Raw genomic sequence first — 60,948 nt, 5'->3', positions numbered from 1 at the left:
GTAATTCCCAATAGACTTGGCCTTAACATAGTGAATAAATGGAACTCAAGGGGCCAATTTTGAATCTATGCATTCTTTAATAGTGGTTGAAGGCCCGAGGCTTATTGTGCAACTAAAATTTCATTCCATTTGTAATAGGCTCCAAGTGGATTCCATATCATTCTTGCTTGGCATGTTCAGAGAGAAAGAAGTAATTGCATTGTTTCTAAGAAATCTCTCTCAAAGGAAAGTATTCTTCATCATGTTAGGAGTATGGTTATTTTCATTATCATCTCAATCATTGTAAATTAGTCTTTATACACTCTATGTGTCACTTGGTACCTCCTCACCTCTTATATCCATGTTCAGGTGCCTTATGCTTTGCAGAGACAGGGTTGTGAAGCCCCTTTAACCCCCTGTTGGGGATTATATATATAATGCTACTCTTTGAGATTATAGGATTGGTCATCCTTGCTGGGGAGGCCCTCTACGGTGCTTCTATCTGTAGAGGGTCGTGCAAGCACTGTAGACCAGAGTAATAGAATTCTCCTTTTTGTTTTATCTAACTTCTACTTTGTTGTCTCTTCAGGTATTTGCATCATTGAAGTTTATAATATGAAGATGCTACTATTCAATACTCAGGCTACACATCTTGGTAAATATAACTCTTCACTCGCCATTTAAATTCAAATATCAATTGCCTAATTAACATCTTAAGAATTATTGACTCAAGAAGGAAGAAAATAATTGAAAATCTTAGTCATGTTCCTTTATCCACTCCTTTTATTTGTCTTCTCCAATCCCTTGAGATGCTAAGCATTCTCCATGGATGAGTCCTTCTAGTTTGAGGATTGCTTTTGTAGGCTTCTAATGTTTTGCTTTTCCCTGACTCGAGTGGGGGGTTTCTCTCACTAGGCCAACATATGGGATTTTTTCTCTTTTCCTTGTCCAGGATGTGGGCATTTTAGTGTGTATCCTTTTCTTTTCTCCTGACCTGAGATGTGGGCTGCTATCTTTTTGTCTTTTATTCTCATTCCTTATAATCTTTTTTTAGTTTGACCAATATAGATGATAATATAATTTCTTTCTTGCCTTCCAACAAAAAAACAAAAAGCAAAAATAGTTTCATTCCAAAGTGGATCCTATACTCAGGAAAGAGTCAAAACTATTCCCCACAACTATGACATTGACTTTTAGAATTCTCGCTCAAACTAGCAAATGACTCTTTGTCTTTCATGTGCTACACTAAAAATTCTTAATTTCTTACATGTTCACCAATGCCTCACACAACTATAACTATTCACTACATATCTAGAGTACAAAAAATGGCCCATACATGTATATTCATGCAAGCACATTTACTAAAGAGTGATCTGAGTTTTCCATCACATTACCTAAAACCTCAAAGCTGTGTGGTAGTGTCTTGCATCCTATTGCTTATCACAAACCATTTTAAAGGAGAACATGTAAATAACAAAAAAAAAAGGGAAACGATTGTTCTAGCCCAATACTGCTCCAATTTCTATCTTAATCTAATAAAGGGATTTATGATGCTTTGAAATGATTCTTATTTAGGTTTTAATTATTAACAATTTTTAACGAGTGAGCATGTAGAGCTCTTTTCACAACTCCTCAATATCCATAAGCTTAAAGAGAGAATCTTTGATATTCCAGCAAAGTGAGGTGGTTGATATGCAAGCACACAAATATTCTGCACTTGAAATATTAAGAAGTTCAGTTAAACTTTTCAAAACATGGCTATGGGCCATAAATTAGAAGTTACACTAATTGTCTTTTCTAACGAAGGGATTGGTAGACATTTAATGAATGTTTCAGATGAAAAATAGACAATGATATGATTTCAACAAGGAAATGTCCGTAGTAGACAAATGAATGATTAGGATTGTTTAAGAAATATTCATGTTGAATGTCAGTCATTATTCTAGTTATTACTTAATATTTGTTGTTTGTTTCAGACAATTGACATGCACATTACTTCAAGCTAAGGTGTATGGATTTGTGGTTATTTATCAGTTTTCATTTTCATAGTAACTAAGAAGTGATTTTAATTGTATCTTGGATATTCATGCTGTAGATTGAAGAGAAGTATCATTTTAGTAGTTCTTAGAGTTGATTCATCACCATAAAGTCTTCATTATTCTTGTTGAAGGTATGCAATCTTGAGAGAAGTTGACAATTCCTAATATATATATTCAATGGTTGAGGCATGTTTGGAGAAGTTGAAATAGTTTTTATTTATTTATTTATTATATTGAATAAGTAACTTGTCATATTTAGCTGTAAGTTGTACAATTTGATTTATGTATTTTATGCTTAATTTATATTTATATTCTTGGAGGCTCGACTTGTAACTCCTCAGAACCTGCTCCGTCGTAAGATATTATGGTGCACGAAGGTTCCCAAAAGGTTAAGTTGCAAGTTATTATACAGAGTTGGTTGGATATCTTCTATTTTTATAAATGCTATTAATAGTTAGTTGGATGATGAATGGTACTTGCGATTGAGAATGAAAATAAATAACTTATAATGTATATATGTTATCCCTGTAGGATTTATTTTTTTAGGGGGATATGATATTCTTGTAGCCTATGGTATGGTGCCCCAATATTACTTGTATATTATTAGTATGTAGTAGATAATACTAGCTTAATTATTTGGATTCTACTCGTGTAAATTTTAAAATTTATTTATTCAGTTTAAACACATTTATATGCTTTCTTATACGCCCGACTTGTAACTCCTCATAACTCGCTCTACTGTAAAACATTACGGTGCATGACAGTTCCTAGCAGGTTAAGTTGCAAGTTATTATACAGAGTTGGTTGAATATTTTCTAGTTTTTATAAATGCTATTAATAGTTTAGTTAAATAATTAATAAATGATACTTGCAATTGAAAATGGAAATAAACAACTTATAATGTATATATGTATAGCTAGTTAAAAAATAAATGATATTTGCGATTGAGAATGGAAATAAACAACTTATAATGTATATATGTTATCCCTCGAAGATTTATTTTTTAGGGGGACATGATATTCTTGTAGCTTATGGTATGGTGCCCCAATATTGCTTGTATGTTACTAGTATGTAGTAGATAATATTAGGTTAATTATTTGGATTATACTTAATGTAAATTTTAAAATTTATTTATTCAGTTTAAACACATTTATATGCTTTCCTAGAGGCCTGACTTGCAACTCTTTAGAACTCGCTCTGCCGTAAGACATTATGGTACATGATAGTTCCAAGCAGGTTAAGTTGGAAGTTATTATATAGAGTTGGTTGGATATCTTCTATTTTTATAAATGCTACTAATAATTAGTTGGATGATGAATGATATTTGCGATTGAGAATGGAAATGAACAACTATATATATATGTTATTCCTGGAGGATTTATTTTTTAGGGGGACTTGATATTCTTATAGCTTATATGGTGCCCTAATATTGCATATATTTTACTAGTATGTAGTAGATAATAATAGGTTAATTTATCAAAATAAAATTTATTTATTCAGTTTAAACACATTTTGTTATTATTAGCTAGATGATGAATGTCAATTATGATTGATTATGAAAATGTTTAAGTATAGGACAATAATTACTCATTTGAAAATTTTTATGTAACCAAACATAGTTATAGTGTGCTTTTGGAGGTATAAAAATTCTCAAATTATCTTACATTTAGAAAATTCAAGGTTGGATAGATTATAATGCGTTCGGTTCCTTAATTTAAAGGTTTATGCTTGTTTTGCATTACATTTCTTCATTTCTCCATGGTTACATTTTTTACATTTACTTCTAATGTCAAATATCCTCACATTGTGTGGATACTTGATGTGCGAATAAAATACATTATCAACGTATCTGGAGAGATATGGGGAGATGCTACCAGAATTTCGGCGTGAGCATTTACCACCTATCTGTTTTTGGATGGGTGACTGATTTACTCAGTTACAAATACCATTAGAGATTTTATTAGATGCCTAAATTTATGACAATAGTGAATCGTCTTACACAACATGAATCTTTCCTGGTGAAGAGTGGATCAAAAGTCGAGTAATCGATGGAATTTAATGTATTACATCAAGTGAGTCATTTGATATAGTTAAAAGGGTGATAAGGAAATAAAGATGAAATATAGTGACTTGATTATCTTCCACTGAAAGAAATGATGATTATGGTGCTTGTTTCATTATAAAGAGTGTTTTAAATAGCGTAAGGTACATACGTTACCTACGCTACGCTACGTGTAGCGTACGTTACATGCTCTGTAGCTTATGTTAGGTGCCCCGTAGCTTACACTACATAGCGTTTTAGTTGCGTTATTCTATGTAGCGTACTCTACGCGCTATGCTACAAGTTCTATCGAAAACACTTATTTTAATTAATCATTCATAAATTTATCTTATAATAATTCTAGTTAATCTTTTATAGGAAGCTTTGTCGGGCTCACGTTGTATTTCCATTAACTTGTTGAAGTGGCTGAGGAATATAATGGCTGATAAGAGTTGGATTCGTATGTCAATGTACCTCAATAACTTCCCATTCTAGTTGTTATGGCCCAATGATATAAGACAAACATTACACCCAAGACAGCTTTGATCGAATAAAATATATTTTTCACCTACATGCTTTATTACTATATCATTGAGTGAGAATGATGATTTCTACAAAATCTTGAAGTGGTTAAAAGTTTCAGATGGTTATGCAGCCAATATTTTACAATTTGTGCATCTCAAAGAGCGTAAAATTTTATGACTTAAGAGCCATGACACAGGCACATCGATATGTTCTGTTTAACAGCAGTGCCCTCATTCCATTTCTTGAGTAAGAGAACTATGACACTTAATTTATACATGTGGAAAATAACTTACTACAATGTTTTTTTTTTAATTATTGAAATTATCAATTCATATGCAGAGAACACATGAATGTTGTTAAGCAGAAGAATCTTTGTGCACGACCAATGGATATAGAACACATTTAGAATGAAATATTTTATAAATGGTTTAACGATCATGCCAGTAGTCAATACAATAAATTGATTGACATGAGTATGTTCATTTATTTTCATTGTCCAGATATGTGCTTCTGTTTTAACATTTTTGTAAAAAATATATTCGAATAGGTTGAACAGTTGCACCAGGCAAAGAATGAGCAGGTATCAGAATGCCTTAAATGGCTAGCTCGGGGTCCTAATATGGCAAGAAGATATAAGGATTTTATTGTAAATGGCTTTAGGTTTTACACTAAAGATCGAGAAAAGAAAAGAAAAACTCAATATATTGGAGTTGTGGTGACTACAAATACATCAAACTTTGCGAGTGTTAATGATAAAAACCCTATTGTAAGAGATGTAACTTACTTTGTTGTCTTGGTAGATATCGTTGAACTAGAATATTATGGTGATCGAAAGGTTGTATTATTTAGGTGTGATTGGGTTGATGTTCTATCTAAGGGCAGGAGTGTGAAGAAGGATAAGTTTGGGTTCATGCTCATTAATTTAAAATGTTTATGTTAAGATAATGGTGATTTAAGAATCCTGGTCATCCAATTGATTAGTTTTTCATCAATTGAAACAGGACCGTTGCTCCTTTCTTGCTCTTCTTTTCCCCATTTTTCTTTAACTCTCTGTTTGCAAGCTGCCAGTGTAAATGTTAAGATATTCCAATATCTTGATTTTTAGCTATAGTGCATTCACATGGCCGTGATCCATGAGATCAATGGTCTTAACTATCATAAAAAGTGTTGGACAGGTGAAATAGAGAGTTAAAGACATGTGAGCTTCCATCTCCATGGAGTCTTGCTAACATCCCCTAATGGAGCACTTGTTCTATTTTTTCCACTCCATATTCTCCAAACATTATCTTTTTGCTCTATAAATCTTATCTATTATTGAAACTTCTTCATACTCAAAGGTTCAGGTGTGCACCTGGTGCTAATATAATGTTTTGAAGGATTAGTCACCAAACTAGAAAAGATTATGGATTGTTCTAGATGTTTTAAAAAAAAAAAATGTTTTTCTTCTTAATTTTGACAACGTAACTGTTTAAATGGTTTTGAAAACTAATGATCCATCTAAAACAAATTGTGGGTTGTTAGAATTTTGTAAAAGAATTCAAAACTTGAACTTATGGGAGTTTTTCATGATCTTGAAATTCAGTCACCAAAGTTCATAAGATTTATATAACAACACTGATCTTTCAAACACCTTCCACACTTTAAGAATATTTTATCACATGTTTATTAGAATGTTTTTGAAGCACATCAGATTTTTTAGTAATGTTGGGAGAGTTTTCAATAATCTTTTGATATCACTAATCCTGATGGGGTGTTTTTGTGCAGAGATCTAAGGGGAAACTATCTCTCAAGACAGATCCCAGATGAGATTGGAGACTCTTCTTCACTAAAAAGCTTGTAAGCCTTTTTCAATTTAGGAATTTATGCTTACAAAATATGCCTCCTCAACCCTATACTATGGTGTTTGACCATTTTAGTTCATCACACTACAATTTTTTGATGTGGCTTTGATTTTTTATTTATTTTTATCTATGGTATAGATAATGTTCATAACTAGCAATTGGTTTGCTAACATTTTATGGGTGCATGGGTTTTGTCCTCAGGGATTTGTCTTTCAATGACATTTGTGGGGATATACCATTTTCAATTTTAAAGTTGAAACAGTTGGAATCCCCGTAAGCTCCTTTAGACTAGAATGCCTCTTGCTTAAGTTGCACCTTACTAAATGTGTTCCCAGTGAAAATAATTGCATTTGTGGAATTTTCAAGACATTAACAAACAACCAACTAATATGACCCATTCCTTTAACTCTCTCTCAGATACAAAACTTGAAAATATTGTAAGTTGTTTTCTGCCTCTTTTCTCTCTAATTTGTGAATAAAGATGCATGAATTTTAAGAATGCTGACTCCATCTTCAAGGATGGCCCAAAATAAACTGAGCGGGGACATACCGAGGTTTATTTATTGGAATGAAGCATTGCAGTATATGTGAATTGTTAGGACCTCATACTTACGCTAATGGTTTTCTCTGCTTTTCCCTTCCTTTTCTTTTTTACTTGTATGTACGAACCACCTTTTGTCATTGAAATTTAATAATCATTGGATAATTTTTCTTCATTTGTCTTTTACCTTTTCCTGTTGATATATGAATCTCTACACGATTTCTTAATTATAAATTATATTGATTTCTTAACGAGTGTTGTAATTTAAGGGATTGCGAGGCAACAATCTGGCAGGGACTCTCTGAGAAAAATTAGTTTACAGAAAAATTTGTGTTTTTCTTTGTGTGTATTCGACAGTCAAAATGGACTGCTATATATAAGCTTGCAAGAGCAAATTAAGATCCTAAATTTCAAAAAAATAAGATAAAAATCTAACTAATTCCCTTGATTAAAGGGATTACAAATCTCCTAAATATATACATGAAATAATATTCCTTAATTTAAGTTAACGTAATCTTAACACTCCCCCTCAAGTTGAAGCATGTTCAACTTGATTCTTAATTCTTTAAACACATTTCCTCCAAGAGCTTTTGTAAAAACATCTGCCAATTGCAAATAAGATGGAACAAATTTGGTGATAATCTGACCATCTTTTATCTTTTCTCTTACAACATGACAATCAAGTTCTATGTGTTTGGTGTGCTCATGATTTACTGGGTTTGCTGTTATGTGGAGAGCAGCTTGATTATCACATAGCAACCTTGCTGGTCCAGTAGAAACTTGCATATCATTGAGCAAAAATCTGAGCCAAGTGAGCTCATAGGTTGCCGCTGCCATGGACCTATACTCAACTTCTGGGGATGATCTTGAAACTATTTTCTGCTTCTTTTGCTTTCAATGAAATCAATGAATTCTCTAAGAACACATAATAATCTGTAGTTGATCTTCTTATCATAGGACAGTTTTCCCAATTAGCATCACAATAAGCCTTTAAGGCAAATGAATTGCTTGAGGAGAACAACAATCCTAAACTAGGACTGCCTTTCAAATATTTGATAATGCGAAGAGCAGCATCCCAGTGAGGCTTTCTCGGAGCATGCATAAATTGGCTTAAAATATTAACTGAGTATGTAATGTCTGGTCTTGTAATTGTGAGATAGATTAGTTGTCCAATTAACCTCATGTAGTGAGCTAGATCGATCACCTTGATAATCTGTGAGCTTCATATTCATTTCCATTGTAAAGTTTGATGGTTGAGCACCCAAGCATCCAACATCTTCTATAATCTCTAAAGTATATTTTCGTTGAGAGAGAACAATGCCTACTTTAGACCTTGCAACTTCCAACCCAAGAAAATACTTAAGGAGACCAAGATCTTTAATATGAAATTGTTGGTGAAGAAATTGTGTAAGACTTTGTATAACAGTTGTATCATTTTCAGTTGTTACTATGTCATCTACATAGATAAGTACCATAGTTGTACATGAGTCTTTAGTATTCACAAACAAAGAATAATCTGAATGTGATTGAACAAATCTAGCCTATTTGATAGCATCGAGAATTTTGCAAACCAATTTCGAGGGGTTTGTTTAAGCCCATAAAGAGATTTATGCAATCGACATACGAGTTTCTCCCCTTGTCGACAAAGACCTGGTGGTGGAGTCATGTACACATCTTCCTCTAAATCACCATGTAAGAAGACATTTGTCACATCCATTTGATACAATGGCTAATGTCTAGCAGCAGCAACAGCAAGAACATAGCAAACAATGGTTAACTTGGCAACAGAAGCAAATGTTTTGGTGTAATCCAAGCCTTCTTGTTGAGAAAATCCTGTAGCGACTAATCGAGCTTTGCAGCGTTTAATTGTGCCAATGGAATTGTATTTAATACGATAGACCCATTTGCTGCCAACGGGACGATGACCAGCAGACAAGGGAACCAAAGACCATGTCTTTTGGGTAGTGAGAGCATTAAGTTCACATTACAGTGCCTCTTGCCATTTGGGATCTAAGATAGCCTGAGCATCTGAGGTGGGTTCTAGGACACTCGAAATGGTATTAACAAAGTTTTTTTGAGTATAAGACAAAGAATCATAGGAAAGATAGGTACTTAAAGGATACCGAGTATCGGACTTAGTTAAAGATGCCTATTTTGAAGTTGCAGTTGATGACATTGTACTAACTTATCCATAATGAAAATCTTGAAGGAGGGTGGATGGCTGTCTGACATGTTCACTTCTGCGAAGAGGAGGTGTAGCAGGAGATATAGAAGAAGAAGGAGAAGAACGAGAGGATGGAGGAGTGATCTCGGATGATGAAGAAATAGGAGGAGTTGTAAGTGGAGGTGAATCAGTGATATATTCAGATATCTCAGGTTGGGAAACAATGTTTTCTGGTGAGTTTTCTAGAGTAAGAAAAGGAAAAATTGATTCATGAAAAATGACATCACGGCTTGAAAAAAATTGTTGAGTGATGAGATTATATAAGTGATAGGCTTTTTGGCCTATAGGATAACTAATAAAGATGTATTTTCTAGTGCGAGAGTTAAATTTATAAGATGGTTGCATAACAAAGACATCCAAAAACTCTCAAGTGAGAGTAGATAGGTGGTTTGTTATACAACATTTCATATGAGGATTTATGTCACAGCACTGGGGTGGGAAGATATTTAATAAAATAGGTAGCGGTAAGTAAACTCTCCCCCCAAAAATGTAAGGGAAGATTAATATCAATTCTTAAGGCCCTACCAACGTGTAAAAGATGTCGATGTTTTTGTTCAACTACTCCATTTTATTGAGGTGTAGATGGGCAAGAGCTTTGAAATAAAATGCCAAGGTTGGAAAAATAAGATTTCATGGAGATGAATTCTGAGCCATTACTACTTCGAATGCATTTAACTTGGCAATTAAACTGAGTGTTGACAAAAGAGATGAAGGTTTTTAGTAATCCTTGTATTTCAGATTTAAATTTCTTTAAGAATATCCACGTCAATCGAGTATAATCATCAACAATAGTTAAAAATAACGTGCCCCTGTATGAATTGTAGTACGAAGGGGTCCCCAAATATCACAATGAATAAGATCAAATGAATATAAAGTTTAAATAGAATTTGAAGAAAATGGTAGTTGTGTTTGCTTAGGTAAATGACAAGTTTCACAAGAATGTTTAAAATCAAATACAAATGAGGGAATAACATGGCTCAAAAATTGTGAAGCTGCCTTAAAGGGATGTCCTAACCGCTTATGCCATGGAAGGTTTGTAGAATCAACATGATAGGTGACAGAGAAGGAAGTTGGTGTAAACTTCACTAGAGGAACAAAGTAGTACAAGCCATTAAGCTGCTTCCCCAATCCAATCATCTTCTTCGAAGTCAGGTCCTGGAATATACAAAAATGAGAAAGAAGTGAATTGAACAATTCATGGCAGTTGTGAGTTGACTCACTGATAGTAAATTGACATGGAAAGATGGTGTACATAGAATGTTTTTAACATGTATATGATCTGAGAGTTGTGTGGAGCCAATGCCAGTTATCTTAGAATATGCACCATTGGGCAAGGTTACTTGAGAAGATAAATGAGAGGTATTAAATACTGAAGATGCTATATGATTTGTTGCACCACTATCAATAATTCAATGATTCAAGACTATCTTTTGGACACTAAAGGATGAGCAGAAAGGGTCAGAGATACCTGTATATTTTGCTCTGACAGAATTTTTACTATTACAGAAAAAGGCTTTTATTTGGGCAAGCTCTTCAGAGGTGAATTGGGGAGTCTGTTCTGTTGGTATCTTGATTGAGTCCTGATGTATTTCGGCATTGGTTTGATGTGCAGCATGTTTTCTGTTTCGATTTGGTGGCTGGACATCTTTGCCATGGAGCTTATGACCAATTGAGAATCTATTCAGGTAGTAACAACGATCCACAGAGTGAGTTGTGCCCTCATAATAAGAACATAACAGAGATTTTATAGTGCCTTGTGACTTGGAATGAGAGGATGACCACTGTCTGTGTTGTCGTTGAGCATCAGATTGTGATTCCTTAGAGTTGTCATAGATAGGTTTTGATACTCATAACATGAATGAGATCAATACCCTTGGCCTCAGTAAGTCCTCACTGCTTTTCTTCTTCACATAGAAGTGAATATGCCTTTTTGACAGTTGGTAGAGGGTGCATTAACATGATTTGCCGTCGCATAGCAGAGTATGTTTCATTTAATCCCATAAGAAATTGTCCTAGTCGAATCCTTTCTTCCTTTTCTTTTAGATATTTTTGTCCTCCATAAGTACACGTGATTGAAGGACTACAGATAGTTAGCTCATCCCACAACATTTTCATCTTTGTATAGTAAGAAAAATCGATTCTTGATTTTGTTTCAATTCAACAATAGATCGTTGAGTTTGATAATGATGAGAAAAATCACCTTGAGAGAATTATTCTTGAAGATCTGTCCAGATCTTTAAAGGCATTTCAACATAGAGTACGCTGTTTGTAAGCTCCTGACTTAGAGAGTTAAATACCCAGGAAAGCACTATATCGTTGCAGCGCTGCCATAAGAGTATTTTGGATATTTTTCATCTAGGGTGGAAATTGTTCCTTTGATGAACCTCAGTTTGTTTTTAGCACTGAGATTTACTAGCATAGATCTCTTCCACATAGCATAATTGGTTCCATCTAAGACTTTTGGAACAAGAATCATGCCAGGTTGATCAGAAGGATGAAAGAAAAAATGATCTGCGGAATCAATTGCAGACGTAGACATAACATGATCAGAGTAGGCGGAAATGATTTACAGAGGCAACAAGATCATTGGCTCTCTGATATCAAGAGAAAAATCAGTTTACAGAAAAATCTGTATTTTTCTCTGTGTATTCGATAGTCAAAATGCACTACTATATATGAGCTTATAAGAGCAAATCAAGATCCTAAATTAGATCTTAAATTGTAGAAAAATAAAATAAAAATCTAACTAATTCCCTTGATTGAAGGGATTACAAATCTCTTAAATATACACATGAAATAATATCCCTTAATTTAAGTTAATGTAATCTTAACACTCTCTCTGCTGATATGTGCCAGTTGACTGGGTTATGGTATTTGTAAGTTCTTACTTCTTAGCCTCATCTCTGAAATTGCAATAATTGCGGTAATTTCAATGACTTTTTCTTTATGGCACATTTCTCCCTTCTGATTCCCAATAACCACTATTTCAGTGATGTGAGAAACAATAGTTTGACAAGGTGCATTCCAAAGAATATGAGAAATTGTACCAATTTTCAGGTTTTTATATGTACACAATCTTTTATCATGTGTTTATTATGATGTTTTTGAAACACATCAAATTTTTCAGTAATGTTGAGAGAGTTTTCTGGTTCTTGGATAAGGCATGCAATAAAATCCAAGATGGAGGAGCTCCCATGAAGGAAAGTCTATGGAGACTATGCACCGTGGCCCAAGTTGAACAAGTGAAGATAATCATATTAGTCATTCCCATGGTCGCTGCAGCTAGTAGAGAAGAAGAGAAGGGAAATGGTTACAACCTCAAGCAAAGAAGTAATCTTCATCTTTTGGATTGAACCACAGTTCCTCATATTTGGGCTATCAGAGATGTTCACAGCAGTGGGCCCCATTAAGTTTTTTTATTTCTCTTATTTGGGACTTGGGTTTCTCTTGTTTCTTTTATTTCCAAGGACTCAAGTACATAAAGAAAATTCTGTGGACTTAGTGATATAAACCCAATCAAAAGATATTTATGGAATTGGGTTTCTAATTCTTCTTTATTTCTAAGGAAATAGAAAGATAATTCTAAAGATTTTGATAATAAAAACCCAAGCAAAAGCTATTTGGGAATTGGGTTTCCTTTGGTACCAACATAAGGTGTGTCAGATTTGTTGCTAGACCAAACCTGTCCAAACAGGGGCTTTCATCACTCAAGAGGCCTTTACCGATACTTTTCCAGGATTTGTTGGGGCACGTAAAAGCACTGGTAAAAGGTGTAAATTGCTGGTAAAGCCTACATTGTAGGGGCGTCCAACATAAGTGCCGGAAAAGGGCACTGATTACTGGTAAATCTTTTACAGATGGAGCCTTTACTGGTGCTTTATTGACCGCCCATAGATGTTTTACTAGTGGTTTTTTGGGTCTTTACCGATGGTTTTGACCGCCAGTAAAGGACAGCTTTGTTGTAGTGTGTATGTCCAGCTTGAATACAATATTAGACATATGTATCCCAGCAACTGCTTCCGTGATGACGTTAACGAGTTGGTCCTTAGAATAAATGTGAGGAGTACTAATAACACTAGTTGACTATTTTTCTTGTACAAATTAGTGATAATCAACTTTTTATGTTTAATACGCTCATGAAACATTGGATTTGAAGTGATATGAATTGTTGCTTGATTATCACAGAAGATAGGAATAGGCTCAATGACCAAAACTCTCAACTCGAAAAGAAATGACCTTAACCATAGTACTTCCTTGGTGGCATGTCCCATTGACTTAATCTACATTTGTAGAAGAACGAGAAACAATTGACAACTTTTTTACTTTTCTAGGAAACCATATTACTTCCAAGGAATGGACAGAAGCCCGTAGATTTTATGATTAGTGCGTATGTGTAGATTCTATAATTAGTGTAAAGAAGTCATTTTCCTTGAACTGACTTCACATAACAAAGTATGCGATGGACTGCATCGAGGTGATGTGAACACAGTGTGTCTATATAAATTGATTAGCTACGCTGATGGTGTAACAAATATTGGAGTGAGTGATAGATAAGTAAATGAGCTTGCAAACCAATCTTTGATACGAAACAAGAGCATCAAGAGAATTGGATACCTATGAAATTAACCGATGATTAATCTCAATGTAACTCTATAAGATGTGATCCATGCATGCTAGTGGTTTTTAAGAGACCAATGACATACTTTATTTGGAAAATGAAGATGTCATTGTTAGAATGAGTAACTTCAAACCCAAAAAAATAATGTTGTAGCCCAATGTGTTTCATTTTAAATTGGTAATCAAGAAAGGTCTTAAGAGATGAGATCTCATATAAATTGTTCCCGAGCACCACGATATCATATACATAAACATCGATAATTGTTACATAAGTTCCTTGCTTCTTAACAAAGATGGAATAATCATATGCACATATTTGAAACCCGACTTTAAGTACATTAATATTGAAGCACTTGAACACAACACAGGGTGACTGTTTGATTCCATATAGAGTCTTCTTTAGTCTGCACACCTTACCTTTGCATCCAAGAGGCTAAAATCTTGTAGATACGTGTATGTATATTTTCTCTTGTAGATCTCAGTGTAAGAAGGCATTCTTGATGTCAAGCTCATAAAGAGGCCACTTTTAACGCACAAAAATGGATAGAAGAATCTGAATGGAGGTGACATTAGCTACTAGAAAAATGTATTGTGTTAATTAACCCGAGACTTCTAAGTAAAACCTTTAGCTATAAGATGAACTTTGTACTGAGCGATTGTGCCTTTGGATCGTACTTATGAGTGCACACCAACTTACACCCCACCACATGACACCTTTGAAGAGAAGGAACTAATTCCTACATCCCCTATCCATCAAGGGCAACCATCTTATCAAGCATCGATGCCTTCTATTGTAGATAAGGAAGGGCCTCTGCAATTGTGGAAGGAATAAAAGAAGACGAAATTATCATACTGCAAAATCTGGCTACCCGAATAGAGTTATTCAGGACCTGAATCCCAAGCTCATGAGACTAAATTGATAATATTTAATATAAACCACATAATTCTATCCATTCCATTAACATTTAGAGCTAATAAAAAAGATTTTTTTTTATTGAAATAACTCTCAATAATGTTCACTAATCAACTATACTTTTAACTAATCTCTCCGTTACATTGAAATCTCAAATTCAAACTAAGCCTAATGAATAAAATAGGATTGAAATTCAAGGTAAACCTAATAAACAAAAATAAAAATTGGTAGTGTCTAGCTTGCTCGAAATACTCTCAACTCTACATTTGTAAAATTTTTAAAGGGTGAGCATGACTGCCCTGTGGGATCATATCTAACCAACTTTTGAAGATTCTGGGTTTATACAAATAACAAAATAAAGTTGAGATGAAACGATAAGAGGTAAAATATGAATCATAGTGTAAGAGATGTAATGCACACAATGCTTTCAATGTATCATGATAGCAAAAGTTATCATCATTTTCCATAATCGCATATCAACACAATCATTAATCAATCACTTTTCCATACATACTATCGGGAACATTTAAGGCAGTGCACTGACCAAGACAGTTTTAGGAGCCTGCATCACATTCACATTCACATTTAGAAGATCCCCAGGGAATGCACTGACCAAGATAATTTTAGGGACTACGCACAACAACATTCTCATCAAGGAAAACCCAAGACAATTTTAGGAAACCCAAGGTCGCACACCCATTCTCACAATCCTCAATTTGAATTCAATACTTATATGCCCATGTAATGAATTCAATTTCTCAAAATATAACCAAATATTCTATGTAAATATTAATCTTTAATAAAGTCATGATGTAAACATGTAAATCATAACACGATGTTCACACTCAAAGTAAAACAAATCTAAGTTCAACAAGGATATATAAAAACTCAAGAAAAAAATAACCAAAACTCAGAATATTCACGAGGCAGGAGGATCACTGTAAGTGTGTATGGTTTGAATTATCGCTGGAAAATATGTGTGCAACTTCTGGATTCGATCCTTTTTATACTCAGTCCTACCCACTTGGATCTAACGAGACTCGGTTAGATTTTCAACGTGTTTTGGCAGAATTTCTACACGAAATTTCAACAGATGATTACTTAGCCATCAAGCTAAGGTTCTCAATATTTATGGAAGAAAATTTTGATTGAACAACCCACTGACTCATTGAGTCAACTCAATGGGTCACACAATATGAGTGTGATATAAACATTTCTAATATAAGATTCATTATAGCAAGGGAGGATTAAGCAACGCACTAAACTTGAGATGGACAAAAAGGAGCCTGATTCAGATCTAGATTCACTCACGAATTCACGTTCAGCGAGTTGACTCAGTTCAACATCTTCCTTCTTCCTTTTTCTCTCTTTCTTCTCTCTTCTTTTCTCCTTCTTTCCTCTTCTCTGGACTCTATGGAATTCTCCCGCTGTGTTGATGATTGTATATAGACTACTCTATTTCGAAAGTCAGACACTGCATGACGAGTTGTAGTGTAACACGTTACATCAAGTCGACTCGACGTTGGTTCCTTGTTTGCTATGACTCAAGGCATTGCTTGATTTTATTTAGGGTTTGTGATTGGTTACTTGTCAGATGGGCCATGCAGTGGTTGGTTTTGATTTACAGATCGATGTTCACAAACAATCAACAGTCGATGTTTCACGGTGAGGAAGACAATGACCTCCAATGGTGGATTTACGAACCTGGTGAATCTCAATGTTCTGGTTGCACTTGACGGTTTAGATGGATGTTAGGGAGCTTGAGGACCAAAGAAAATGAAAGTTTAACACTGTTTGCTCAGTGGGTTCAAAAGAAGATAGTTGTGGCTGCTGCACGCTAAAATGGAAAGGGGGGGCAGAACGCGGCTGTATTTCTTAACAATTTGATTATGTTTTGATGTTGAATTAGATTAGGGACGATTTCATTTGAGATCTCATGTTCTCTTGACATTACGTGGTAGCAACTTGATTGGAGGCGACTTCAGACAACAGTGATCTTCAGTGTATCTTTTGACGAGAATCCACAGATCCGGATACCTGAGAGTTGATATTTAGACGGCCTAGATTCGCTAAAGATAAATCTCATGAAAGAAGTTAGGAGAGAGAGAGAGAGAGAGAGAGAGAGAGAGATTCATTTGAGCGTTGTCTTCGTGCGTTGGGAGATTTTGGATTCCGATTTCTTCTATACGCTGGTGGGGTCCACTGTGATGGTTTGTAGAAATCCACACCATCCAATTGCTTTATTAGATCATGTTAGGTCATGGGCTTAAAAGTGAGGCAGATCTGAGCTTAGGTGGGCCACATGATTTAGAAACAATGGAAATGATAGTTGTCTACTGAAGGCTTTAATGGTGGCTGATGAATGATCGAAATTGATGGTGGGTCCCGCTGATGGGGGACAACCGAGAGGGAGAGTTTGAATGAGAGCGAGGTTAACGTGCATGCTGCAACGTGCGTTGATGTTTTTTTTTTTATTTTAAAAAAAAACATATGGATTAGTGGGCCCCATTATCCCAAACCTGTGAACCTTATTTTATATAATCATCCTTATCACATACAATCACTGTAAGATAAATGAAATTTAATTACAATCAATGTTCATAACTTTTAATTACAATAATAACAGGGATTAACTATTCTTTTTCACTAGTTAAAGTTATACAACTTGTTACAACATTAGTAATTAAAATGAACTAATTCTAATGCTTGGGCTTGGAGAGCAGTGGAGGCGAACCTAAGTACTACTTGAGTTGTTGAAACGCTTACTCATAGTCCTCGGTTCATTCTATCTTCTTTTTACCTTTCAATTGTTAGAAGAATAGAAGACACTTGTCAGTAGCCTGGGAGACGAAACTATTAAGGGCAGCGACCTTGCCGGGGAGGCACTGAATCTCTTTCATTGTTTTGGGTGAGCTCATGTCTAGTCAAGCTCATATTTTTGTCGGGGTTTGCCTTAATTCCCCTCTAGCTCACTAGAAGGTCGATGAATTTTCTCGAGTCGACGCCAAAGGCGCACTTACTCAGGTTCAGCTTCATTTGGTATTCTTGTAGGATTACGAACATCTCCTTGAGGTTGGCAGTATGACCTGCTACTTTGACGCTCTCGATGAGCATATCGTTGACGTAAACTTCCATGGAGCTTCCGATCTGTCGAGCGAACATTTTATTGATGAGCCGCTGGTACATTGCCCCAATGTTTTTCAATACGAAGGGCATAACTTTGTAGCAGTAGAGTCCCTTATCAGTGATGAATATTGTCTTCTGTTTGTCATACAAGTGTATGGCAATCTGATTATAGCCTGAAGATGCATCTATGAAGCTTAAGAGCTCGTGCCTTGCCGTACTGTCGACCAGCTACTACAAAAAAATCGACCAAAGGCTACGGACTTTGGATGTTTTTGGCTATGGATATATACCGTAGCTAGTATGCTACAAATTTAATCCATAGCTAAATCCTATTTAATCTGTAGCTAAAACTTACATCCCCACCAAGATTTTATTAGAGATTGATGGTGCTTAAGGGGCTTCATGGGGCCCATTGGAATATATATGTTTTATCTAAGCAGCCCATATATTTTGATATATAGTTTTAGTTGATGAGCTAAAAAATTAGCTAGATTGAAGGTCAAAGTGGACCACACCATAAGAAATAATAAAAAATAAATTTCTATCGTTAATATTTTATGGGATCTGCTTACGGCTTCGATATGACTCCTTTTTTGGATTAACCCTTAAAATGATCCGTTAAAATGAATGGACGGAGTGGATCAGTAACATATATCACGGTGGGCCCACAAATCTAAGCACTTTCCGTCCGTCACCGGCCCCCAAAACCAAATCCCTTCTAATCTTCCCGCGCATGCACCTCCAAATAAAAATCTCCTTTTCTCTCTCGCGCCGACGTCCATCTCCCAAAACCCAAACCCTCTCTCTCTCTCTCTCTCTCTCTCTCTCGTACTCAGCCTCTCCCTCTCCCTCGCCCTCTCTCGATCTCTTGCGCTCCCTCACCCTCTCTCTGTCTCTTGGCCCCATTCCTCTCTCTCTGTTTCTCAACCTCTCTCTTTCTCTCTCTCGCTAGGGTTTTCAAAACCCCCTTTCGCCCAAACCCACCGTTGATCTGTGAGAGAGACTTGGAGAGCACTCGAAAGAAGGAGAAGAAGAAGAAGAAGAAAAAGGAGAAGAAGGAGAGGAGATCCAGACATCGGTTAGTCTCTCTCTCTCTCTCCGTTTCTGAAATCTATGGAGTGGGTTTTGAATATTGAAAGGAGTGCCCACCGTGTTGTGTGAGGGTCATCCAAGCTGTCCATTAGATCTGCACCCCATGTTAGGCATCCATCTCAAAATCTAAGCTAATGCATGGCTCAAAATCTAGGCTAATGCACCCTAGTTACCTGTTTCAGAAACAGGTAACTACCGGACCCATAAAGGCTAGCTGATGGTCTCTAAATGCGGCGGGGGTGAAGTCTAATGGTTGCTTGACTAACTTACAAGCCTCATGTTCTCTTTAACGTTCTTAAGAAAATCGAAAGCTATTGTCTTTGAAGCCTTTTCTTGTTTTTTGAATGATTTCTATTAAGGGATTAAAGAATTGGATCGTGGCACATGTGTGAGAGATGTGCAATCAAAGCAGTTGTTCATTTTTTCCAATATGAGTGTGGCTCACCTGATGAGTGGATTGACCTGCTTTGTAGCAGGGCATATTCATGGTTGGATCTACTCGGTGATAGGTGTAGATCCCACATGACTGGTGTGCTGGCATATGTCCTCTTACTCATCTCTTCAATCTTTGTGTGTTTGAATTCCTGTAGGATTTCCAGGTTGTGAAACATCCATTAATCTTCATCATCATCAAACCCTTATACCAACTAATTGGGAAACATCCATTGCTTTTGAACAAAAATAAAAATAAAAATCAACTGTTGTATTTTTATGCAAAATACCGTGAAATGTTGGATGCATTGGATTCTAGTTACACAATGCCATGGTATTTCTACGACATTCTCCTGATAATTCTTAATTGATAAGTGAGCAGTTTTTCTCGTTTTGATGGGCATTTCCACTAAATCCTCTGATGCCAATTATGGTTTCCCCAATAAAGAAAATCTGGTTTCTGTCTAAGCCTTATATGATAACCTATTTTACATTTCATGTTGAGTGCACAAAACAAGTTCAAGAATGTAGAACCTTTTTATCTCATGCAACTCACTCATATGAATCTGGTTTTTGTCTGAGATGTGCATGCAAAAACCAGATTTTCTAGCACATGAAATGTGAAATAGGATTCCAGTACATGTAAAAAAATTTGGATGTGTTCATATGATCTAGTAATTACAAAAAATATGATCTAGTAATTACAAAAAAGAATCCAAATTTTTTTGCATGTGCTCATATGAATCTGGTTTCTATCTAGTAATTTCCAGCACAAAACAAGTTTTTATCGCTCATGTGCTAGAAAATCTGGTTTCTGTCTGAGCCTCATATGATAACCTATTTCACATTTCATGTTGAGTGAACAAAACAAGTTCAAGAATGTAGAACCTTTTCATAACCTTTTTGTCTGAAAATTTTTGGATTCCTTTTTATCTCAAAGGATATGAATCTGAAAATGATGTGATCGGTCACTGCACTGCAAGTTCTATGAGTACCTATCTGTTCCATGCAGAAATTTGGATTCTCTTCTGTTTTTTTATTCTGAATATGCCTTTGCTAGTTTCCCCTCTTTGAGTCCTACCTTACAGTGGTACTGTACCACTGGAGCGTGCGCACCTCATTTCTTTATGTTTTGCGAGTCCATATTTACCCGCACAGTGATTGATGTGCTGAGCCTACCATGTCACTTGGGTTATAGTAACAAATCATGCTCTTTGAAACCCAAAAAGGAATTGGGTATAAGCAAATCAGCATGGGTTAGTGTAGATGTCTCTGTTTTGATTTTTTTTTCCCAAAATCTAGCTGTTATATTGGAAGTTGTGTTCAGGTGCATGCTAGAGTGGAAGCTCTTGCAGTGGGGAAGCTATCACTAAACATGATGGGTTTTCGCAACGAGGCCATTTTTATTTTTGGAAATCAGATCAGCCTTGCAATGTAGAGCCTTTTGCCGTTCACACAATCTATACTTCTCACGATGGAATATCTCAACACTGCAGCACTCGGGCCTAAAAAGATTACAAATCAAATAGGTAAATAGAATTGGGTCCTTACTCTTACCCGGGTGGTAGACTCTCAGGAGTTTCAACACTGGGTCAAGGGTTCGAGTACCCACCAGTGGTGAAATCCCATGGCGTGCGTGTGTGGGATGTGTGTGCGTGTGTGTGTGTGGGGTGTGTGTGTGTGTAAAAAAAAAAAAAAGGTAAATAGAATTCATCCTAGTGACTTTGGAAGTAATAACTCTTTCCCTTGTTTGAGATTTATTTTAAAGTGCTGATTGTGTTATTGAGTATGTATGGCTGATTTCTATGATGTGTCCACATAAAATTTTCATTTAATTTTTGAGGAGAGGTGAAAGTCTCTTGAGAGAGTCAAAATTTGAGTCCTACTCATCAATGCAATTTGTGTGTAGATCGCTTGATTTGTCAATCTGAACCGTTGTGCACCTGAAAACCTGTGCACTTAAAGCAGTTGTCAACTACTATTTACCACCCTGTTTCACCAATGCCTGCCTTTGCCAGATGAATTCTCAGTTCCCAGCATCTGCACTTGCAAAGTGTTGGTGTTCATCGTAGTATTTCACCACTGTCATTTGTGGATTGGGGCTGCCTCTACAAATATCACAAAGGCCTGATAGCTCTTCGGTTTTCCTTCTCCATTTTTGCATTGATTGTATGATATCATTCATATTCCCTTATTTTCGAACTTGCATTGAGATGCTCTTGAACTCTGTTCCAGTTTCTCAGTCTTTGTTTTGAAAATCATGAAATTACAATGTCGATTGAGAACTTGCATTGAGAATTTGTGGATTGCTTTGGGTAAGTGCTCATTTTGTCATATTTATCCCCTTTGATATCCGTCTTAGTACTGGGGATATGATTTGATTAAATCATGTACAGCTGGCTCACAAATTCTAATTTCCACATTATTTCCTTTTTTCCTTTTAGGTTGCTTAAGTTATGAAATCTAGAGATAATATTAGGTGACACAAATGATGGACAGGTTGGATGGCCTTCATGAATTTAGAGGTGGGCATCGAGTCGAGTCGAGCCCGACCAGATTGGGTCCAACTCGACTCGGTCCGAAATCGTAGATTGCCGACCTGAACTCGATCCGATCCGGGACCAAGTCTGGGTCCTTTGACTCGATCTGATCCATTGCACTGCTGGCTTGACCTGAATCGAGTCTGACTTGGTTAGAAAAATCGAGTCGGATCGGGTTGGGTACAGTTCAGCTGAAAGAGTTATAATGATAGACGTTCAACCCCACTGCTTTTTGCAATGTGGTACACTTGATCTTTAGATTGTCTTCTTTTTCGGCTCAAGCCTTAAGACGAGCCCGCCAAATGGATGGACGGTTTGGATATAACACATACCTCGTGATGGGACCCACATAACTTGCTATCTTTCGCAGCTGGCCGCTTCCTGACCACTTTTCTAGACGGTTTCTGAAAAAGCTTTTTGACGGGAAGTTCTTGTGCAAGTATGCTATGTGGGCCCAATTCAATGTATACGAGAAATCCATTCCGTACATTTGTTTTGCAAGTTCATTTTAGGACATGCAACTAAAATTGATATGGATACAAAACTCAACTGGCCACACAATAATAAATAGTGGGAATTCAGCTAGCACCGTTGAAGCATTCCTATGGCCATAAAAGTTTTGTATCAGGCTATCTATCTGTTTTTTTCACTTCATCACATTGGGAATGACCCTATAAACAGATTGGATAGCATATAAACATTAAGGTGGAGCCCAAGAAAGTTTCAACAGTAGGAATTTCTTTCCCCAATTTTCCCTCTCGTGTGACCCACTTTAGTTTTTTATCTTTCTCATTTTTGGTGGCACGTCCTTAAATGATCTTGCAAAACAGATGGACGGAATGGATTTCTCATATACATTGAAGTGAGCCCCACATAGCATTGTTGCGCGTGAACCTCATTGGAAAGGCTTTTGCAGGGAATTCATGTACCGTCAGAGACTCAGAGCAGCTCGGTGCTCCATGCACATTGAGCCGTGTGCGCGGAGAGGACGGATCAGCTACTCCCTTGCCACCGCCAATGGCCGGTGTTGGTGCTCTGTGGACCCCACCATGATGTATTTATTTCATACATGCCGTTCATCTATTTTTCAAGATCATTTTATGGTATTAAAATAAAAATGAGGCAAATCCCAATTTAAAGTGGACAACATTACAGGAAACAATGTTAAATGAATATTGTGCGGATCGAATCGGATACAATCGGATCGGATTCCGGATCGGATTGGTCCGATTTGCCATTGAACCGAACCCGATCCGATTAACATTCGGATCTGCCTGATCCTACTTGAACCTGACCGATCCAGGCCATCGGTTCTATTCAAATAGGGTCGGATCAGGTCGAATCGGGTCAGATCCACTGGATTGGGTCTAACGTGCCTAACTCTACAATCATACATCACATGGCCGCAACTTTGTTTTGAGCGTAAGTCGGAAAAGATTGTTGATCAGATAATTTTTTTAATTAAATTTTGGTGGTACTTTTGATCAATGATCGAGACCAATGATTCCAGTTTTATATAGACTCCTAAGAGAATATTTGTTGTTTATATTTTAGGCAATGAATCGAGCATACACTGTAAGTGAGTTCAGAATTGTGGTAGATACTTTGAATCAACTGGTACCTGAAATGCAGATTGCAACAGATATAATTTGTGGATTCCCTAGTATGTTACCACATAGATGTAGTATAAATTTTCTATGCATTAATTATACCACACAGATATAATTTGTGGATTCCCTAGTAGTATAATTTTTCTGCCATCAATTTAGGAATAACTTTTAAATGGTATATTAGCAAAAGTTTTATAATCCACTTCCCACCAAACATCAAGTTTTTTTTTTTCTTTTGATGATGACAGGGTGTCCCCACTCCCTTTTGAGGCTAGACTAATCCCCGCGGATGCACATAATCACCCACAAACCACATGCACTGGATAAAACATGATTAGCACCCTTTTCATGCCCGAGGAATAATAAGATCCTTGACCCAAGGAATATGCAAACATACTAAGGTTTTCAATTTGTAATGCAGGTACCAGTTGATTCAAAGTATCTACCACAGTTCTGAACTCACTTACAGTGTATTCCCTGGTATGTTACCACATAGATGTAGTATAAATTTTCCATTCATTAATTATACCACACAAATATAATTTGTGGATTCCCTAGCAGTATAAATTTTCTCCCATCAATTTAGGAATTACTTTTAAATGGTATATTAGCAAAAGTTTTATAATCCACTTCCCACCAAACATCAAAATTTTTTTTTTTTGATGATGATAGGGTGTCCCCACTCCCTTTTGAGGCGAGACTAATCCCTGCGGATGCACATAATCACCCACAAACCACATGCACTTTGTAAAACATGGTTAGCACCCTTTTCATGCACGAGGAATAATAAGATCCTTAACCCAAGGAATATGCAAACATACTAAGGTTTTTAATTTGTACTAGTGGGACCCATGGTTCAATTATTTGGACAATTGCTCTGCTCAGCCCCACCATGAAGGCCTAAATTGTAAGATCTTGCCACCAGTTTTTGCATTTTCTGAGCCGAATGTGGACCGTTGTTGTATTTCTCTTCTTGGCCGTCCATTTTTAGGCTAGAAATTTAAAGTTTAGGATTGTCTTGTCGAGAAATTTTGGGACATTTTCTTTCCAGTGGGGCCCAACATAGATGGTCTGGATCAATAATCCATGTGACCCACTTGTACATGCTGAAAACGTGAGTTTATTGTAAATTCTGTAATTTGAGACTGAGAACTCAAGGATAATGTGCATTTCCTCAAAACCATAAGGTCTTTTAAGTAGAGTGCTTGGAAAGAATATAATGTGATCTGATGAATTCCTTTTTCTCAAAGTGTTAACAAGGTTTTAAATATTATAATTGCACATAGATGAATTCCTTTTTGTTTTTTTGAATTTGGTTCTCCAATGAATTCCTTTTTCTAAAAGTGTTTACATAGATGACCTAACCTTTTGTTGTGCAAATGTATAGAAAGAAATGAAAGAGCTAACTCAATAGTGAGATCGTGCTCAATCTCATCTCAAGGGCTCGTCTCCTTTCTCAACATTTTTCAGGTAATTTAGTGCCTTTTTCTAGAACTATATCATTCATTTTTCAGCTTTTGTTTAGTTGTATTACATCCTTTGCCCAACCTGAATTTGGTTACAGGTTGTGAATGTGATGTTAAAAATTCTGCGATACACAAAGACATCTTTCTTTGTATCATTTCCCAAAAAGTCGACAAACTAGGTGTTGAAAAAAAGAAAAAGAAAATATCATGATATCTCTAGCAGGTAATTTTAATTATATTAAAAAAGATATCTCTAGTGGGTGTTTGGCTGCACCAAATATCATGATATTTTGCACCAAATTAGATTGTTTAATAATGAAATTTCATGATATTTGGTGCTACCAATGCACCATAAAGTATTTGCAGTATGGGAATTCCCCCCCCTCCTCTTTTTTTTTTTAATTCCTTTTCTTCCTTGAAAATGTCCTTTTTTTTTTGCAATAATTATGCAGAATCACTGATAAGGCTTCTACAGTTTAACTTACACATGTCTCATTGCTGGTGTAGTTGGCATTCTTCTTACGGGGACTTATCTGTTGGTCAGAAATACACAAGTGGACCCCACATTCCATCTGTGATTAGGATCGTTGTTTAGTGGGCCACCATATTCTGAGTTGTATCTCACAAATCAAGCAAGTATGAGAACTTTGCTTAAATTTATCAACAATATGTCAGCCTTCACCCAAAATTCAATCGTGTGTAATTTTTTTATGTGATTCTTTTGCAGGTTCTTCTACTTCAACATCTGTAGTTGTATCCACTGAAGGTGCAGCAAAAATTAGTTTTTTTTGGTTCTGTTGCCACTATAGGTGAAGTTCTTGTTTTTATTTCTTGTCACGCCCCAAACCCAAAAATCGGGCTCACAAATTCCCGATTGCCAAATTCGGTGCTGACAGCCTCCGTAGTACCCCATTCGCGGCTCCCAGCGCAGGTTCGCCAGATTCCGATCCTGAGATCCTACAAGGAGGATTTTCCAATGTACATTTGTCTCATAAGAAACATAACTACAAGTTTACCCAAATCACAAAGGCAACATCATCATCACATATCCACTAATATAATCATTTGAGTACAGTGTTGAAAGGAAAATACATATATTGAAAATCAAAGCTCCAGAAGACCGCTGCACACTTCATGCTCAATGCTGTTGCAACCTAACGCCACCTGCACGCATCTATCGTGCATAAGCTTATAGAAAGCTTAGAGGGTGGTAAAAGTGTGTCCTCAAGATAAGTACCAAGCACATAGATATCAGAGTAATCAGAGTAAGCAAAAATACTGATAAGATCATGAATCATACGATATTAGAGTAGGCGTAAATATACTGGTAAGTCCATGAGTCATATAATATTAGGGTATGCAATGCAGATCATAATGAGCTATAAGCCATATAAGTACAGAAACGTAGCAATCCAAAATGCTATATGCCGTGGATGACATGCAATATGCGATGCAAATGAAATGACCAAGCTGGAGTGAAGTTGGGATGATAGTACGTAGTATTACAGGCTATGGGGTCCATCATAAGGGAATTCTATCCAAACCAGTCCCATACCTAAATTTGGATAGTTAAACACAATGTGGTAAACTCCTGATCTCAGGTTAGTCGGGCGCCCTAATCGAAATCCTGGCCATTGTGAAGGTACACATAACAAATAGTTGCGCACCACCAGCCTGAGTGGATAGTGAATGGATGAATGAATGAGTATGTAACTCCTACTTAGTAACCTGCCAGCACAGTAGCCTGCCAACCACTGGTAGCTCGCCCAGGCCTCAACCCCGTCCACATCATACCCGCTCACATCAGCATCCGCCCACGTGCGCCCGCCCACATGTGCAACAGTGACGGGGTGTCATAATATCAAGTCAGTCCTCATATCAAGTCCACATATCAGTACTGTTCCTCTCTAGGGAATCACCGGGGTCTATTACACTCCACACTGACTGCCACCTCCCTAGCCGCACAGCCCAGTGAGTGGAAGAGACCACACTATCCGCCTGACTAGTCTGCCAATACATACCCGAGTCGTCGATAGCGGACCCATTTGAGAGTTGGTCAAACTCAGCCTAGCTTATGGCCCCCTCACTCGGGCGGATAAGGCCACACCCCCTCCCAACCGACCACGACACAGTGGGAGATGCGGTCTACTGGTATTCAGCACTCGAGCGCTCATGTTCCACTAGGTCTAGACGTTGGGGCGTCTCCTGGCCTTGGAGGTTCATGGACTTTCACCCAAGAACATCTTAAGTGCCCACAGTGCTAGAATCAAGTATTTTCGGTGTCTCATCTGATTATCCATGATGTGCCTGTGGAGGCCACAACCCCGATGTCGCTAGGGCATACAATGATCATGTCACACATATGCGAGATGCATGAGTCACACCATCCAGTCATGCAGTAATCCTGCGCGTATCGCGCGCTCATGTGGGTAACTCCTATCAGTGAGTCCCATGAATAGTCTGCCTAATTGCATATGCTATGATCAGTCACTACTCATATCATGCATACATATGATACGTATGGGCATGAATCATGGAGTTACACGAAACATGTTATAAGGTGATGACTTATCCTCACAACGAAGATGGGCCTAGACGGCCTACACACAACAAGTATGGGCATATCAATGAGCCCTAGGGAGAGTTATAATGTGGACATTTAAACAACATTATTCTTACAATGTGGACGTCAAACCATCATTGCTCCCAAGGCACGACCTTCCATGAACATCATTACATAAACCATTGTGGAATTACACATCGCAATAGACCTTATATACATCCCATTGGGCCTCGATCCATGGGCTTCAAATACATCAAATGGGCCGCATCACATGGGCCTTATATATATTAAGGTGGGCCTTAATAACGGGCCTTATACACATTAAGGCGGGCCTCAACAACGGGCCCCATATATATTAAGGTGGGCCTCAACAATGGGCCACAAATAAATCATGATGGGTCTCCTCAAATGGGCCTTATATATATATATATATATATATATATATATATATATATATATATATATATATATATATATCAAGGTGGGCCTCATACATACCCAAAGAGAGTCATATTGAAGGATCATTTGGACCATACCATAAATAGTAGTGGAGATAATAATTCTCACTGTTAAACAAATTACAGGGCCCACTGCCAAGTTTATTTTCCACCCAATCTAATCATAAGGTCTTAAAGACCTGGATTAAGAGGAAAACAAATATTATAATGGTCCAAACTTGGTAGCCCAAGGGTTTAATGGTGGACATTCAAACTCACCGTTTTCTATAATGTGGTCCACCTAATCCTAGATCTGTCTTATTTCTAATCTCAAGCTTTAAGATGAGCTTTCAAAATAGTTGGACGGCTTGGATGCAACACATGCATCATGGTGGGTCCCATAGGTGGACGGCGTGGATGAAGCAGGTGGGACCCATAGAACTTGGTGACGCCACTACAGCAGCAGCTATGCAGCTGGAGTGAGATACACCAGTCATCCCACTCACACACGTGGGGACGGTGTGGGATAAACACAACATCAGTGGGTCCCACGTGGGGCCCACCATAATGTTTATCTGCCATCTAGTCTGTTGATAAAGTCACACGGACTTGGATGAAAAGGAAAAACAAATTTCATAATGATCTTCTGTGACACCCAAAAGGGTTTCAATGGCAGGCGTTCAATCCCACTGTTTCTTGCTATGTGGGCCACCTAAGTTTCACATACGGCTGATTTTTGGGGTGGCCCACAGCTAGAAGGGACCCGACAAATGCATGGTATTGATGATCAACACACATCATGGTGGGGCCCACGGCTGGGACCCACGGTCCCTGCCTCTCACATTTCAGCGCAGCAGGACGCTGTTGCACGTCCTCTCGATGGCAGCAGCAGCACCTGCTGCTTCATTTATATATGTTTTTTAAAAATTGTTTTTCTGTGATTTTTCACAGGTGGGGCCTGCACCAGAAGAATCCACCCCATCCATTGGATTTCACAGTTCATAACAGATTCATCAAGCCCAATATTGAGCATGTTTTGGTGTATAGAAACATCGGAGTGGGTTTCAACGGTAGAAAATACTGTTTTTCTAAGAAATGACCCGCCAGATAATCAGATTGGCTCCATTTTTCGGCTCAACGCCTAAAATGAGCTGAGGAATGGAATGGATGGCACGGATTGAATTCATACATCAAGGTGGGGCGTACATGAGCAGCCCACCCCAAAGCTTTGAATCAATCTGATTGATATATATATATATATATATATATTTATTTATTTATATATATTTTATATATATATATATATATATATATATATATATATATATTTATTTATTTATGTCAGTACACCCCACCATCTGCTCACACTTTGCTGTGTGGCAACGTCTAGCGTCCTTGGACACTGGATGATTTTCATACAACACCTTTTAAGGTGGGCCCCACCTACAGACGTGATGTCCAGGTGGGCCACCAAATAGCTGGATGGTGTGGATAAGACATACATCAAGGTGGGGTCCATTCGGATAGGCCACGTAGCCACATCATCACACAAAATAATGAAAAAGAGAGGGGGAGATAGAGAGGAGGAGACATGTGTGATGGAGGGACCCCGACACTATGGGCCCTTCGTTCTATTCATTACAACAAACATTAAGTGGGTCCCATTACATATGGGCCCACCGATCAAAATTAACGGTGGAGATCCTTTTTCCACTAAAATGCAAGGTCTAGATGACCCTATCCATGTATGGAAAATAAACATCATGATGGGGTTCCATGGAGAATGGCCCCATCATGGAATGATTATGAGAATTAAAATGGGCCATCGGCCACATCTAGGGTTCAAAGTGAGATCCATACCATCAATCGACAGGCCTCACTTGGCCCATTATCAAAAATGAAATCTAGACCTATAGAAATACCCACCGTTTGATCTTCTTGGTCCAATGGAACGTCGATTTCCTTGTGTCTCACTTTGATGGAAGATGATGAGAAATGAATGGCTAGGATGAAGGATTTTAGGATGGAAAGTGGGCCACACACATCTCACTTTCTCTCTTGGAAATGCTTGGACGTTCACCACATTGGTGTAGCTTGGAAAGTGTGAAGAGAAAGAGAGAGAGTAGGGGTGGTTGTAAGAGAGTTGATAGTTGTACTTGACATGTATGGTGTGTAAGAGAGAGAGTGAGAGAGAGTTGACTTTGGGGTTACTCTTGTACTTGATATGAGGTGGTTGATTAATGGGATATGTTGTAGAGATTCTCTTGGGATTGCAAACACGCGGTATTTTCTCGAACTGAATGCGGGCTCACATCTCCTGGCCTGGGTATTGCCTCGGTGGGTAAGACGCGACGTCGGAACCGTGACGACGGCGCGGTCATTAGGGTACAAGTCTCGGGTCGAGTCGACTTTGAAATACGGGAGGCGACTCAAGGTTGTACGCAAATAAAGTCTACGTGTCGCGGGTCGCCAGAATTCGACCGGGAGGACCGCGGAAGCCTATGGAATAGTACGGGTTAGGATATGGGCCTTACATTTCTTTTTAAATGCACTCTTGGATCTCTACTGACTTTGCTTACTCTCACAAGCAAGCTTCCAACCATCATAAGAAATTAGAGGTATCTTTATTTCATGCCTTTGGGCACATGATTGAATTAGAGGTATCTTTGTTTCATGCCTTTCAATGCATGATTGAATTAGAAGAATCTTTGTTTCATGCCTTTGCAATTTGAGTTCTTTGCCTTATTAGGTTGTCTTTAATTTTATTTTATTATTTTTAATTTTATGCATGACTTAGTTTTTGAGAACCGCATGCCAATTGAATTGGATCGTAGCTAAACCTTGGCTCAAGTAATGTTAGGGTGAAGCATAGGCTAGGCTTCTTGTAGTGAATATCTTGTAGCTATATAACTTATATTTGCATTGGTGAGAAACAATTCGTGGACTTGCAGATCTTGGGCATGTCAACCGTTTATTGATTACAATATTTGATAGTTTGAATCGGAAATGCCAGAAGGAACTCGAGACAATTGGGAGGCAATATCCATTTAAATCTTTGAAGCTCAATTTTCTTTGCCATTATGAGTTTCGAAATGTTGAATTTGGTCTATATGCTCACTGTCTCCATTGATCATTTTCTGTTTGCCTTTGTTATAACTTGTATATGTCTGTTAATTGAATCGTATTGGCATCTGATTTTTACACACCTCACTCTTGAATCTGAACATTTGGACATCTTTTATTTTCCCCATATGGATGTATGGCGTGGAAGGATAAAACACATGCATCGATGTGGGCCCACAGATGTGGGATCTTTACTCTGACAAAATGTCCTTTGGTTTCTCCAGTCTTGCTTTCCAATGTTGGTGTAATTTCAGATTGGATGTCTTTGCTCTTACCTTTGGCTATGGAAAGAGGAGTTTGCGTAATTACCAATATAAGTGCAAGTAAGAATTTTTTACCATTCACTGAGCTTGCAACATTTCAATTACATGATATTGATGAATAGTTGTTTGTTATTAACATGTCTGGATCTTTTTCTTGGAAGTGGATCTACATGTTGCATAGGTAGCAGTCCTAAATATTTTTTGTTTATAGTCTGAATTTGGTTTTTTGTCTAATTAGCTAGCAATCAAAGGCCTCAAATGTATTTTTTTTTTAAATAACTTGTTAGTAAAGAAGTAATTTGATTTGGATTTTTGCTTCTTCTTCTTCTTCTTCTTTTTGGTTTTTGGATTGTTGCAAAAGAAGGTTGCAAAATAGAGGTTTATTTTTATTTTTTTAATTTTTATTTTCAAGTGGTTTGATTTGGGTTTTCTCTAAAACAGAGGCCCTTTGTCTATTTTATCAGTTAAATGATTGTTAGGCCATGCTATATCCATGATAGGTCTGCAATTTAACCACTATGCATAAGACTATGCAGTTCATGAAACAGTCATGTTTTCCATGCCAACCTGTAATTTGTAAAACGGACCTGCTATCTGGTGGAACACATGTATACATCAAATGTGCTATGAATCAAGTTTTCTTAACTATCTATTCTTGTCTACACATGAGGAACACATGATTAGCCCATAGACCCGAGTTTTGGGCTAGCACATCTAAATTGTGGCTCCACTTGATGAACAGTCGGGATCTCCATCATGTGTGGATCAAGAGTCCCATTGGAAAATTTTGAAAAAAAGAAGAAAAAAAAGAAAAACTTAGCCAAGTAAGTAAGAAGTTGTAATTAATTAATTAATTAATTTTTTTCTACAGGTTTTTTTCATCCTACCAGGAAGTGTCTTAAGCTTGATCATGTCCAAGCCCCATGGATTTCATTTTTTTCTACAGTTTATCTTGGTAGGCTTGAATTCCTGTGAGTTTTCTTCAATTATTCTAACCAGAATCTTGTTTTCTCCTAACACATTTTTTTTTTTTTAGGTAGTTATGATATGGAAGACAACCGTAAGAGCTTACGACGTAGCTACTCTCAAGTATTGGGGACTAGCAACTCATATCAACTTCCTGGTATGTTTGGGTGGTGATTAGATCTGAAAATTTGAGATTTTGATTCATTTGTTTCATGGCATTCGGCTTTGGAATTGGGATGGTACAATTGGATAACTATTACAAAGAACTTGAGGAATGAAGAACATAAGTCCTTTAGTAGACATCATATGACCCCTAAGTAGATTAAAATCTCAATTTTCCATACACTAGCCAATGTGGAGTGGATAAGTTTTTATAGAAAATAGCTTGGTAAAAGCCAAGCCAAAAAAGCCCTTATAGGACCGTAAAGGCCATTACGTAAAAGTAATAGTGGCAACCGCTACACGTTACATGGTTGTAATGGCCATTATAAAAAAATGACCCGTAATTGCCATTACGGTGCCCATAATGGCCTGTTACACCCCTTGTAAAGGCCATAATTGTCTTTTATTGGGTAGATACAGTTTTTTTTTTCAAAAAAAAAAAAAGAAGAAAAGAAACTAGAAAGGTTGTTACGGCCTGTATCGTAAACATAACGGTGGTGGCCATTACAGCCACCGTCGGAATTCCTTGAATCTAAGGCCTTGCCCAAGAGCACTTTGCTTTGAAAAGGCGGAGGCATTGTTTGGTAAAATCAAAAGTCTTGAGGAACTTTGCAGCCTAATAGATTGAAGAAGTAAAAGGGAAAATATTCGAGCTACACTCTATATGGATAATATTATGCATTCTTCCAGTCATTTTTGGTTTCTATGTAGCAACTCTTTGTACTGTTTACCAGACCTTATTTCCATTTTATTTGAGCAAAGTATGTATATTTACCTTATGTGGCAGTTATTGGCTGGTATGCATTCACTGAATGCCGTCTTTCTCCTTGGAGATACTGCTTTGAATAGCTTGGTAAGCTAGCATTTGTTTTTTGTTGGCGAGCATTACCCAACTGCTGATTCGACTGCTCATTGACTTGGCCATTTGGATTTTCTTTTGTTTCAGAGGTTCCCATGGTTCTGGATCTCCTAACTTTGTTTTGTAGACATCTATATATGTCGTTTTCAAATGGGTCATCCATGCTTGTGTCTCACTTTGGTAAATAGACTGACTCTCTTCTTCTTCTTCTTCTTCTTTAATTTCTTTTTGCATTTCCTCACTTGAGGATGTTTGAGCTGAAGATTTTTTACAATCCTATCTATGTTACAGGTGGCCATACCCTTTTCTTGACTTGTCATTCCCTTATGCTCCACTATGGTAAGTTATTGCCTTTATGAAATTTATATCTAATTTTTATGGATTTTTACAGCATAATTTTGCAGGAATTTTGATTTTGCCAAATAATGCCTCCATGAATTGAAATACTCGGAAGGTACTTTTCCACAGGAAGAAATACCAAAATGCCTTTATTTATTTATTTTTTCTTTGAAAAAACAATAAATATGAGAATTGTAGGGTCCACGTGGTATATGTAGACATCCAACTCCTCCAATATGGGGCACCTGAACATGATTATTGCCAAACCAGATTATTTTTTTCATTTGTTGTATATGCACTTGTTTCTTTTACTATCGAATCTGAAATTTTTATATGAATTGATCCATCAGGGCATGTACTAGCATTGGTAAGAGACGCCATTATTATTTTTCATTTTTTATATAAAGAAAAAGGCTACGACTAATAGCCGTAGCCCTAGATCTGGACACCGTAGCCATTTCTCACTTCGGCCTATGGCTACAGATATAGTAATACTTTTAGCTACAAATATTATCTGTAGCCATTTCTCACTTTGGCCTATTGTTACTACACCTATGACTACAGTAGTGCTATGGACGATAACCGTAGCCATAGGTCTTTGGTTACTGTTCTTATCCGTAGCCTTTGCCCTTTTTTAGGTAGTGGTCAGTTGATCCTTGGGAGGGGAAAGCTATCCTTGGTACAGGCCTTGTTTAGGTCTGTGTAGTTAACGCAGACTCGCCATTTCCCATTGAGCTTTTTCATTAGGATGACGTTAGAGATCCAGTCTGGATAATAGTCTTCTTCAGCGAATCAAGCTTCTAGGAGCTTTCCAACCTCCTCTCCAATGATGGTGTATCATTTCAGTTGAAAGGCTCGTCGTACATTTTTGCCGTACTGGTTGATGGTTGGGTGATACATTTAACTTATGGACTATTACTTCCGAGCTGATGCCGGGCATGTCCTGATGGGACCATGCGAAGACATCGACATGGTCTCGCAGAAGGTCCATGATGTTGTCTCACAGATTCTGGGGTAGTAATGAGCCAATGTGTACAGTACGGGTCGGATCAGACTTGCAAAGAGGGATAATTACGAGGTCTTCCAGAGGAGAGCCTCTCTCGAGCGACGCTTCCTGGGGGTTGAGGGAAGTGATGGCCATGGCACGGTGCTGCGTGTCTACTCTCAAAGCTGTGGTGTAACATTGACAAGCTTCGTACTGGTCTCCTCTGACCTGTCCGACACCATGCTCAGTTGAAAACTTCATTGTGAGGTGGTAGGTAGAAACCATTGCTAGCATGGTGTTAAGGGACGGTCGTCCAAGGATGACATTGTAGATGAAAGGACAGTCGACCATAAGAAAGTCGATCATCATCGTCGTCTGATTTTGTTCCTCTCCTGTAGTGACTGGAAGCAGGATAAATCCTTTGGAAGTGACCTTTTCTCTTGTGAATCCGAGTAGAGGGGTTTGGATAGGTCGAAGGAGGGATCTTCCAATCCCCATTTTGTCAAAGGCGACAATGAAGAGGATGTTGGCTGAGCTGCCGGTGTTTACCAAAATTCCGAATACCTTGCAGTTTGCTACAGTCATAGCGACCATTAGAGAATCGTCGTGATCTTGATGGACCCCATAAGCCTCCTCTTCGGTGAACGTTAGCTCACCAGGGATCATTTTTTGCTCTTTTGGAGGTTGGTAGGTGAGGTGGAAATGGTGTTCCGAGCTTGTAACACCCTGTACTTTTCAATACTCGGGAGTTACCATAAAGACGTAGATTAGTATAAACACAAATCTAACTAAATAGAACATTCACCTTTATTCTAACACGTAGTTGATTGTTTGGAGTAATTTCCATCCATAAACCAGGCCGTCTGATTGTGGGTTATCAAATCAGACTAGGGGTGCACATCAAATCGGTAAAACCGTGGAACCGGACCGGAACCGACCAAACGGTCCGGTTTGGTCCGGTTCTAGAGTGCACCGATTCCGGTTCTAGTTCCAAAAATTAAAGAACCGTTTAGTTCAGTTCGGTTCTGGTTTGGGGGTATGTAGAACCGAACTGAACCGTGGAACTGAACTTGGAACCGTGAGTTTACAATATGTTTTAGTTGTATATGGAGAACGTTCGACCTGCAGCAGATAATCTCCAGCAACATTACACCGAAACTATGCACATCCACCTTTACAGTGACTGTCATGTTCTTGAACCATTCAGGTGCGACGTATCCTCTGGTCCCTCTGATGTATTTGGTAGTTTGAGTCTGGTTAGTCCTGAGAAGCTTTGCTAGCCCAAAGTCAGAAATCCTAGCTGTGACGTTGTCATCAAATAATACATTTTGGGGCTTTATGTCACAATGGATGATCTGGTTCCTGCACTCCACGTGCAAGTATGTGAGCCCTCTTGCAATCCCAAATGCAATCTGTGATCTTTGGTTCCAGCTAGGCCTTGAACTGCCAAAGAGGAAGCTTTCCAAAGAGCCATTGCTCATATACTCATACACCAATAGCCGATGGGGCCCCTCATTGCAAAATCCTAACAATTGGACTAGATTCTTATGATGATTCGGCTGATTGCACTCACTTCGGTCTTGAATTCCTTCTCAGCTTCTTTCACCACTTTATCTAACCTCTTCACTACCACAAAATTTGCACGATCTGACTCTAGCAGGCCTTTATAAACAGTGCCATAGGAACCCCTCCCGAGTTCTTCCTTGAACCCATTTGTGACTTTCTCCAGCTCCATGTATGTAAAAGAGCGGAGATTTACTCCAATTGAGCTGGAATCTAGCTGGATTTCCACTAATTTTTTATGGTTTGTGAAGAAAATAATCCATAAAATCAATGATAAGAGGAAAAAATTAAGAAATGAGGAGCTACCCAAAATCGCTGATATGATGAGTATTAGGGTCCGATTATCTTTCTTTCCTTTGCTCGAGCCAGGTGAAGGAAGAGGTGGAGATGTGGAACTACCTCTTGCCATTTTGATCAGTGCCTTTCCACCAACACTAGGATTATAAAAAGCCCAGAACTGTGGAACTGATCCGGAACCGAACTGGTTTTCACGGTCCGGTTCTGGTTCGGTTCTAGGGTGCTAATGGTTCGGTTCTAGGGTGCTAATGGTCCGGTTCCGGTTCAGAAAATCTGAGAACCGTAAGGAACGGTTCGGTTTCGGTTTCACCCTAGAACCGGACCAAACCGAACCGTGTGCACCCCTAAATCAGACAGTCAAATCATAATTTCATTGAAAATTTGAAATTAAACACAAAGTTCTACTTATAATGAATCAATCTCGACAAGACTTAACATAGCACATTGTTAGGAAGGGTGAACGGTCCACTTTCAACATTAGGTCATGGATTGTCTTATCAACTGTACATTTATAAATTTGGCTCTTGATTCATAAGATCCATTGATCATTGAGTCCACAACATCCTGCATAGTGATCCGCTACGTGAATGCATTAATCAAATAATCTAGGTATTAGATCAAGCATTAAAGTCCACTTAGACAATTCTTAGGACTACTAGGACCATTGATAAACAATTTTGAGACAAACCAAACCATCCAATCATCTATGATCTCTCGGGCCAGGTCTACTATTTAGACCCATGGAGCCTCCTAGACACTATGGATCTAAGAAAATTACATCAGCGTGACTCAAATTGCCAAGTTCAATGTTCACCGGCTTCAAGATTTAGTTGGAAGTAAACACAACTGATATTTACAAACCTTAATTCCCACTAATAATCACAGTGTGGATAGCCCTTGGGCCTTTAAAACCCTTTAAAACCCTTTTGATCAGTGATGATCAAATCTAGAAGAAATCTGACCATCGGATTAGCGGGAATCATTAGTTGGCCATGAGATTACTAAGTATAGCCACTTACAATTGAAATGATTTAATCTTTCTGATCAAAGCCTTATAGGGGCTGAGTGAGTAAATAGATGGTGCTGATCAAGATGGGACCCACGTAAACAACTTAGAGAAAGATAATAGTAATAATAATAAAAATGATATTTAAAAACATTGTAAAGAGGGTATTTAATATTATAAATGTGTATATTAGGCCATCTGATCCATAATCCAGCCCCTAAATTCTAGTTAAGTAGTCTCGTAGACCCTTTGTACCGTTGATGATAAGTTTAGATGTAATTTGACCATCGGATCGAGGTATCCACAAATATGATCTGAATCAAGTCGTGGGGCCCACCTGAGCCTTGGATCTGCCTGGCTTTTTGGTTAGAGAACCTAATAAGAGCCTCTAAGGAGAATGGATGGAGTAGATTTCATCAAAACATCACTATGAGCCCCACACTTGCGTGCGTATACATCGGGTTGTGGTACACCTGCCGTGCACCGGACCTGCTAGCTCGGTCAAACCACGTTTGACCGAGGCTACTCGAAGAGGAAGGTCTCTCTCCCTCTTTCCCGCCTTGCAATTTAAACGGACGACGCTTTTTTTTTTTGTGACTTCTGTGGCCCACCATCATCATCCGTCTGTGTCATCTAAACCGTCCATCTGGTGCGGACGTGAGCTCTAACCGAACCCATGCAACTCCCGCTCGTATCCGCCCATGTGCGTGTGCAAAAACTCAGGCGAAAGGTGAGTTGCGTTCGGTTGAGAATTTTCAAAAATGGAAATTCTATCCTGCTGTTGCCAAACTGGCAATTCGGGTGCGTTATTCTCTTTCATTTGCAACCGTAGGATGTAAAGCATCTCAGCCATCTATTTGTCTAGGGTTGCTAAACAAAACCATGGCTAGTTTCGGTTCCTACCCACTGAATTTGAAAGCAGTTTCAACTGGATCAAATCTAGGCCACTCGTTATCAATCCGACAGTTCTGAGGTGTTAGGGTAAGGGAATAAAAGGAAGAGAATCAAGCAGTAGGGTATCCTCCTCCATTTTCTGGCAGCCGCACTCAAAGAGCGGCTGTTTCTTCCCAAACTCGAACCTACTGACGAAATGCATCTAGATTTTTGATCTCAAGCTTCCACGTGTATACAAACCGTCCAGAAGTAGTGAAATCAAGAAAGACCCATTGGATTTCGATCCACCATTGGAGGCCGACCTTCTTCCTCATTTGCTGTCACGCCACACTACACCGAGTCTGTTCAAGTCTGGGTTCGTTTATACTCTCTTGAGCTCCCAAACAAGAAGGAAGAAGGGGGGGGGGAGAGGAGAGAGAGAGAGAGAGAGAGAGAGAGAGTGTGTGTGTGTGTGTGTGTGTGTGGCCGGCGGCCCACCTGATTCGCTGGACCAGTGAGGGCCGCTACCATGTTGGCTGAGCTCGACTCATTGAGCTTGGGTCATGTGGAGCTTGGACTCAGTGAGCCTTGTTGAACCGAGAGAAGGGAAGAAGGAAGAAGGCAGCGGTGGTGCAAGTCGACCACTGCACTTGTGCTCGAGTCAGGCCGAGCCATGAGATGGGCCTGATGTGTCTGGGTGCGTCTGACCTCCCTAAGCAGATGAAAGGAATGAAGAAGAGAGAAGCATGAAGGAAAATGAAGAAGAGAAGAAGAAGGAGAGTGGGTGCGTTACTGCACCAGCTTGAACCGAGCCAGCTTGACTCACTAACGAGTCCGAATCGCTTGACCAGTTCGGTCCGAGCTAGGGATGGGTCTGGTCAGATCCAGACACTATTCGGTCGTTGGTTGTACAAAGAAGAAAACAGAAAATAGAAGAAAGGAAGAGAGAAAGGAGAGAGGAGAAACGAGTTGAGTCCTTGTTGCTGCATAGTCAACTCGTCTAAAATCCACCGAGTTCAGCTGGGTTGAGTTAGGCTTGGGTATGGTCTGAGTATAGTTAAATAATCTAGCAAAAGAAAGAAAGGAGATAGGAAGAGAGAGAGAGAGAGAAAGAAAGAGCAAAAGAAAAGAGAAGAAGAGGAGAGAGGGTGATGTCGAGTAAACTCGGCTGCCATTTTTTCGAGTTCGGTCCGAGTTGAGTGTGAGGTTGGCTGAGTCCAGACTCGCCTAGTCAGGTAGAGTGGCAAAGAGAGAAGGAAGAGAAAGGAAAGAGAAAAGATAAGGAAGAGAAGGAGAAGATGAGAGCAATTAGAGGTTGCCGAGTTTCCAGTTGAGTCGACTCAGTCCTCACCACTTCAGACTCAAATTAGGCCAGTTTTAATGAAGATTCTGATCCATTCAACTTAGGTATGCCAACTTCCAATTCTTTTATAAATTTGAATTGTCAAAATCAAATTATCGTTATTTTTACTATTGTTAGAAATTATTAAATTATTAATTATGATTTTGCTAGTTAAGCTTCATACTATAATTAACTTATAATTATTAATTATTTCATTAGTTATCATTAAGAATTGATGATACAAGTGAAGCATTAAAATCTAAAATCGAAGTCTAGAATTGGATTATAGGACAAAGCTAAAGATCTAAGTAATCCAAACTCTAGGTTATCATCCTAACCGTAGAAAGTGTATAAAACTTAAATCTGACCATACAATTTTACAACTTATAGTAGGATTCGATTCTAAGGACACACGCGCTTCATAGCAATGTTCGTCGACAATTCAAAACATAAGGTGATGACTTCTTCCCCTTAATCTTTACATTCCCAAATTCATTTAAGTAATAGTCTTTATTAGAATCATAATTGTTACCTCATAGTATGTGACCTCTTACACTAGTTATGAATTCTTAAGACATGATTTATATCTGATTTATAGTTGATAGTTGTGAACCATGATTGCATGCGATAGTTACTTACATGATAACTCCCATTTTAATCGATAGTTCACATCATGACCTATTGTGATTATTATGCTTAACATATGTCTGTCATGCCTAGCTATATACTTTCACATGAATTGTTGTAAGTCACTTATGGATCTATATTCACTACACTTACTAGTGGGTAATCCCTCTTGTGTATGTGAACCCCTACTTATGATGTAACAAGATAGAGTGTGGTAAGAAATGGACCCTCGATTTGGAGGTTATATGGGACATGAAACACTAATGTGGGATTGACCATCCATAGGTCATACGGCTTGAGTAACTTAGAAATAACTTCTTTAATCGCTCTGATTTAACCTTGCCTGACCCCTTTTGCCATCTCGATTTAATGTTCCGAGTACCTTTTTCCGCTGCGATTTAACATCTGTCCCATGTTTTGATGATTGCTTCGCGTGGCTTCGATGACCTATAACCATGCGATGGTGATCCCTACTTATTGAATTTGATTGGCCACTGGTCGACGGGCATCCATTAAACATCCTAAGATGGAGAAATCTCATGAGCCAGGGATGGTGGGAATAAGACACTATGCCCAAGTTGTCAGCCTACGCTGGGTGACGAGCCCTCCGTGGTGACCATTGAGTTACTTAAATTGGCTGGTTGTAATTGGAATAATAATGGTTTGGTTAATCATGCATTCATAGCATATGCCGATGACGGGTGGCTAATTCTGGATGCTATAACACGTACCCTTAGGTGTAGTGGGGTATCGTTTCAGTAGCTCACAGACCATTGACTATCGACCTACGTACGTGATGTACGATGGCTTAGTCATTATACTGTACATGATGTACGTACGTGATGTGCTGCGCTGCGCTGGTGACTAGTTATATACATGGTTGACGAGCACAAGTGCGATTGGATGAGCATCCCTAGGTCGATGTGCATTCATGCATCCATGCATTTAAACAAGACTACTTCATGTATTGTTTTGATTGCCTTGTTGTTTTTAAACTATGCTTAGCTAATGCGGCAGTGTGTAATCTTGAGGGGAATTCACATTGAGTTGGCCTCTCATTCATCAAATATATAACCTACAGGTAGCATAGGTGGCTTAAAAGACACTCATGTCCAGAGTGATAAAGGGCAGGGTACAATTATCAGGGATGTATGGTTGTATCTGCCAGAAGAAGTTGCATGATCTTACGGCTCAAGTTTATATACATTTTTATTATTTCTCTTGTGTAAATTATGTAATTATTGTATTTGTTAATATAGAGACATTGGTTTGTATAAGTCATTATGGGCAGCCGCTCATATATTTAAAATGTAAATGCAAATTTTCCTTTATGTTTAATTTGTCCATCTTTTGCTCAATTGCTTACTTTGAAAGAAACAAAAAAGAAAAAGAAAAATACATGAATTTGACTATCTTTAAAGGTTAACACTTAGGTTTTTGGAGAACAAGTCATATACTCGGGTTCCGAAAACTCGGGGCGTTACAGAGCTATTATGGCTAATGCTTCGGGCATGAGCTTTGCGAGCTTGGTTCGAAGCTTCTCCTTCTACAGGCCCACCAAAGATAGTTCGGATTTCACCCGTAGCTGTCATTCCCATTTCTGTGCTATTCGTTCCTCCGATCTAGCCATTCTTCCCTTCTACTTACATACTCTTGTAGATGTCCGTTGCGGATGATGGCTTTGATCTCCTCCTTGAAGTCGAAACAATCACTGGTGGCATGACCGTGGTCATGGTGGAAGTGACAGTATTTTCGTTTGTCCTGTTTGTTAGCATCAGTCCTCATTTGGTTCGGCCATTTCAGAAGCCTTTTGTCCCAAACTTCCATGAGGACCTGCTCAGGAGTAGCATTCAGAGGGGTGTAAGACCGAAACCTGCTCTCAGGTCACCGGCTCGGACACTATCTTGCCAAGTTATCATCTCTTCTTCTTTTATTGTTAAAGTTATAGGAGGGGGCTCTTCTTTACATTTCTTTTCCTTGGCTTAACTCCCGGCGCTGTGAGTGGCTTTACGAGAGCTGAACAGCTCTTCGGCATTGGAATACTTTTGAGCTCGGTTGAGGAGGTCAGCCAAAATCGTCAGGGAATTTTTACCAATTGAGAAGAAAAATCTTCTCTCCTTTAGGCTAACCATCATAGCAGATAGGGCTATTTGATCTGAATAGCCCTTCACTTGCATTACTTCTTAGTTGAAGTGCTTGATGTAATTTTTTAGCAGCTCGTCCTCCTTAAGAGTAACAGTGAGCAGGCGGGTTGTCGGCTTCCGCCTGTCTTTTCCTCCAATGAATTGGGTGATGAAAATTTTACTAAGCTGTGCAAACGAACCGATGGATTTTGGTTTTAACTGTCGAAATCATTTCTGAGCTGCTCCCGATAGAGTCAAGGATAATGCCCTACACATTATCGTGGTCGAGGCACCATAAAGTTCCATCCACACCCTAAAAGATTCTAGATACTCTGTCGGTTTGGCGGACCTGAAGTAGGAGGTAATCTGTGACATCCTGAATCTGGATGGGAGTTGAGCTTGCATGATATCGTTTGTGAATGGTGGTTCAACTTCCTCCAACATTGCTTCTATCGAGGTCGAGACCTGTGCACGGTAGGCTTGGCATATGTCACCGATCTGACCTCATAACTCTTTGAGTTTCACTTGCCAGGGAACTTCATTTTCCCTTACTACTTTAGGTTTTTTTCCATGCCTTCAATTCTTTAGTGTGTGGCACAGATCAGAAGTGGTGAGAGTGGCCGTTCTTACGGTTCGGGCAAGCATTTGGCTGGGTTGCCTTGGCTATGGTTTGACTTCCTGTGGGATTGGGGGGCCATGTGGAGGTTGGGACTGCTCAGCGGCCACACTGTCTTCTACCTCGTGAATAGGGAGAGGGTTCTATCTCTCTAGAATGTGCATCAATCGATTCATGTTGTTGTTCAAAGCCTCGACACAATTCTCCAAAGAGACGAGTTGACCTCTCTGGTTACAGGATCTGGGGGCAAGTGCCACTGGAGCAGAATCAGCTCGTTGCTGGGAGGATTGTCTGCCTCGTTCTGTGGATGACTCCAGTGGAGCAGGCATGACTACAACAACGGTGGTCAGAGCTTTATTCCTTCCCTTTGCCATTGTAGAACTTTGGTAAAACAAAAAAGGCTTTGATGTCTTTCCCACAGACGATGCCAAATTGTTGATGCAAAAATCCATTTAACCCTCACTGGACTTTCGAGTACCTATACACGAAGATGATAAAGGAGACCCTAGCTATAGCAGGGGGAACCCTCCGATGCCTAAGTCAGAATCAAGCAATCTAGGTCCAGTCATGTTGAGGGTTTACTGGTGCATGCCTTTCACTGTACATAAGGCCTCTATTTATAGGCCACAAGTCGATTACGTCGAGAGAAACGCTTCCTAAATCATAGGCGTGCGTTTAGCAGCTATTTCTTAACCATTTTGCGAGATCCTCGGTGATGATAGGATCAAGTGGTTGGGATCAGAAGACACAATAGTAGGAGGCTAAGGTCGAGCATCCGAGTTGATTTTCACAGCCGTCCTAAGGAAGAGCTCATTAAGTCGAGCTCTTTGGTGGGCTATGGTCAAGCTTGCCCCTAATACTTACAGTCCTTGATATAGGACCAAGTCTTCAGCATTGAATCCTTGCGCCTTGACCAGATTACCGACCTACCCATGAAGGTTGTGTCTGAGCACCGAAGTCGAGCTCTCTTCTTTGATGGAGCATAGGTGACATCGGGGATGACCTGTAGCGTCCCGATTTCATATAGCCAATTATACACACACCTAGACATATATATCTACCTCACGAGAAATATAGTGAAACATTAAACCAAATGGATCAGTGTAAATGGTACAAGTAATTAAATTTTAGGGTTGAAATTTTGTTTGGGGAGGTAGATTGTAACACCCCGAACTTTTCAATACCCAAGTATTGAAAGTTATCAACTGTTACCATAAAATTTAACTTATTATGTACATATGTATGATACCAATCTAGCTAGCCTAACCTTACATCTATTCTCTAACACGAATCTGACCACTGAGAATAATCTCCATTCATAGATCAAGCCATCTGATCGTTGATTTTGAGATAGGATCATCATATACCCAAGTATTATCACTTGTCTATCATAATCAACCGTCCAGTCAACTATTCACTGCTAGGGAAAGACACCTGACCATCCACTCTAAGTTTGGACCACCTGATCATAGTAAACTAGCTACTTGATCTCAACATCTGCTCGTACACATATCAAATAAAGATTTTGGTCCCTTCATCTTATTCACCACTTATGAATATGCTTAACCCACTATTAAAACTACAATCCGAGGACCTTACACATGTGAACAAGTTACTTTAATCTAACGGTATACATGTTCTACCTCTCGATGACTCCAAAAACCCACTTTGTGTTCATCTGTTTATGAAACTGACTATGCATCCACCTGCATACATGGTCAAAGTAATAACCATCAAGTTCTACTATTTTTTAACATGTCATCTGATAATCCATTATGTGGTTTGATATATGTACATTCCCTAATTAATTTGGTGAATAACTCTTTATTTATAATGATTTAGATATAAGTTCTTTTGTAAGAATTAGTTAGAAACATTCTTATAACCATGTAGAACCATTAGATTTTTTAAAAACTCTTATATCAATAATAATTACGAAAATGCCACTAACCTATACCCTTGAATTCTAGATCACATAGTTCTCATGATCCGTTTCATATAAAATTTTATACCATGGTTATTTATCATAAATTAACTATATATGTCAAATTTTAGCCCTTAGATCATTATAAAAGCGGCCCAATTAACAAATTAGCTCCGTAACCGTTGATTTTGGTGTCCATCGAGTGAAGAAACCTAGTGGGTAGTCATAGTAGGATATTTCTCTTCATATGATTGCCCATAATATGAACTAAGTGTGAAATATGAAAACCCCACTTTGGTAGGCTTTTCCTTAGGTGTGAAGTTATCCTTTCGAGGCTTACCGACTTCTTATAAATATGGATCTTCCGATTTAACCACTTTCTTCCGTTCATCACAACTCAAATTTGGACCACACTTCGGTCTCATATGACTACAAAGTTTTACAAAATTTAGACTCCGATCTATGATCCTACATTGTTGAATGTTAAAGCCAGTTCCTTCATTTTCCACCATCGATCAACCACTAAATTTTGTCCAACTGTTTGCCTATCCTGACTATACATTTTTTTTTAAAAATTGGGACCTAATCATTTAGTGTAAACTATTAATTGAGATCAAGTTCGTTTTAACACCCGTTAGGAGAATTTTCAAGATAGGGCCAATCTAAATTTTAGATCACTAAGAAAATTATATACCCTGACTCTATTTGATGACCTTGACATACTGGATAAATTAGATTTAAAGAAAGATCGCCCGAAAATGTCAAATTGGAGAAACCTAATCTAAGTGGGATGTGACTCACCCCTCTCACATGCCAACTCCTTTTATAAAAGGGGTGTGCGTGCCCATCTCCACTCACACACCAACACTCCCAATATTAAAGGAGAGAGAGAGAGAGAGAGAGAGAGAGAGAGAGAGAGAGAAGGACAAAACGAAGGAGAAGCCTAAACGCCCATCATCTACTTCCTTCTCCACACGTAGTGATGTCGTGATTCATGCAGAAGCTTTCCTACATGGATATCTACTTGGAGTTTAGATCTAAGGCTAATGTGAGGGATTCCTTTAAAGCTTACACTAATTTGAGTTGATATGATTTATCTTATTTTTGCATACTTTCATATTACTGTGATTTCCCATGTAATTGATTGATTTACCATTATCAATTATTTATTATTTTGAAAATTATGGTTAAGATATAATTTTAATTATGCGTGATTTTTATGAATTTATATGGGGTGATGGATACAAGCCTTGCCCTTTGCCAATTTTGAGAGCGACGCTTGCTTCCACTCTATATTGAGTTAGCCTTTTGCTCCTCTCCATTTTTTTTTGAGTTAGCTTATTTTCTACTCTCCTCTTTTATTGAGTTAGTTCATTGCTACTCTTCTCCTTTATTAAGTCAGCCTTGTGCTATCTCCCTTTATGGTTGGGCATGTGTCTTGAAATTCTAAAACTCCCATGGTTTGATTTATTTCTCCATTGATGCAAGTGATGTGTTATAGGCTTTCTATATAGTGGTTCATATATTTTATCGTGGATGTAATGTGCTCTGGGTAGTGACCCTCTTCTCAATACGTAATTCTATTGATTTTGGGTAGTGGTGCACAAATTGATGTAAGTAATTCGCAATGCATGTTACATCACTTCCGGGATTGGATGTCGCAAATAGTCGCTCCATGAACAAATTGTGTCACGTAATTCATCTGATATGTGTGTTGTGCCATCTTGAGGTGTTCACGTAAATCCACGGTAGCGTTGGACATGCCGACGAATCTCCATAGTATGAGATACGCGGTGAGCCGCGTTTTTTATGGATTATATTCCACATTGTGATGATTACTACGCATGATGGACAACACACACTTTGCTAGGCATGCATTCATATATATATATATATATATATATATATATATATATATATATATATTGGTTGCGTATACCAATACAACTCGTAGTAGTGGAGTATGAGACATATCAAAACTTTCACATTATTCTTATGAATATCTTGAATTATTGTTAATCTTAAAGGATAACCATCACTATGAGTAGGGCATTGACCCTCTCCAACCATACAGATGATGCAGGTGATGTACAGATTGGAGATACAGATGACGATCTCCCTACGGAATATTATTCTAAATAAAGGAGGAGATAACTTTATGTTTAGTTATATTTGTTTTCCGCTACACACTTTGAATAATGTAATAAGCTCCCATTTGAGAGAGCATTAGACAGTTAGTTGAATTTTATGTCTTGATAAAATAATAAACACAAATAATTTTGTTCTTATGAATGTGTACCTTCATGAAGGTAACTAGATGCAACCTAAATGAAATAAATAAATAAATTGTGATTTTAAAGGATCTAATTATTACTTTATTAACACCCGTAATTCCTGGGCACAAGTATGTACTCGGGTTACGAAAATTTGGGATGTTACATGACCATCCTCTTCATCTTATTATATAGTGTAGGGACTTCATTGTAAGTTTTGAGCCGCACAACCTCGAATATGGGATCATGGCTTGGACGACCCTTAGTAGATCACAGACAGATCTCTTCGTAGGGGCTCAGAAATGGATGAGACTATGAAAGGGCTCAGCTCTTATCCTCTATCGAAGGAAACGGAGGCAAATCTCCTAGCGGTGGATCACTGCCACTATCTGGTCGTTTGGGAGCTCCATGGTCAAGATTGATGCCCACTGACCATGAGACAAATATAGATATCCGAGTCGACCTCATCTCTTTGACCAGTTCATTTTTAGCCATAACACTAACAATGATGCATTTATTGATGGGATCAAAGCATTGATACCCCTTTCGAGTGCATGAATATCCAAGAAAAATATATTGTATTGCCCTTATATGAAACTTGTTCTTTATCCTAATTTATAAACAAATGTTGTGCATCCGAACATGCTAGCTGGTTAGGAAAAAGACGATAAATCATGAAACAAGACATAAAAATGAGTTTTACCGTATAGAACAATGGATGACATCTAATTAATCAAATGATACATAGTAAGAATAATGAAACCCTAACGTTTGAGAACATTCATGTGTATAAAAAGAGACTTACCCACCTCCAATAGGTGCTTTTTTTTTTTTTTTACTCAATCATACCATTCTGTTGAGGAGTGTAGGAGTAGGCAGTATGATAAATGATACTAGTTGATAACAAATAGTCTTAGAAGGAGGTGAATAAGTACTTTGAAGCATTATCAAAATAGAGAATTTGAGTATCCTGATTAAATTGCTTTTGAACTTCAGAATAAACAAACTTAAACATGGTAAATACCCTAGTTTGATTTATTATCATAAATACTCATGTCATATGAGAAACGTCATTAATAAAGATAATAAAATATTAGGGGTTAGGGGGCATTTGGATTGTAAGTTACTTAAGATAAGATACTTATCCCTAAAGTAGCTTATCTTAGTTTCTATGATTAAGACGATGAGTTCGTTTGGTAAACAACGTACTTATCATCTTCTCCTCTCTTTCGACTCTCCTGATGCCTCTCTTCAACAACTTATGAAAAGTAAAGCGCTAAAAAAATTAACCAAAGTAATTAAGTAATTTTAAGTAAAAAAGTTAGTTATAACTAATTATAAACCAAACTTATCTATAATAATTTACTTATCTACTACTATAAGTAGAAAGAGTAACTTATTTGGTAGTATCCAAACGGGCCTTCAAAGCTGTTAATATTAGGAACTTGAATTGGTCCTCACACATCAAAATGAATTGAAGCGAAGGTAGTAAAACTCCAATTATCCGTTCTAGGTAAAAAAAATGATCTCTAATATTTAGCTAATTGACAAGCCTTTTAATTTGTTGATGAAATAGATGACAAAGAAGAAACTAAACTCTTAAAAGATGCCAAAGATGATGACTTAACTGGCAGTTCCACTATAATAATGTAGCTTTCACACTGAGGGTTGTTTTAACATTCCTTGGGTTGAAGAGAGAAAAAGAAACAGAGGATAATGTGTTGAGAGAGAGGGTGAGAACATCCTGGGGTTTGGGACTTCTCACTTGTTTATTAAAAACATTAGAGGAAATTACATGGCATGCCATTGGGACTTTGATGGTTGAAGACCCTATTGAAATTAGTGCTTTCAATTTGTGCTGAAATAGGGGATTTCGATTGATCAATGGAAGCCTTGATCAAATCGAGAAAATTTTGATTTTTCCACTTTTGTCTCTGGATAGTTTTGAACATATTCGATTGATCAAACATTAAGGCTCGATCGATCGAACATAAAGGCTTGATCGATTAAGATTAATTTCAGAAAATTACGTTAGCTCTGAACACTTTTGAGCATGTTCGATTGATCGAACATTATGGTGTCGATTGATGGTGCGTGCGGCTTTTGCGTAAGTGCGTGGTGTTATTTCTAATTCTGTATCTAAGGTTATATAAATGGGTGTAATGTGAGATTAAGGTATTAGGAACTTGTTTTAAAGAGAGATAGGGTTTGGAGAAAGGGGATCTACGGTACTCTAGGGTTTTGATTATAAGTTGTCCAGATCTTGTAATTTCGTTTTCAGAGTGGATTGCTTGTCAATTTTTTTTTTTCCACGTAAATCATTGTTTTCTCTGTGCATGCTCAAATTTTCTATTTCTGTGGTTGTTTGATTCATATCTGGGTCACGCTTGGGTGACGCTTCCATGCCCAATAGGCCCAGTCTATTCAGGCTCATATGGTTTAATAAAACATAAATTAAGTGGTTAGTTAGATCCAACTTTCAACTCTCTATGATAAATAAACAAACAACAGAAACTCAAACCATTCAACTACACCAAGCAACTGCACCATCAAAATTGAAAAGGCAGGTGATTAATTTTATAACTACAAAATGAGGTGGGTGGAACTGGTCTACCTAAATTGGAATTGTGGTCTAATTTTGTCAATGGTGTGGCCTGTTGCTATAGGTTGTGTGGCAACCTGTTGGCGTTGGCGTGTGTGGCTCACTGCCAATGCTGGTGGTGTGGCAGGACACCGCCAGTGTGCATGGCCTACAACCATTGTTGGTGGTGTAGTATGGTGTGAGCAGCCTGCTACTAGTTTGGTGGTGTAACGAGTTGCTGCTTTTGTAGGTGGCTCATTGTTGCCACCTAGAACCGGGCGCAAACCGACCCGATCCGGCTGATCCGACCCATTTGAACTGAACCGAAGGCTTGGATCGGTGTAGTTTAAGTTAGATTAGTCAAATCCGACCATTCATCGGATTGAGTTTGGATCGTGGTCAATCTGGACCGATCTGAACCGAATGGATCCGATCCGGAGTGATTCTTATGAATATTTATCACATATAGTCACTAAGTTAGTAAAAATCACGCCCTATCTGTGTAAACGTATTATAGCATAGGTCGCAACAGGTGAGTGTAAGTCACGCAAGCCCAGTTCCATGATATACGAACCGGTATTGGGTGGCAAATTGATGAGGCTGTGTTGGGCAGGTGTACCGGTCCTCGAAACTCGGAAGCAGATTGGCTGGTGTAACATCGAAGCGGATTACACGTACTGAGTAAACTCAATGGATCCAACTATCATTCATACAATTTATCCAATCCGTCCATCTCTTTTAACAAATAAGTTTAGGGCTTTATCCCAAAATTGGAGTGTATCCAATCCTCAAGTGGAGCAAACCATCGGAAATAGTGTGAATTGAACATCTATCGTTGAAAAATTATTGGGGGCCCAAAAAGTTTTAAATCAAGCTAATATTTGTTTTTTCCCTTCATCCCTGTCTTTCTAATCTTATGAACAGGTTGGATGACGAATGGATCCGGACCGATCCGATCTGACTCGATCTGGAGTGAAAATCAATACTTCTATTTTTTCCTATGTTATGGTCCACTTGAGCTTTGGATATGCATCAATTTTGGGTTCAACCACTAAAATGATATGGAAAAATGAATGGACGACATAGATAAACCACATGCATTCACGGTGGGCCCCAATAGAGTTTACTCAGTATGATAAGAGCATACTGAGTTACTCGGTGCCACACAATGCAATTTCATGCTCTGCATGTCAACACATCAGCTTACAACTGGTGTAGATACGTGTCGTGCAAAGAAGAGTGGAGACGCGCCTCAAGCTCCGAGTTGGACGGACGACTCAAATGAGATCAAAATTACATGGGTCCCACAATGCTGTATTTATTATATCCATACCGTTTATCCATTTTTCGTGATCATTTTAGAGCATTTGAAAAAAAATGAATCATTTCTAAAGCTCAAATGGACCACACTGAAAATAGCAACAAGGATAATGATTTTCACCGTTAAAAAATTCGTAGGGCCCACCATAACGTTTATTTTCCATATAATCTATTAATAAGGTTAAAAATATATGGATGAAGAGGAAAAACAAATTTCATTTTAATCCGAAACTTCCTTAATCTCCGAAAGGGTTTTAATGGTAAACGTTCAATCCCCCACTGTTTTTTACAGTGTGGTCCAACTGATCTTTAGATTTGTCTTATTTTTCGATCAAGCCTTAAGACGAACTCTCCAAATGGATGGACGGTTTGGATATAACACATACCTCATAGTTTGACCCACAGACCTAAGCCGATCCTAACTGTACCCGACCCGATCTGACTCGGTTTCCCTGATCGAGTCGGACTCGGTTCGGGTTAGGCCAACCGTGCGTCAGATCGGTTCGAGTCAGATGTCCCGGACTTGGTCCCGAATCGGATCGAGTTCGGGTCAGCCCATGTAGATTTCGGATCGAATCGAGTTGGACCCAATCCGATCCAACTCGGTCCAATGCCCAGCTCTAGTAATGGTGCGGTGGAATGTTGTTAGAGGTAGAGAGAGGGAGAGAGAGAGAGAGAGAGAGAGAGAGTGTGTGTGTGTGTGTGTGTGTGTGTGTGTGATACCATATTGTTAGTGAAAAATTTGTATTTTGTTATTTATTAGAGGCAATTCATTATTTTTCATCTGGAGCCCACCTGATAAGTAGATGGTGCCCCCGCACCCCCCCATACACAGTAATATATTAAACAATTACATATAACAAATAGCATAAAAATAAAATTATGCAAATTCATGGTTGGTGGTATGTTATCCTCTAGTGTTTAATAACACTTAAGATTGATGGCCCATTTGAATTCCACCCAATAAGTAACTTTTTAACTTAAATTTAAGTTTAGTGAGCTACGTTATGATAGTTACTTTTTTGGTAAGTTATTTTTTCTAGCTTTTCAAGTATTGCCTTCTCTCTTTCCATATGATGGATGGTCCATATCAAAGTAGGCCCCATATGACAGGTGGTCCACATTAAAGGTGGGGCCCATGTGATGGGAGGTCCACATTAGAGATGGGCTCCACATTATGGAGACCCACATCAAGGTGAGCCCATATAATAATGGGTTGTCCACATAAAAGGTCACCCTTAATGATGAATGATCCACATCCAAAGCGAGCTCCACATGACAGACGACCCACATTAAAGGTGGGGCCCACATGATGGATGATCCTTATCAAAGGTGGGCTCCACATGAGAGTTGGTGGATATGGAAGGTCGCCCCACGTGACAGGTAATAACATTGAAGGTGGGCCCCACATGATGGATGATCTATATCAAGGAGGGCCCTACATAATGGACAACTCACATCAAAGGTCGGCCCTTAATGATGAATGGGCCACATCAAAAGCAGCGCCGAAGGTGGAGCCCACGCGATGGATGGTCCACATCAAAGGTGGGCTCCAAATGATGGGCGGTGAACATGGAAGATGGCCCCACGATAATGGACAATTTATTTTGATGGTGGGCCTCACATATATGTGGTCCACACTAAAGGTACCGGCGATGAATGGCCCACATCCAAGGCTGCCCCTCATGATAGTCGGTCCACATCACAAGTGGGCTCCACATGATGCGCAATGGATATTAAAGCTGGGCCCCACATGATAGATGGCCCACACCAAGGTGGGTCTAACATGAGAAAAAATCACATCGATACTAGCCCCTAATGATGAATGACCCATATTCAAGGTGGGCCCCGCTGGATGGACAACCCACTTCAAAGTTGGGCCTGCATGATGGATGGCCCACATTAAAGGTGGGCCCACATAATGAATGGCCCACATCTAAGGTGGGCCCGACATGATAGATAGGCCACATCAAAGGTGGGCCTCGCAATGCGGATGGTTCACATTGAAGGTAAGCCTTGTACGTTGGATGGTTCACATTGAAGACAAGGGCAAAGTGTGCCCAATATAATGAACGGCCCATATCAAAGGTTCAGCCCACATAATGGACAGTGGATATCAAGGATGGACCCAATAAACTTAAGGGATAAGTATTCAAATGATGTTAGCTTTTATACTTTTTGGCTAATAAATACGTTGTTTATCAAATATATTTATCCACTGAATAAGTAAAAATCAAAATAAGAAGCCACTTCAAGCATAAATAACGTATCTCGCATTCAATGATTTTGTTCTTGTCCATTCAAAACCGAGTCACACTGGCGAGTGAGTTCCTATTGATTTGGCTCGTTTCTTTACGATTTGAGTCGTCTCGTCGAGTTCTAACTCGGTATTGGTCCCACGAATCATGATGGAGTGTGCCCATGCGTGTGAGATGCTTTTTTACATGATAATGTTTTCTTCTAGGTTGGGTAACTTAGACTTTGATAAATCATTACAGTCCTCTTGACTTTTTAGAAGGAGAAAATCACGGCCGACGGTTGGGTCGAGAAACGTCAATCACGGACCTGCAATGAAAAGATCGTTTGTGTTGCGTATACACGGAACACATGGTATGCACAACGGTTGATGAACGCCTCCCATTGATCTAGACCATTCAACCAATGGGCCCTCTCTCGAAATAGGTCCTATTCCAAAGATTGGACTTACCTGATGATTTTAACCGTCGGATCAGTCCAAATGTTCAAATTCCATTCATCCAGTGGTCAAGAGCACCTGGTCTCTGTTCTCTTCACTGATGTGGCTCATCAAAGAGGAAGTCCATTAATTTGATGATTTGATTAAGATTGTGAAGATGGTTGATACACCTGATTTTGGTGCATATTTTAGTCACATAATCAACGCAATCTTTGACAATCGTGAAAGAAGCTATACTAAGGATCCATTACTCCAGAGCTCTCCATTCCATCTAGATGCTGGGACAGGTCAATCGATATATCTGGACCGTCCATTAGCTCCAAGACACATTTCATGGCCTACCATTTAAAAATCTGATTAATTGGACAACTCTAACTGTCCCATCAATAAACTATCAATGGATGGCCAAAATTTGTTTATGGAAAGAAGGCTTAATCAACCATTTCATCCATTTATTGGTATCATTACGGATTGCTTATGATTTTAAAGAATCACTTTTATTAGGAAATCCTACCGTTCCCATCCTTGTCTTGCAAAACAGACGGCTATTAAAAAAAAAAATACAACGCCTGGATGGATCTGATCATCCGATTGGTGTAATTTCCCTAGGTAGGCCATGAAATGCATGTTGGACCTAATAAACAGTCCGGATCGAACGATTACTCTCTCTCTCTCGCTTGAGCCTGGCATCTCCTATGTATAAGAGGTGTGGATAAGAGTCAGTCCTGGGTGGACCAAAACCAAAAATAACAATGAGAAGATGATAGCAACCATCTGATGCTGTCCTTGTAATTTTTTATCACTCTCTATTTTACATTTAACCATCCATCTGGTAGCCATCAATTGGACGGCTTAAGATCTCTTGCTTGGCATGATTTTACATTTATGCTCCATCCACAGCGTGCCCTGCAATTTGGATGGTCTGGATAGCTTCAACATGAAAGGAATATGAGTCACCACCATCTGTACATGGTGGTTAACTATCATAGAAATAGACGCTTCGCTAGTGGCCAACACAATCAGAGAAAAAGGGCCAGACACTCTCGAATGCCTAAGTCATCATGGCCCAAACAAAAAGGACCTGGTCCACCCCCACCGTGACTCATGGCCAAAAGCCATGCAGCCAGTCAGCTTAGGATGCTCTAAGGATTATTATGGTCCTCCACCCGTGGATGCTGATTGTATCCTTGGGTTTTTCAGTTCATGCAAGTGGGGCTTATAGTTACGCAATCCAGACCGTTGATCTTATGGGCCACCCCAACATGGATGCACCATGATGCAACAACTTCTAATAACGGAACATCCTAGCCATCCAATTTTTGTACATTTTAGGATTGTCTAATTGAGTAGATTTTTTTTATTATGGTCCATCTACTGTTGAATTCATCAGATCAACAGCCTGGATCATAGAATCATGGGTCCCAATTGTAAAAACTGAAGATTCATCCTTTCGGGTCCAAGACCCGTTTAACTCCCTTAATATGAGCTACATCTTCAAACACTTTCTAAGGCTCCAAAGTCCAATGGCTGCACATGCATTCCAAACCTTTGGGTGGTTCTTCTTCTTCTTCGTAATCATCCTCGTCTTCTCTCAGAGCTTGTTCCATGTGGGGTCCACACAATCTGTTGTGGGGTCCGAGGATTTTGAATGGATGGATGAGAAGGAAGACGATGTGAACATGGTCCAGACTGGCCAGACTTCTAAGAGAGAGTGCGACTTATCGGTAGGAAAATGGATCTACGACCAATCATATCCGCTCTACGATGCGAATTGCCCGTATGTTAGTTCCAAAGTGAACTGCCAGAGGAATGGACGGCCGGATTCTGATTACGAGAAGTGGAGGTGGAAGCCACGTGGCTGCAACATCCGCAGGTAAGATTGCTCTCACGTTGAAGTTCCATGGCTACTTATGAAATTAGGCATCGGAAACGGATTGGCTACTCCCCCGGCCACCAGCCCGGTGGCTGGTGGTCGGTCTTCCGTGGGCCACACCATGATGTTGTGTTTCATCCATTCCGTTAATCCATTTTTACAGATAATTTTAGGGCTTGATCCCAAAAATGAGAGGGATACAAATCTCAGGTGGACCACACCACAGGAAATACATATTGATTGGATATCCACCATTAAAATCCTCCTAAGGCCCACTATACTGTTTGTTTGACATCCAATCCGTTGATTAGGTCATATAGCCCAGATGAAAGGAAAAAACAAAGATCAGAAAGGTTTTTAATGGTTGATGCTCATTCAATACTTTTTCATGTAATGTGGTCTACTTGAGATTGTGACATACCTCATGTTTCCCGTCTCATGCCATAAAATGATATGGAAAAATAGATGGACAACATGGATGAAACGCATACATCATGGTGGGGCCCACAGAGCACCATCTGTTTTTTCAATATATTATAAAGCATTATCCCAAAAATGAAGAATATCCAGTTATCAGGTGAACCATGCAAGAGCTCCAAAGTGGGGATTGCATGTCCAACCGTCAAAAACTTCTTAGGGTACACATTAATGTTTCCATAATGGTTATTTTCCATCCAATCCATTGATAAGGTCACGTAAGCATGGATGAAGGGAAAGAAAAAAAATGAATCATCTTGATACATAACTTTTGTGGCCCATTAATGGTCAATCACTACTGTTTCCTATGGTATGGTCCACACGATAAATGGATCTGCTTCATTTTTGAGATAATGCCGTAAAATGATCTGGAAAAACGGATGAACGGTGTAGATACAGAATACATACATCAAGATAGGCCCCACAGTAAAGGCTGCCACGTCTTGGGTGAGTCCAGGGCGATGTCAAAAAATGAGCTGGCAAATGGTTGGACGGCGTGGGTAAGACACATACATCTTGGTGGACCCACGAGACTTTCCAGCACCGACCGGTGCGGAGATGGGGTACTAGAGGGGTCACTGCGTAAGCCGTGTTCCTATAGTGGAGTTCCTTTTAGCACAGATCCATCGAGAACCGACACGTGATGTCCACGTGCATACATGAAGGGAACATGATCATATCCATATGTAGAATTTTCACGTGGCCAAGCTCACCGACTCAGTTGGACAGTCTAATCGATGGATCTGGACTGTCCATTAGGTCCAACATACATTTCTTGAGAAACCATGCAGAAATCAAGCCTATCAGATGATCAATCCATCCATCACTTGGCCTTCTTTTTAATAGCCTTCCATTTGCAAGTCATTGGACGGGACGGTTAGGATTGTCTCATAAAGTTATTCTTTACAAACACAACCCATCCATGATGATCCCTGCCGTTAACTGTCCGAAACTGCTTGTTAGTTCGATCTCTACATAAATGATCCTGACCGTCCATGTCATTTGATCGGATGGTTCAGATGGTCGGATCAGCATAATTTTTAATGGCTCACCTAGAAATTGTATGCTGGAGATTGTGAACAGTCCGGATCATCGACTGGACTATCTAAGTGTCCGATATGACAATTTCCCATACGAATGTTCATACATAAATACACACATACCATCAGCCATAGATAAATTCTTCTAAACTAAATGATCATGACCCTCTATTTTATTTGATTAGATGGTTCGGATGGTTGGTTGGTTAGGAAGGTTAGATATGATTATTTCCATACAAATGATACATATATACAAGACTCAGCTTCGGTAGTGACCCTGCTGTAAAAGTCAGTGAGGCCCACCATGATGTATGTGTCTTATCCATCTCGTCCATTCATTTTTCCAGCTCATTTTATGGCACGAGCCATGGCAGATCCAAACAGTGGTGATTAAACTGTCACCATTAAAAATTTCTTAGGGCCCACTGTAATGTTTATTTTCCATCCAACCTATTGATTAGATCACACAGATCTGGATTAAGGGAAAACACAAATATCAGCTTGATCCAAAACTTTTTGGACCACAAGAAGTTTTAATGGTTGCTGTTTAATAAACACTGTTTCTTATGGTGTGGTCCACTTGAGAGTTTAATCTGTTTCATTTTTGGGCTCATGCACTAAAATGATCTTTAAAAATGGGTGGATGGTGTGGATAAAACATATACATCATGGTGGAGCCCACAGAGCTTTTTTCAGAACGGACCAGTACCGAGCTCCGTACCGGATGAGTCACTACCGAATCCAAGTCCTTATATACATGCATACACCAACTAACATCATGTAGTATTTTGTGTGGGCCAGGTTCGATGCATTGGATTTTCTTGCAAAGATGAGAAAGAAACGGCTGATGCTGGTTGGAGATTCCATAATGAGGAATCAATGGGAGTCTCTTGTCTGCTTGATTGAATCTGTCATCCCTCCTCAGAGTAAGACCGTGTATTATGATGGCCCATCAATGGCCTTCCAAGCCTCGGTAAGATGTCTATCCTTTGATCTGGACGGTCCATTCTGTAAGAACCACCTTTGATTTTCCACTGATTGCAAGAATCACTATGAACCGTTGATCCTAACCATTTTATGGGTGGGACTAAAGGCCATCGATCACGTAGTTTGTATTGTGCAGTAGTTGTGATTGTAATGGCCCATGAAGAGTGGTATGGATGGACGGTCCTTGTTGATGGCTGAATCGTAAATGTACAAAACATCACACGTACACCTTAAAATGCTGTATGTGACATGTACTGCATCATTTCCCCGTTGTACATGGACTAAGAGTTGGGCCGTACATGAACCGGGCTAGTCCGATTAACTTGCTCAACTCGGCTCGACCCGAAACTGAGTTCGGGTCAAGACGAGTCATTTTCTTCAACCCGAAAGTGATTTCGATCCAAGTTCAAATAGATTTCAGTTCGGCCCGAAACCTGACTCAACTTCGCCGGTATATATATATATATATATATATATATATATAAGAGAGAGAGAGAGAGAGAGAGAGAGAGAGAGAGAGAGAGAGAGAGAGAGGCATGCTCACCTAGCACGTGCGCACCTTTGCACATGTGTCATGGGTGTTGAATCCGAACGGTCCATAAGATGCGGAATCCCATGAAATCGTAGGGGGTGAATTTTCACCTTGATCTAAGATTCTAGTAGGCCATAGCATAGAAAAATTCAAATCAAGGGAAGAAACTGTTTGCATTTTTCATGGCCCACCTAAGTTTTAGATCAAAGTAAAAATTCGTACCAGGAGGTTTCATGAGGTTCTGCTTCATTTGGACCGTTCAGATTTGCGAGACTTATCAGATATGATGAGTTCTCAAAAAAGTTTGTATGTAGTACGTATGAACTAGTTCACAGGTGTGCGTTTCCGTGTGTGTGTGTATGTGTGTGTATATATATATATATATATCTTAAATTCTTACCTAGTTACCTTAACCATTTACAACAATCTAGGCTGTCCAAATCGTGAATCCCTTTGTAGATGGAGCAAAGTCCCAAAAATCTATGACAAAAGCTCTTTTCAAAAATCAAAGCCATTCAAGTTACTTGCCAAAGTCCTTCTTATGGAGTAGATAGAGTAAAGTCAAAAAATTAAGGCTGTCCAAATCGTAGATCCAAAATTGGCCCGAATTCGCCCGATTGCTAATCGGGCTAGGTTCAGGTTGGACAAGTTGGCCTGGTGACTGGGCCGGGCCAGGTTAGGGCTGGTTTGGCTGGTGACCGGGCCGGGCCGGGTTGAGATCAGTTCGACTCCATTTGGCCCGATTTATATGATTTATACACCTACTACGAGTACATGTCCCTTTAAAAAGCAAATTTTACAAAAACAGACCTACTTAGTATGGAATTTACATCCCTGTACTTCTTTTTAAGAAAGGTTTTCAACAAGTTGCCTTATTTTAATTTAAGTAATTACCATCCGAAGTTGTGGTCAGCCATGCGAGGAAAGGGGGTCCACAGCTCGGGTGGGCCCCACCGTGGTGTTTATGTGGAATGCACCCCCCACAACCAGGGACTCCCGTTTGACAGTGATTCTCCGGTGTTGAGGTTGCGACTGGTTAATGCTCCATGGACCATACCATGATGTCTATATTTTTATCCATGCCATCTGTCCATTTTTTCAGCTCGTTTTAGGATACAAGTCCAAAAATAAGGCATATCCAAATCTCAAGTGGACGACACTACAAGGAACAGGGACGATTTGAACACTCACCATTAAAAACTTCTTCAGGATTACGAATGTGTTTGATCAAGCTCATACTTGTGTTTTCATTTTATAGAAGTACGTTATCAACAGCTTGAATTGGAAATAAGCATTATTTTGAGTCTAAAAAAGTTCCAATGACGGCCATCCAATCACCGTTGTTTCCTGCTGTGGTGTCCATATGAGATTTAAATCTGCCTCATTTTTTAGCTCACAGTCTCAAATGAGGTGGATAATTGGATAGACGATAAGGATAAAACACATAAATCATGGTGAGGCCCATAAATAGGCACTGATCATTTTTTTCCATCAAAGATAGCAGTCAGGATCATCTGAAAAGCCTCATATTAGAGCCCTGGCATGTAGATGGTGGGGCCAGCCAGATAAGTGGCCTGGATCATGCACATTCTTTTCTTTCCTCACTGTTTTTTATAGCTTGAAACCTAACAAAGAGTTACAATGGATGCAGGACTTTGAGGCGTCGATCGAGTTCTCATGGGCCCCTTTCCTTGTTGAACTGAAAGTGGGGTCCAGTAACAAAAGAATTCTAGAGCTGGATTCCATTGAAGAGAATGCTAGATACTGGAGAGGAGTTGATATTCTGGTGTTTGATTCAGCTCACTGGTGGACCCACTCGGCCGAATGGAGCTCGTAAGCCTGCTACTGACCCTGCCACTAGCCAATGGCTAGTGGTCGGTGCTCTGTGGGCCCCAACATGATGTATGTGTTTCATCCATGCCGTCCACCCATTTTTCCTGATCATTTTATGGTATGACCCCAAAAATGAGGTTGATCCAAATATCGAGTGGGCCGCACAATGTTGATTGAACACCCACCATTAAAAACTTCTTGTGGGACATAAAAGTTTTGGATCAAGTTGACATATATTTTTGACCTTCATCCAAGTCTGTATTACCTAATCAACAGGTTAGAT

The 60,948-nt window shown here is 38.9% G+C and overlaps 2 protein-coding genes and 1 long non-coding RNA gene across 4 annotated transcripts in view; all 3 read left to right on the top strand.

Moving 5' to 3' along the window:
* The first annotated feature begins 18,608 nt into the window (after positions 1-18,608).
* LOC131234759 (uncharacterized) lies at positions 18,609-25,819 on the top strand. Its single transcript, XR_009165771.1, has 5 exons — positions 18,609-18,924; positions 23,465-23,573; positions 24,193-24,267; positions 25,494-25,622; positions 25,714-25,819. It is a non-coding gene; the product is annotated as an uncharacterized LOC131234759 (long non-coding RNA).
* Positions 25,820-30,531: 4,712 nt separating this feature from the next.
* LOC131234722 (uncharacterized) lies at positions 30,532-34,116 on the top strand. Of its 2 annotated transcripts, XM_058231658.1 has the most exons (7): positions 30,532-31,432; positions 32,244-32,327; positions 32,413-32,495; positions 33,288-33,353; positions 33,447-33,539; positions 33,651-33,698; positions 33,764-34,116. In XM_058231658.1, exons 1-5 carry the CDS (start codon positions 31,246-31,248, stop codon positions 33,471-33,473), a joined length of 447 nt encoding a protein of 148 aa, XP_058087641.1. In that variant the 5' UTR covers positions 30,532-31,245; the 3' UTR covers positions 33,474-33,539; positions 33,651-33,698; positions 33,764-34,116. The 2 variants fall into 2 exon arrangements, with proteins under 2 accessions (XP_058087641.1, XP_058087642.1); XM_058231659.1 differs by lacking the exons at positions 30,532-31,432; positions 33,288-33,353 and having other exon boundaries at positions 31,920-32,327.
* Positions 34,117-55,422: 21,306 nt separating this feature from the next.
* The window catches only part of LOC131235276 (protein trichome birefringence-like 36), a 10,179-nt gene continuing 4,653 nt past the window's right edge, over positions 55,423-60,948 (top strand). Inside the window, exons 1-3 of the mRNA XM_058232412.1 lie at positions 55,423-55,796; positions 58,115-58,286; positions 60,484-60,665. Coding sequence (XP_058088395.1) covers positions 55,447-55,796; positions 58,115-58,286; positions 60,484-60,665 — 704 coding nt within the window. The 5' untranslated portion in view covers positions 55,423-55,446. The remainder of the gene's footprint in view (positions 55,797-58,114; positions 58,287-60,483; positions 60,666-60,948) is intronic.

The sequence above is a fragment of the Magnolia sinica genome, chromosome 19 (assembly GCF_029962835.1).
Source record: "Magnolia sinica isolate HGM2019 chromosome 19, MsV1, whole genome shotgun sequence".
NCBI classification, from domain to species: Eukaryota; Viridiplantae; Streptophyta; class Magnoliopsida; order Magnoliales; family Magnoliaceae; genus Magnolia; species Magnolia sinica.
The sequence above is the reverse complement of the archived record's forward strand: the minus strand, read 5'-3'. Positions and strand labels throughout refer to the sequence as shown.

Coding starts and splice junctions, on each gene's coding strand:
- LOC131234722 (XM_058231658.1), top strand. CDS start 31,246: ATGGCGTGGAAGGATAAAACACATGCATCGATGTGGGCCCACAGATGT. Junction 31,433..32,243: donor AATTACCAATATAAGTGCAA/GTAAGAATTTTT, acceptor TTTTTTCTACAG/GTTTTTTTCATCCTACCAGG. Junction 32,496..33,287: donor CAACTCATATCAACTTCCTG/GTATGTTTGGGT, acceptor CTTATGTGGCAG/TTATTGGCTGGTATGCATTC.